At 42.3% G+C, this 72,089-nt stretch overlaps 1 protein-coding gene across 1 annotated transcript; it reads left to right on the forward strand.

Annotated features, from left to right (window-relative positions):
• The first annotated feature begins 425 nt into the window (after positions 1–425).
• Positions 426–49,626, forward strand: LOC126108296 (uncharacterized). Its single transcript, XM_049913518.1, has 7 exons — positions 426–757; positions 14,668–14,840; positions 27,445–27,572; positions 30,176–30,351; positions 35,081–35,286; positions 48,712–49,120; positions 49,569–49,626. Exons 1-7 carry the CDS (start codon positions 426–428, stop codon positions 49,624–49,626), a joined length of 1,482 nt encoding a protein of 493 aa, XP_049769475.1.
• The last annotated feature ends 22,463 nt before the right edge of the window (positions 49,627–72,089 follow it).

Consider the following 72,089-nt stretch of genomic DNA (forward strand, 5'->3'; position numbering starts at 1 on the left):
ATAAAATAAGAGAAATCAGAGCTCGAACAGAAAGGTTTAGGTGTTCGTTTTTCCCGCGCGCTGTTCGGGAGTGGAATGGTAGAGAGATAGCGTGATTGTGGTTCGATGAACTCTCTGCCAAGCACATAAATGTGAGTTGCAGAATAATCATGTAGATGTAGATGTAAATTTCGCTGCACTCTTCTTACAGCCATGGCAGGCATGACCCTCGTGAGCGTGTGGGCTCAGACTCCTGACCCATAGCCTATGACTGATGTCAAGATGCTATTGTGGTATAATTTAATTAGTTCTGCTGGCAGGTGGAATCGTTTGTGTCCAATCGTTATTCGATTGTTGAGCGTTCCTGATGATCTTTGTGTAACGGTGTCAATGTGTGATGTATAATTCCACCTCTCATCGACGACTACTCCCAGGTATCGTGCCTCATGGGGTCGGACAACTCAACAGAAGCTCGTGTGAGTAGTCAGAGTGCCGACCTAGAGGTGACTGGAGAGAGTTTTGCAGGTCGGTTCCGGGTGGCCGCGAGGTGCGGGAACCGGCACCAGCCGCCCAGCGAGTGGTCAGCTGTGGTCCGCCTGGCAGACCGCATCTGGGACTCCGCAATGTCGCCGCCAGCAGGTGGGGGGGAGGAGGGGGAGGGGTGCGCCGGTGCCCTGGCGCAGCTCCGCAACCTCACGTCGGACCAATGCTGGAAACTCCGCAACAAGCTCCACTGCCGGATCGCCGCCGACTGTACCGACTCCTGCTCTGTACCGAGGTGTGTACACGACTCGATGTCATATCTACTAACTGTACACCTACTCCTCCCCTCGTGTCCTTAAATTTTTTCCCAGTGCTTTCACCTACTTTTCCTGTTTTCCGAGACTATCTGCCAATAGCCGGCCGATGTGGCCGTGCGGTTCTAGGCGCTACAGTCTGGAGCCGAGCGACAGCTACGGTCCCCGGTTCGAATCCTGCCTCGGGCACGGATGTGTGTGATATCCTTAGGTTATTTAGGTTTAATTAGTTCTCAGTTCTAGGCGACTGATGACCTCAGAAGTTAAGTCGCATAGTGCTCAGAGCCATTTGAACCATATCTGCCAATAAGCAGACATTAGTGAGACCCAAGGAGGCAGCACGCTAATGCCTTCTGCCGCCACCTCTTCTGTTGACACTTTCCACCGAGCAGTAAATGAATGTGCCTTGTGGCGTATGTCTCTCTCGGTCGCTGTCTCTGCATATCGCTACAGGAGTCCGTGAATGGTCTGACGCTGACAGTCAAACATTGATAGCGGTAACCACCAATAAAACATTTTGCAATCGAGACTGATTGAATCCATATCCCTATTTCCCAACCGATCAAAAATCAATAAAAGTACAGTGTCACTTGAGATGACACCAGCTGTAGCTTGATGTCGTTGTTAGTTGTAAATAAGTTCAAAAGTGAGCAGTAAACGCCGTCAGTGGCTAAATTAATTACTCTTTCGAAAGAAGCAATTATAGAGTCAGTACCCTGCATTACCAGATAATAGTAAAGCTCCACATTACCTGCTACACTACTGGGCATAAAAATTGCTACACCACGAAGATGAAGTGCTACAGACGCGAAATTTAACCGACTGGAAGTAGATGCCGTGATATGCATATGATTAGCTTTTCAGAGCATTCATACAAGGCTGGCGCCTACAACGTGCTGACATGAGGAAAGTTTCCAACCGATTTCTCACACACAATCAGCAGTCCACCTGCGTTGCCTGGTGAAACGTTTATGCGATGCCTCATATAAGGAGGAGAAATGCGTGTGTGTGTGTGTTGGGGAGAAGAAATGCGTACCATCACGTTTCCGACTCTGATAAAGGTCGGATTGTAGCCTAACGCGAAATCGGTTTATCGTATCGCGACATTGCTGCTCGCGTTGGTCGAGATCCAATGACTGTTAGCAGAATATGGAATCGGTGGGTTCAGGAAGTAATACGGAACGCTGTGCTGGATCCCAACGGCCTCGCATCACTAACAGTCGAGATGCCAGGTATCTTACCCGCACGGCTGTAACGGATCGTGCAGTCACGTCTCGATCCCCGAGTCAACAGATGAGGACGTTATCAAGACAACAACCATCTGCACGAACAGTTCGACGACGTTTGCAGCAGCATCGGAGACCATGGCTGCGGTTACCCTTGATGCTGCATCACAGACAGGAGCGCTTGCGATTCTGTACTCGACGACGAACCTTGGTGCACGAATGGCAAAATGTCATTTTTTCCGATGAATCCAGGTTCTTTTTAGAGCATCAGGATGGTCGCATCTGCGATTGGCGACATCGCAGTGATCGCACATTGGAAGCGTGTGTTCGTCATTGGCATACTGGCGTATCACCCGGTGTGATGGTATCGGGTGGCACTGGTTACACGTCTCGGTCACCTCTTGTTCGCATTGACGGCACTTTGAACAGTGGACGTTACATTTCAGATGTGTTACGACCCACGGCTCTACCCGTCATTCGATCCTTGCGAAACCCTACATTTCAGCATAATAATGCATGACCGCATGTTGCAGGTCCTGCGCAGTCCATTCTGGATACACAAAATGTTCGACTGCTGCCGTGGCGAGCACATTCTCCAGATTTCTCACCAATTGAAAACGTATGATCAATGGTGGCCGAGCAACTGTCTCGTCACAATACGCCAGTCACTACTCTTGATGAACTGTGGTATCGTGTTGAAGCTGCATGGGCATCTGTACCTGTACACGCCAACCAAGCTCTGTTTGACTCAATGCCCAGGCGTATCAAGGCCGTTATTACGGCCAGAGGTGGTTGTTCTGGGAGTCGTGTGAAGTTAGCACCCTTTTTTTCAGAAATGTATATTTTTTTCAGAGTTCTTGATAGATATGAAATAGTTCTAGAGTTCTTTGTACAAAATTTCAATAGTTCTGCAGAATTTAGCGAAGAAAACAACAATACTCGAAAAAATTTTCGTATCGAAAACATTCTTTGTCAATTTCCGCAAAATGTAAATAAGTACGACAGTTCTGAGCACAGTTCTGAATAAAGCTCCAAGAGTTCTATCGAAAATCCCAGTAACATTTTTTTGTGCAGCTAATAGTTTACGAGATAATTGCAATTTAAGGAGAAAATCTTTTCACTTACTGTGAAGTTGGCACCCTTTTTTTCAGAAATGTATATTTTTTTCAGAGTTCTTGATAGATATGAAATAGTTCTAGAGTTCTTTGTACAAAATTTCAATAGTTCTGCAGAATTTAGCGAAGAAAACAACAATACTCGAAAAAATTTTCGCTTCGAAATCATTTTTTGTCAATTTCCGCAAAATGTAAATAAGTACGACAGTTCTGAGCACAGTGCTGAATAGAGCTCCAAGAGTTCTATCGAAAATCCCAGTAACATTTTTTTGTGCAGCTAATAGTTTACGAGATAATTGCAATTTAAGGAGAAAATCTTTTCACTTACTGTGAAGTTGGCACCCTTTTTTTCAGAAATTTGTATTTTTTTCAGAGTTCTTGACAGATATGCCATAGTTCTAGAGTTCTTTGTACAAAATTTCAATAGTTCTGTAGAATTTAGCGAAGAAAACAACAATATTCGAAAACATTTTCGTATCGAAAACATTCATTGTCAATTTTCGCAAAAATTAAACTCGTACAACAGTTCTGAGGACGGTTCTGAACAGAACCCCAAGAGCTCTATCGAAAATGCCAATAACATTTTTCTATGGCTATAACAGTTTATGAGATAAATTGATTTAATGTGGGACACACTTTCTCTACAGAAAATATAAATATATTCGTACAACAGTTCTGATGACAGTTCTGGACACCACGTGAAGAGTTCTATCGAAAATCCTGGTAGTATTTTTTTGTGCAGGTAATAGTTTAAGAGGAAATTGCAACATAATTAAGAACTCTATAAGAGCTCCCACTGTGAAGCTGGCACCCTTTTTTACAGAAATATATATTTTTTTCAGAGTTCTTGATAGATAATCCATAGTTCTAGAGTTCTTTGTACAAAATTTCAATAGTTCTGCAGAATTTAGCGAAGAAAACAACAGTACTCCTAAAAATTGTGGTATCGAAACGATTTTTGGTCGATTTTTGCAAAAAGTAAATTCGTACAACAGTTCTGAGGACAGTTCTCAACAGAGCCCCAATAGTTCTATCGAAAATACAAATAACATTTTTTTGTGCAGCTAATAGTTTGCGAGATAATTGCAATTTAAGGAGAAAGTCTTTTCACTTACTGTGAAGTTGGCACCCTTTTTTTCAGAAATGTACATTTTTTTCAGAGTTCTTGATAGAAATGCCATAGTTCTAGAGTTCTTTGTACAAAATTTGAATAGTCCTGCAGAATTTTGCGAAGAAAACAACAAAATTCGAATAAATTTTCGTATCGAAAACATTCTTTGTCAATTTTCGAAAAAAATAAATTCGTACAACAGTTCTGTACAGAACACCAAGAGCTCTATCGAAAATCCTAATAACATCTCTTTGTGGCGGTGATAGTTTATACGGTAACTGTTTTGATGGAAGACCTACTGTATCCACAGAAAAAAATTAAATCTTGCAACAGTTTTGATGAACAGTTCTGGATAACACCCCAAGACATCTATCGATAATCATAATAACATTTTTTGTGGTTATAATAGTTTGTAAGATAATTGATTAATTGTGGGGCTCACTTACTCTAAAAAAAATTATGTCTATTCGTATGTTTTGATGACAGCTCTGGATAGCAATGTGAGAGTTCTATCGAAAATACTGGTAACATATTCTGTGCAAGTGTATTGTTTACGTAGTAACTGCATTTAATAAGGAATGCTTATGAGCATTTCCCGTGAAGTTGGCACCCCTTTTACGAGAAATATACATTTTTTAATAGTTCTTTATATGTATGCGATAGTTCTAGATTTCCCTGCTCAAAACACGAAAAGTTCTGCAGAATTTCGGGTAGAAAACAATAACTGGGCAAAATTTTGGTATAGTAAAAAATTATTTGTCAGTTTGGAAAAAATAAATTTGTATAACAGTTCTATTGGCATTTCTCGATAGCACCAGAAGAGTTGTATTGAAACTGATAAAAACAATTTTGTGGCGATAATAGTTTATACGATAATTGTTTTAATCTCATACTTTCTCTATGAAAACAAAATTCGTAGAATAGTTCTGATGACAGTTCTAAATAGCACCTACAGAGTTCTACCAAAAACTATAACAACATTTTTCGTGACGATGACATTATATGAGATAATTAATGTGAGACTCACTTTTGTCATGTAAAAGTAATAAATTCGTAAAAAAGGTCTGATGGCATTTCTTAATAGGAACCTAAGAGTTCTACCGAAAACTGTAATAACATTTTTTGTGGGGATAACAATTAATGAGATAATATCATTTACGAGAGATCCACTTGGTCTACATTATAATAAATTGGCACAACCCTTTCTGGATAGCACCGAAAGAGTTCTTTTAAAAATCCTAATAACATTTTTATGGTGCCAATAGATTATGAAATAGATTGTGTGTTCACTCTGCAGTGGGTGTGCGCCAATGTAAAACTTACTGGCAGATAAAAACTGTGTACTGGGCCGGGTCTCTAACCCCAGGCTGTGACGAAGGAACATCGTCACAATATCCTTTCTACCAGGAGTGCTACTTCTGCAATTTTCGTAGGACAGCTTCTGCAAAATTGGGAAAGCAGGAGATGAGGTACTGCTAGAAGTACAGCTATGAGGACGGATCGTAAATTCTCACCTTTATTTTGGAATTATGTGAGACATAAACAATGTTACTTTGTGCAGTGCGGTACACAAGAAGCTCTTTTATCCGGACTATGTGGGACCGGAAGTAATCCGGATAACCGAAAATCCGGATATATATTCTACTAAATACAAAAAGTCTAAATGTTCAGCACTGTACAAATGCCGGTACACCTTCTTAAGACTGATTGTAGTAACTGTAGGTGGAAGCGTGGGATGTGCACGCTTAGATGATTCAAAGAGAGAAGGCTCGTCAGTGCAAAACAGATGGCTGAGAGGGCAGATACATTCACACACGCCACTAACCAGGTGGTGTCACACCTGTCGAGAAGCGCACCAGAGGTACAATGAGCTCTGGTGGAGTGCGGTTGGTGTGGTTACTATGCAACTTACTTGATGGACACCAATACACCGCTATATTAATGTACAATACTTGAGAAACAATGTCATTCAAACACTCTGAGCTCCTTTATCACTCAGTACTAGACTAAATTAGCGGCCTAGTGATAAGCAGATACAAAGATACAAAAGATACAAATCTTTAGTTTCAGTTTTCTGTAATCAACGTGTTTGCATACCGAGATACTGTTACCGGTATCTCATCCACTATTAAAGCTACATAAACAAAGCTATGGATGAATAATAATATAGTGCTTGCATACACACTGAATCACATTATTCAACAATGGATTAAGTATTTTAAGCTGCAGTATCTCATATTATGTTCTTAAATCATTAGGAGAAAAAATTTACTCTTAAAATACATTTTTTTTAAATAATCAAAACATGAAACGTAAATATTACTGGTTTGCTGTTTCAACAATGTAATAATTCAAAGAATAAAATTTGTTTTTTATCTTTTATTTGGAATAGCGTTAAGTACATTGAACCTAAAATAACATTTACGTGTAATTCAGTATGTAAGAAAACATCAATATTCACTGCACAGTGTATTCCAGAGATTTACAATTTTTTTCACCTGGAGCTCACAATATACCAATTCTTTGATAAAAGTTTCATTCCTGAATCTATTGACAGTCTTGCATTATTAAATTTCAAAGTACCAGTAAAAACTACAGGCTGTGATGTACAGGTCCGTCAACAACTCTTCTTCAGGATACACTAAACAATACACTATGTAATCAATACACTTGCACAGAATATGTTACCAGTATTTTCGATAGAACTCTTACATTGCTATCCAGAGCTGTCATCAGAGCATACGAATAGACATAATTTTTTTTAGAGTAAGTGAGCCCCACAATTAATCAATTATCTTACAAACTATTATAACCACAAAAAATGTTGTTATGATTATCGATAGATGTCTTGGGGTGTTATCCAGAACTGTTCATCAAAACTGTTGCAAGATTTAATTTTTTTCTGTGGATACAGTAGGTCTTCCATCAAAACAGTTACCGTATAAACTATCACCGCCACAAAGAGATGTTATTAGGATTTTCGATAGAGCTCTTGGTGTTCTGTTCAGAACTGTTGTACGAATTTATTTTTTTCGAAAATTGACAAAGAATGTTTTCGATACGAAAATTTATTCGAATTTTGTTGTTTTCTTCGCAAAATTCTGCAGGACTATTCAAATTTTGTACAAAGAACTCTAGAACTATGGCATTTCTATCAAGAACTCTGAAAAAAATGTACATTTCTGAAAAAAAGGGTGCCAAATTCACAGTAAGTGAAGAGGTTTCCTCCTTAAATTGCAATTATCTCGTAACCTATTAGCTGCACAAAAAACTGTTATTGGGATATTCGGTAGACCTATTGGGGTTCTGTTCAGAACTGTCCTCAGAACTGTTGTACGAATTTACTTATCGCGAAAATTAACAAATAATGTTTGCTATACGAAAATTTTTTCGAGTATTGTTGTTTTCTTCGCTAAACTCTGCAGAACTATTCAAATTTTGTACAAAGAACTCTAGAACTATGGCATTTCTATCAAGAACTCTGAAAAAAATGTACATTTCTGAAAAAAAGGGTGCCAACTTCACAGTAAGTGAAAAGACTTTCTCCTTAAATTGCAATTATCTCGCAAACTATTAGCTGCACAAAAAAATGTTATTTGTATTTTCGATAGAACTATTGGGGCTCTGTTGAGAACTGTCCTCAGAACTGTTGTACGAATTTACTTTTTGCAAAAATCGACCAAAAATCGTTTCGATACCACAATTTTTAGGAGTACTGTTGTTTTCTTCGCTAAATTCTGCAGAACTATTGAAATTTTGTACAAAGAACTCTAGAACTATAGATTATCTATCAAGAACTCTGAAAAAAATACATATTTCTGTAAAAAAGGGTGCCAGCTTCACAGTGGGAGCTCTTATAGAGTTCTTAATTATGTTGCAATTTCCTCTTAAACTATTACCTGCACAAAAAAATACTACCAGGATTTTCGATAGAACTCTTCACGTGGTGTCCAGAACTGTCATCAGAACTGTTGTACGAATATATTTATATTTTCTGTAGAGAAAGTGTGTCCCACATTAAATCAATTTATCTCATAAACTGTTATAGCCATAGAAAAATGTTATTGGCATTTTCGATAGAGCTTTTGGGATTCTGTTCAGAACCGTCCTCAGAACTGTTGTACGAGTTTAATTTTTGCGAAAATTGACAATGAATGTTTTCGATACGAAAATGTTTTCGAATATTGTTGTTTTCTTCGCTAAATTCTACAGAACTATTGAAATTTTGTACAAAGAACTCTAGAACTATGGCATATCTGTCAAGAACTCTGAAAAAAATATAAATTTCTGAAAAAAAGGGTGCCAACTTCACAGTAAGTGAAAGAATTTTCTCCTTAAATTGCAATTATCTCGTAAACTATTAGCTGCACAAAAAAATGTTTCTGGGATTTTCGATAGAACTCTTGGAGCTCTATTCAGAACTGTGCTCAGTACTGTCATACTTATTTACATTTTGCGGAAATTGACAAAGAATGATTTGGGTACGAAAATTTTTTCGAGTATTGTTGTTTTCTTCGCTAAATTCTGCAGAACTATTGAAATTTTGTACAAAGAACTCTAGAACTATTTCATATCTATCAAGAACTCTGAAAAAAATATATATTTCTGAAAAAAAGGGTGCTAACTTCACACGACTTGTTCTGGGTACTGAATTCTCAGGATCTATGTATCCAAATTGCGTGAAAATGTAATCACATGTCAGTTTTAGTATAATATACTGTCCAATGCAATTCGTCTTGGTGTAGCAATTTTAATGGCCAGTAGTGTACATACGACTCTCAATTTTATAATAACAATGCAATTTTTTTATTTATTCTGCAGAGGATTGTACAATACAGAGTTATCTGCGGTTGGCTGACTTTATACATAGGCGCAGCCACTCGCGAGTGAAACTGCCGTACAGATTGGCAACTTCCTTTAACTGTTTGTAAATGTAAAGTTGTGTAGTTCAAATAGAAGCAGATAATAGTTGTCCTACAACTACCATACCACTGAGTCTCATTTGGAATCAGTCATTTCATAGAAATACGTAGGTGTATGCAATACAGGAACCAGAAACCCCCTAGTTTGGGCGTCTTCTGGCTGAGTTCTTCAACCTCTAGGTTCACATTTGGTGAGGCCGCAGTCCCTTCATCCTCACCAGACACCTGCGTAAGTACCGCACGAACCTCTCTCTAGTAAAATTTAGGTTGGCATCTTCTGCATTGAACCATTGGCGTGGTGCTGACATCTCGTTCTATCGAGCAACGTAGTGGTTCAGACGTTGCAGCGAAGTCTGATGTCCGCCGACTAACCACCAGTCCATCCGTCCAGGCAACGTTTATATGCCTCTTGTTTCTCCCCTCGAAGGACCCCATCACGCCTGTTTGTCAGAGTTACTTCTTCGGTGTCTTCGCCAATGTCGCGAAGTTTCTAGGGTGGCAACTGACCCTTCTGTCGTTAATCTATGCTTCCCATGTTGGGCAGACATGTGACCGATGTCGGCACACGAGCGGCCTATCGTTGTTTTGCCTCTATGCTGGCGTGGTCGGCCATTGTCAGTTCAGTATGCTGGCAGTTCCTGGAGCATTGACTGCTCATGCGCAAACAGCGCTGGTCATCGCCCTCCTTGGAAGCACTCCCCATAGTTGATCTGTCAAAGCGCTGGTTGCTGCTGCGCAGACTCCACTGGTCATCGCCCTCCTTGTTCGACTGCTGCCGCTTCCGATTATTATAGCTTAACGTGTCAAAGTCTCTAAAATGTTCACTTAACCTGTAATAAGTTTTTTCGTATTATTCTGCTGGATCTCTGCTTTGAATAACCATAAATAACACATAAAAATTATACTCAATCATAAATAATACATAATGATTATACATAAATATTATAAGCCCTACAAAGGGCCCATATTGACTATTAATGGCATTGCTACAACACCTCCCAATCAGTGACTGCCTGTTCTGTCCAGTTTTGTCCGTGCTAATTGTGAGCGTGTGGGTGCTATTCTGTCATTCTGCACAACGGATTAATCTGAGATGTACCCTTTACTCTGTAGTTCCTGCAAGATGCAATTTCCACCCCCACACTACTACAGAAGTCCGACAGACGCTCCTAACGTTCTAAAGAGAAATGCCTGGACAACTTTCAGCAATAAATATGTTCTGGAGTCGTCCGCTGTAAGGAAATGACACAAAAATTCACAAAATTTCTTACGTGACTAGTGGGATACTTGGGTACTGCAGTACTGGTATTTAGTGTAAGAAGAACATGAAACAAACGAAAATAATTATATATTTAGCTAAAATTCTGAGAAATCACAATGGGACCTTTAGTTATGAACAAAACAAGTTGAAGTTATTTCCGGGTTCTTTTCGGAATGTGGAGTTACCTCTTAAGGATAGGATTCGCTAATGAGATTTCTATACTAAGTTTAAGATTGTATTGACTTGGCAGAATGGCTGAGAGCCACACCTACTCAACTTGAGTAAATATCCATTAGAATGTTGCTAGGTACGGTCGAGGCTGTTACGTGAGAAATGCAGTGAAGTGTACTGTTGTGGAGGAAATATGGGGTTCGCAAGAGCTGTAGCGCACAATATCGTAAGCTGCGATGACTGCTGTCTGCGCCGCTCACTGCTGACTAATAAGATAACTCTCGTTCTATCTGGATTGACCTTCGCCAATCAGACTCTCTCTACACCTTGATGAAGTCAAGGACTCCTATTCGCCCCTAGTCTATTAGCGTGGTACACCGGCCTGATAACCAGTCCACTGCGATGCCATGCAAAAATTCTCTCGCAGGCATTTAACTATAGCTCTGTCCGTTCACACCGCACAATAAATGTGGCGACCAACAGAGTGAACAACGCTTAATCGCAAGGACTCAATATAGAGTAGCACTCGACAGAGGTGCTCTCCCAGTGAAGTACTGAGGCGAGACTTGTTCCTCGCTCTTTGAGTACACGTACAAGCGCGCACGCTCTCGTTACGTGTTCTCGCTCTAAGAGCGACAACGGAACGGCCCCTCACCACGCCAGACGTGAAGGGGTATATCTTTCGGTCTCTTCCATTACTCCTTCAGCTCAAGGCGTCAGAAATATCGTCTGACAATCAGCACTGCTCTTCTTCTAATAATTTCCGGGTATGCAGCCGGATCCCGTCGACATTCTGCCACGATATTTCGGCCCAGAGACGTCCGGCCATCATCAGGTCAGTACACAACTACTGAAGAGCCCAGGTGCAGTCGCGGTATTTATGCCGAATCTCGCGCATGTGAAATGTACTGGCATCCTACAGCGCATGCGTCAGGTGTTGACATGCGCAGCATAGCCGAGTTGTACGTGCTGCCCTCGGTGGTGGAAATAAAGGTTCATCTATTCATTGAGTATCGAATGACACTGTCGATTCCGCTGTGATTGTATAATTTTAATAACAGGATTCCAATTTTTATCCAGCTGAAAGCCGTTGTCACGATTTATAAGATTATTGGCAAGACGTATTTCCACTGATTCCTTGATTACGGAATCCCAAAAACCGGAAACCGGGGATAAAATTTTTGTTACATTGTATTCCATTGAATGTCCCAAAGAAATACAGTGCTCTGCTACTGCCGATTTTGACGGTTGCCGCAGACGGGTGTATCTTTCATGTTCTATACATCGTTCATGGACAGTTCTTGTCGTCAGGCCAATATATGCAGCGCCACATTCACAGGGAATTTTGTAGACGCCTGCCTTCTTCAGTTGTAAATCCTGTTCCCTGTGAATGTGGCGCTGCATATATTGGCCTGACGACAAGAACTGTCCATGAACGATGTATAGAACATGAAAGATACACCCGTCTGCGGCAACCGTCAAAATCGGCAGTAGCAGAGCACTGTATTTCTTTGGGACATTCAATGGAATACAATGTAACAAAAATTTTATCCCCGGTTTCCGGTTTTTGGGATTCCGTAATCAAGGAATCAGTGGAAATACGTCTTGCCAATAATCTTATAAATCGTGACAACGGCTTTCAGCTGGATAAAAATTGGAATCCTGTTATTAAAATTATACAATCACAGCGGAATCGACAGTGTCATTCGATACTCAATGAATAGATGAACCTTTATTTCCACCACCGAGGGCAGCACGTACAACTCGGCTATGCTGCGCATGTCAACACCTGACGCATGCGCTGTAGGATGCCAGTACATTTCACATGCGCGAGATTCGGCATAAATACCGCGACTGCACCTGGGCTCTTCAGTAGTTGTGTACTGACCTGATGATGGCCGGACGTCTCTGGGCCGAAATATCGTGGCAGAATGTCGACGGGATCCGGCTGCATACCCGGAAATTATTAGAAGAAGAAATACGCCGGGAAAATTTCAGAAGTCACAGCACTGCTCTTCTTAAACGGGCGGATGACGTTTCGTTTAAGGCGACCAACCCCGAAATCTGTAGCATCGGCGCTTGGCGTTCGCTGCCTCCCTGTGAAAACCTCTTAAACTGCATGCTATGTTTGTAAAGAATGCATAGGCTGGGTGCTCCCACACAATGTAGCGGAATTTGATTTTAAGTCGAACACGGGGTCGTTCTGCCTTTCACTCGGACAAACGCTGTCTGCTCTATGGGCGGTTACCGTCCTACGTAGATAGGCTGGCTCGTCTTCTGAAGGGACTGGCGTCCCAGTGAGTGGTCTGCCTCTCCCGAACTAAGAGCTCCTGTCACCGTTGTGTCTGGAATGTGTGTGTGTGTACGCCAGCCTCGAGTATTTCAACCACAGTGAGCACTTGCGATTTATTACTTATTAGTGGCAACTGACCCTTAACATAGACAAATGTAATGTATTGCGAATACTTAGAAAGAAGGATCCTTTATTGTATGATTATATGATAGCGGAACAAACACTGGTAGCAGTTACGTCTGTAAAATATCTGGGAGTATGCGTGCGGAACGATTTGAAGTGGAATGATCATATAAAATTAATTGTTGGTAAGGCGGGTACCAGGTTGAGATTCATTGGGAGAGTCCTTAGAAAATGTAGTCCACCAACAAAGGAGGTGGCTTACAAAACACTCGTTCGACCTATACTTGAGTATTGCTCATCAGTGTGGGGTCCGTACCAGATCGGGTTGACGGAGGAAATAGAGAAGATCCAAAGAAGAGCGGCGCGTTTCGTCACAGTGTTATTTGGTAACCGTGATAGCGTTACAGAGATGTTTAACAAACTCAAGTGGCAGACTCCGCAAGAGAGGCGCTCTGCATCGCGGTGTAGCTTGCTCGTCAGGTTTCGAGAGGGTGCGTTTCTGGATGAGGTATCGAATATATTGCTTCCCCCTACTTATACCTACCGAGGAGATCACGAATGTAAAATTAGAGAGATTCGAGCGCGCACGGAGGCTTTCAGACAGTCGTTCTTCCCGCGAACCATACGCGACTGGAACAGGAAAGGGAGGTAATGACAGTGGCACGTAAAGTGCCCTCCGCCACACACCGTTGGGTGTCTTGCGGAGTATAAATGTAGATGTAGATGTAGATGTAGATTTGCATGTCGTTTACATGAATTCATACAACATTGACTTTATGTTATCCAATTGGGCTTCGAATGAGGCGTCTTGATGTGCGAAATATGATTGTGAGGGCGGAATATGTAAGCAATGAAGGTCAGGAGACCACGACGTCTTACATAATCTCACAATCAAAGATGCCAAGATGGTAATTCTTAAGACAGAGTCCAATAAGCATTCAGTCCTAAATAACGTGTTCCAGATTCGACCAACTGACTACTGTTGCACAGTATGGCCTTCCCTGTCACGAAAACTCAAGATTCAGGCTCATCCAAATGGCACAAGGGAGACATGGCTACATCTTGGAAACGTGGGTTCAAATTCAAATGGCTCAGAGCACTATGGGACTTAACATCTGAGGTCATCAGTCCCCTAGACCGTACAACTACTTAAACCTAACTAACTAACCTAAGGACACCACACACATCTGTGCCCGAGGCAGTATTCGAACCTGCGACCGTGGCGGTAGCGCGGTTCCAGACTGAAGCCCCTACAACCGCTCGGCCGCAGCAGCCGGCGAAAACGTGGGTTTGTACTGCCCGTGACTACGGTGCCTAGGAACAGATGGAGCGACATGATGTGGGGGAACGCCCAATCCATGTTTTTAAAAGTGGTCTTGTCCTGTCATAGTTTTGGATGCATGCTTGTATGTGAATTCTCATATTTCGTGAGAGACGATCAGTTCACCAGAATATGTCACCAGACTCGTATACCGGTCATAATTTACGCCAGAGTACCCGTGTGACACCTTGATTCTTCTCTAATGGGCTGGCGACCTCTATCAATGAGAAACATAAAAGCTGGAGAAAGGGCAAGTTGAGTTTAGTATTAACTTTTGTGTTCTACAAAATACAGTCAAGTTTCAGAACATGATCTGTTACATCAGCTAACTCGGTTTTATTTTGAAAGGTTGAAGAAAATGGAATGGAACATGATAAAGCTGCAGACGGATGGTATAAGGCATCACGTCGTGTCCCAGTCACTGCGTGCTGTTTCGAGCATCACGAGGGCCATGGTCGGCAGAGTGAGATGTGAGGACTACTATCGACCTAATTTTAAGGGGAGGAACTGGTACAAATTTGGTGAGTATTTTATTTGGAAGTACGTTATTGTTAAATAAAGCGCGACTGGCTCATTAAGCAATTCTATAAAAAAATCTCGTCTAAGTTACTCAACACACGATGACGGAGTTGCGCCACAGCTGAAAACTGGGTCCTAATTAAAGTACATAGAAATAAAAACATTACGATAAAATAATAACCACGCTGGACTAAAGAAACAGTTATTTACTGACACTTGCAAGATATCAGCCCTATCTGTCGATATCGTGTGGACATTTGGGCCATGATTACGACAGTACGCAGTTATGACCTTCTGAACACATAGCTTTTTAACGCCCATGTACCACTTGATTGTCTCACGCTCCGGTCCGCTACGGCAGCCCAATGTCGGAGCGTGAACTACTGTACGGTACAGTGAGTAACAGGTTCCTGTTTATTAACTCGGTAAACCAGCAAGCGATAGTGTGTCATCTCCAGCAGCAGTATATAGTGACGGTCAAATTTCAATGTTTAAACGTCAAAGCTAGAGACAGTTGTGACTGGTTGGCATCGTTACATGTGGCTTTTCGACTAACTTTTGCACGAGGCAAACGAAACGGTACGAGTGTTTCTTTCTGCTATTATTTGTACCTTGAGATTTAGTTGGAGCAATCATAGAGAAGACCTGGTAAATGGAGAGAGGAATAGTTGGGTGACGTTACATACTTGTTAATGAAAGGATGACAATCATGCTACCCTTTCACCACATTCTCTTTCGTCAAACAACTTCATTGGTACAATGGGAAAGAGATGTAAAATCATGAAGTCACTGATTAAGAATCTTGCTTTGAAGATGTAATATTGTCAAATACCACTTTGTCCGTAACAGAGATGTGTATATGAATGTGTGTGTGTGTGTGTTTCATATACTGGGTGATCAAAAAGTCAGTATAAATTTGAAAACCGAATAAATCACGGAGTAATGTAGATAGAGAGGTACAAATTGACACAGATGCTTCGCATGACATGGGGTTTTATTAGAATAAAAAAAAAATACAACCGTTCAAAGAATGTCCGACAGATGGCGCTTCATCTAATCAGAATAACAATAATTAGCACAACAAAGTAAGACAAAGTAAAGATGATATTATTTACAGGAAATGCTCAATATGTCCACCATCATTCCTCAACAATAGCTGTAGCTGAGGAATAATGTTGTGAACAGCACTGTAAAGCATGTGCGGAGTTATGGTGAGGCATTGGCGTCGGATGTTGTCTATCAGCATCCCTAGAGATGTCGGTCGATCACGATACACTTGCGACTTCAGGTAACCCCAAAACCAATAATCGCACGGACTGAGGTCTGGGGACCTGGGAGGCCAAGCATGATGAAAGTGGCGGCTGTGAACACGATCATCACCAAACGGCGCGGGCAAGAGATCTATCACGCGTCTAGCAATACTTTTTTTTTTTTTTTGGTTCTCGTAAAACTCCATGTCATTCAAAGCATGTGTGTCAATTTTTACCTCTCTACATACATTATTCAGTGGTTTATTAAGTTTTCAAATTTATGCTGTCTTTTTGATCACCTGGTATAGCTGCTACAGAGTGTCAGTACTAGGAGATTGTTAAAATGCGTTGTCCATATATGTGCATGGCATTGACATACTATCTGCTCATATTGCTTACCTGTTTTTCATGTTAAATAACGTGTGTTCCGCTTGTAGAACAAAGTTTCGAAACACATGGGGCAGACGTGACCAGTTCCACACATCTCCTCCTACTCTTTGAATATCAAGCAAGTATAACGGCTCCAGATGTCACTCCACCGTATGGTACTCTGCACACGTGCATTAGGCAGTTGCATTGGGGCAGAGCCAGTGACAGGCAACACGCACGTGCAAGAAGTTTAAAAGCAGTGCATTCAAGGAGTCTAAAATGAATATTATCAGAAGTATGGCCATTTTTTAAGAGGGGTCGGGGTTCAGTTGTTAGGGTTGAGATCTTGGAAGTGTACGCTTTTATCCTTAAAACAGAGGGTCAAGTTGGTTATGTTTACTTGGAAGGTCACAAATAGCAAACATGAACGTTGAGGACACCTTTCAGTCGATGTCAGATAAGCAGAGACCATACTAACACAGCATTACACCACACCGCCTCTAGCCCTGACAAGGGCCTGAGTTGGCCGACAAAGAGAGTCCACGAGTCTCTCCAGTTGTGTCGTGTTCAGCTGACGTCACTCAACAGGTCCCGTAGAGCCGCCGGATCGCAGGGGCGTTGAGAGCTCCTGTTGTGTCTAGACCAGACAGCCTAGACACAATGAGAGGAAGCCGAAAGGCACGCGCTTAAACTCACGCAGGCTGGCGCGAGGTCTGAAACAGGATACGTAATGAATGCTATAAAGAAAAGTACGTAGCTTCTGGAATACTTAACTTTAATCCACATTTGTAGAACATCGCTCTTGATGATACATTAATAGAATCTCAATATCTATACTGGTAATGGCGCCTTGCTAGGTCGTAACAAATGTAGCTGAATGCTATGCTAACTATCGTCTCGGCAAATGAGAGCGTAATTCTCAGTAAACCATGACTAGCAACGTCGGCTGTACAACTGGGGCGAGTGCTAGTACGTCTCTCTTGACCTGCCGTGTGGTGGCGCTCGGTCTGCAATTACTGACAGTGGCGACACGCGGATCCGTCGTATACTAGCGGACCGCGGCCGATTTAAAAGCTACCACCTAGCAAGTGTGGTGTCTGGCGGTGACACCAGACCTCCACTCTCCACACGCTCGTGCCAGACATTTCCTGTGAGGCTGTGATCGGATGGTTTGGTGGGCGTGTCGGGATCCTGAGTGGTCGTCAAGCCAGGAGCGTGTCCACGCAGCCCTCTGAACACGGCTGTTGTCTTGGGAGCGTCCACAGGATACTCAGCATGAGTCTGGGACACAGGTCCTGAATTAGAAGATCACTATCAGTAGTGATGCGATCCAGAATGCACGTACACAAAACTTTGCGTAAAGTTTAAAAACTCCCGTTCATAGTTGATCTGCTAAAAGCGACAATTCAGAAAGTTGCTGTCATTTTCTTCCTAAATTTTTTAGATTTTTAGACCATCTGTGCTGCGAGTGGCCCGCTGATACACATGCGCTCCAGAGGTTACAGGGATCCACTACACGATCCCAACTCCAGAATAAGATGAAGAGGCGTGTATTAGACCTTTCAGCTGACAAATATTTTTTTGGAAAAAAAGCAGTGCTACAAGTGGTCAAAAGAAGCTCCTCCTACAACTCATACCCGTGCTCACAGTATAGTTAGTCATCTTCCAGGTGGTAGACGTGAAGCAAAAACGATTGATTCAACTGACATATTATCTGCTTGGGAACTGTTCATTAGTGAAGATTCATAGCAATTCACCAATACAAATGTCAAGATACATGACATGTCAAACATGTCAAACAAAAAATACAGAGCTCCTAAGCCAGCGTTCATAAAGCCGCTAGATATGATAGAACTGAGAGCATTTGTGAGTCTGGTTTATTTATCTGGAGTAATGAAATCCAATCACGAAAATGTTGTTGGACTTTCTGCTAATGATGGAACTGGTCGTGATGTGTTTCGAGCCACTATGAGCGTTCAGAGATTTTTATTCATTTTGTCTTGTTTGCGACTCGATTGTGCTGCTACAAGAGATGCTAGGATGGCTGATGACAGACTTGCAGTTATTAGAGATGTATGGGAACTGTTCATAGACAAATGCCAAAAGTATTATACTCCTGGAGCGTACGTGAAATGTTAGTGCCCCTTCGTCTTAGGTGCAAATTTCGCATGTATATGCCCAAGAAGCCAGCCAAATACGGCCTCAAAGTTATGTGCCTTTGTGACTCACGAACATTCTATTTAAGCAATTCATTTGTTTACACAGGAAAAGGGACAAATAAAAGTACATTATCAATCCCAACACAGGATGTTTTGAAATTAATAACATCAATTGAGGGAAGCAATAGACATGTGGCAGTAGAAAAATGGTTCATGTCACTTGAACTCTGTGATCAACTAGAAGCCAAAACGTTGACTGTCTTAGGCACTCTAAAGCAGAATAAACAGCAGATCCCAGAAGAATTCAAACCAAACAGAAAGCGCCCAGTAGAATCTGCATTATTTGGGCATAACGAAGGAAAGACAATTTGTTCTTATGTTCCTCGGAAAGGTCGAGCTGTTGTGTTGCTTTCATCTATGCATCGCGATCAGAAAATTAGTATTCAACAGAAAAAACCTGAAATGATCATTGATTACAATGCGACAAAAGGAGGAGTGGACGCACTGGACCAAATGTGCGCCAACTATTCGTTATTACGGCGAACACGCAGATGGCCAATGTCTATATTTTATGCCATTCTAAACACAGTAGGAGTCAATGCTGCTGTCTTGCTTCAGTGCACCAAACAACCTGATGAAACAAATGATTTAAAAAGAAGAGAATTGCTACAAAAGCTTGGAATGGATTTAGTAAAGCCCCATATACAACGCCGAGATGTCCGACCCCTTTCTCGTGAACTGAGAGAAGTTGTTGTTAAACTTTGTGGTACTCCGCTTACCTCAACATCTTCAGAGCCAGAACCCATGAGGGAAGCAAGATGCTACATGTGCGCAAGAAATGAGGACAAGAAAACCAAAATAGTGTGTGAAAAATGCTCAAAACATGTTTGCCCCAACCACAGATTTCCAGTGTGCCAGAATTGTTTGTAATCATATCTAAAATATGTAAAAATGTTTATAATATTCAGTGATAAAAGTGCAATTTAAAATAAAATTTCCTTAAATTACAGTTTCGTTTTTCTTATTAGGGTACTCCCAGACCCCACTAGGGTATTAGTGGATGGGTATTTCACTAGAGTAGTTAAGGGTTAAGACATTCGTGCACGCTCTTACATATAACCTGACATCTCAGTGAGTCAATATTACAACATGTGTAGTACAAGAGCAACATGCAGTAATGATAATTATACTACTACTGCTAATAACAACAACAACAACAATAACAATGGAGACAGATATGAACACACGTTTCCCTTGATGGGACATGCACAACTGTTGATATTCATCACCAGTGATAAAACCAACTACAGCTGTAAGATTTTGCAACTGTAGAAGTTTTTATCGTTGATCACAGAAATTCCATATGTTATGCTTTATATCAGAATACACATACAACAAAAATTGTAGCTCGGCATCTCTAAACTGACATAGATGTAAAACAGTGTAAAATATAGATTTTTGCAGTAGCTGTTGCAACTGTGGATGCATTACTTTTACATATTTGCACGCCCTTTCTATTAAAAAATTGCATAATAACAAAAATACCAAAATATTACGTACTGCAATTTCATAACGTTATAGCTACAGTACAAAGAGTTGTGATTCCACACCAGGTTTGGCCTTAGAGCTGACTGGAAGAGAGGGGAGTCCCTTTCTCTCTCTCAGTCGCTCTTTGTTTTAAATCGCAACAGTCGCCGGCTATTGAAAACTCTTGCTTCCCCGCAGGAGGTATACCTAGAAAAGGATCGAGGCACAGGAAAGTTCCAGCTTTAGGTTACGTACAGGTCAGACAGAAATTCGACTGTGAGGCATATCCAGGGGCAGATATAAGCTGAGATGTCAATCGAATTCTGGAAGAATAAATGCGGAAAGAGGTGGGCACTGAACTGCAGAGCAATCATGAAATGCATCTGACTGTGTCTTACGCTCTTGATACAACTCTTACGAATACCACATAGGCACTCCATTTCAATAGGGATAGAAATCTATGAAAAGGGCATCACAGAATTTGGACAAACAAACTAAGGCGCTAACGGAAAAGAAACCTTGGGAAACAGAAAAAAAGAATGTGAAGAAGAAATGAGAATGGCAATGGAAGACACTGGAGATCTCATATAATAATCATAGCTTAACACAGCATTCGAACGTAGAATCGATAGCTAACATACCTTCGCAGTTTCCGAAATCAATGGTGGAAGTGTCAACCAAGAATTATTCAAGTTGGCGTCTAGAATATACGAGAATGGCGATATACCGCTAGACACAATGCTGAAGGCATGAGCAGATACTTGCGAGGCCTATCGCACAATTAGCATAGAACCTCATCTACGGAAACTGTCAACAGGAATAATATATGCAGAGGAATGGAAAAGGAAATAGACGATACGATGGATGACGATCAGTTTGGCTGTCAGAAGGCTAATAGCACAAGAGAGCAGCACGTCTGACGTTGTAATTGATGAGGGAAGCAAAACTTGAAAATCAAATGGACACAGTCATAGGACCTGTAGACATAGAGAAAGCGTCCAGTAACGTAAAATTGAGCAAGGTGTTCAAAATACTGTGAAAAGTAAGAGTACTGTTCTGTGAAAGAAAGGTAATATACAATACATACGAGAACCAAGAGAGAACGATAAGAACAAAATGGTGTCCCATCTTCCTGTGAACGTGTTCTGTATGTTCCATCTTTCATAGTTCTGTTGAGAATCTCATCATCTCTTGCCTCATCAGTCAATCTAATTTTCAATATTCTTCTATAGCACTTCAAACGCTTCGATTTTCTGGTTTTCCTACTGTCCTTGATTAACTTTCATACAATCCTGCGCTCCATACTTCCTCAGTTACTCGTCCTCAAAATAAGACCGACATTTTGTATTAGTTGAATTCTTTTGTCCAGGAACGTCCTCTCTGAATGTTCTTGTCTGCTTTTTATGCCCTCTTTAATTTGTACGTTATTAGTTACTTTGTTCTCAAGGTAGCATAATTCTTTCAGTTCGTCTAGACCTTCGTCTACAATTTTGAAGCTAAGTTTAACATTAATATCATTTCTGCTACACTTCATTAATTTAGTCTTTCTCTGGTTTAGTCTCAGTTCATAGAGTGTGCTCATTAGAGCATTTAGCCTCTTCAACAGGTCCTATAATTACCTCTTATTTCCACTGAGAGCAGCAATGTCACTGAGAGCTGCAATGTCATCAGCTATTCTTATCACTCGTAACCTTTCAACATGAATTTTAATTACACTTCTTGACCCCTCTTTTAATTCCGTCATTGCTTCTTCGATGTACAGAATGAATCGAAGGAATTATTACATGTACGTATTTCACCTTTTCTAATTTGAACTGTTTGTTCTTGGTCTTCCTATTTTATTCCCTTGTTTGATGTAAATAATGCACGTTATCCTTCAGACGAATGGAAAAACTGATAGAAGCCGACCTCAGGGATGATCAGTTTGGATTCCGTAGAAATATTGGAACACGTGAGGCAATACTGGCCTTACGACTTATCATAGAAGTAAGATTAAAGAAAGGCAAACCTACGTTTCTAGTATTTGTAGACTTAGAGAAAGCTTTTGACAATGTTGACTGGAATACTCTCTTTCAAATTCTAAAGTTGGCAGGGGTAAAATACAGGGAGCGAAACGCTATTTACAATTTGTACAGACACCAGGTGGCAGTTATAAGAGTCGAGGGGCACGAAAGGGAAGCAGTGGTTGGGAAGGGAGTGAGACAGGGTTGTAGACTCTCTCCGTGTTATTCAATATGTATACAGAGCAAGCAGTAAAGGAAACAAAAGAAAGATTCGGAGTAGGTACTAAAATCCATGGAGAAGAAATAAAAACTTTGAGGTTCGTCGATGACATTGTAATTCTGTCAGAGACAGCAAAGGGCTTGGAAGAGCAGTTGAACGGAATGGACAGTGTCTTGAAAGGAGGATATAAGATGAACATCAACAAAAGCAAAACGAGGATAGTGGAATGTAGTCGAGTTAATTCGGGTGATGTTGAGGGAATTAGATCAGGAAATGAGAAAGTAATAAAGGAATTTTGCTATTTGGGGAGCAAAATAACTGATGATGGTCGAAGTAGAGAGGATATAAAATGTAGACTGGCAATGGCAAGGAAAGCGTTTCTGAAGAAGAAAAATTTGTTAACATCGAGTATAGATTTAAATGTCAGGAAGTCGTTTCGGAAAGTATTGGTATGGAGGGTAGCCATGTATGGAAGTGAAATGTGGACGATAAATAGTTTGCACAAGAAGAGAATAGAGGCTTTCGAAATGTGGTGCTACACAAGAATGCTGAAGATTAGATGGGTAGATCACATAACTAATGAGGAGATATTGAATAGAACTGGGGAGAAGAGGAGTTTGTGGCACAACTTGACTAGAAGAAGGGATCGGTTGGTAGCACATGTTCTGAGGCATCGAGGGATCACCAATTTAGTACTGGAGGGCAGCGTGGAGGGTAGAAATCGTAGAGGGAGACCAAGAGATGAATACACTAAGCAGATTCAGAATGATGTAGGTTGCAGTAGTTACTCAGAGATGAAGAAGTGTGCACAGGATAGAGTGGCATGGAGAGCTGCATCATACCAGTCACATGACTGAAGACCACAACAACAATATCCCTTCTTTCCCTCTAGGCTGCATCCATTTTCCTGAGTGTTTCGGATATCTTGTACCATTTTATGTTACCGTACGATTTCTATATATATCTACAAATCCTACGACAGTGTCTAGATTTTAATCATCAATCGCCAACTCAGAGGCCCTTCTCTGATGCCTTTACCTTTCCTAAAACCAAATTGATCGTCATCCAGCACTTCCTTAATTTTCTTTTTCTTCTTATATATATACTCTCGTCAGCAATTTGAGTGTGAGAACTCTTAAGGTAATTGTGCGGTTGTCCTCACACTTATCTGTCTTTGCAACATTCAGAATAGTGCGAGTGGCTTTTTCTTGAGATTTTGATTGTATATCTCCAGAACCAATATACTCTCGTCAGCAATTTGAGTGTGAGAACTCTTAAGGTAATTGTGCGGTTGTTCTCCCACTTATCTGTCTTTGCAACATTCAAAATAGTGCGAGTGGCTTTTTCTTGAGATTCTGATTGTATATCTCCAGAACCATACAGTCTACAAACCAACTGGGATAATAGCTTCGCTTCAAATCTCTCAAAAATTTTCGAAATTCCACATGATTTGGTCACAAGTCTTCCAAAGCTATGTTTGTTTTCATGGATTGGAGTGGCAGGCACGTCAACGACCGGTGTTTTCCGCGATCTCCGTCCACTGAGGACAAAGCAGCGTCTACCTGACAAAAGCGACATCCGCCGCCGTACACCAGAGAACTCAACTGAGTGTCCCAGCTGACTCTGGCTCTGCACTACGCTGCCTGTGGTATGGTGTCAGTGGTAACCACAGATCTCATCCCAAATTCCATCAGTCTGTCTGTGATGGTTAGTGATCTTCTCACCACTCGACCCCAACTTCTCACCACTCGACTCCAACCCGTCGCTACATGTTCTGCAGTTGTTGCCCTGCTGCGAAATGTCAGTGCACTGTGTCGGTACGATGCTTTCAAGTCCCTCATGGCGAAGATTCGATCTTTTACAAAGTATTAAGGATGCCCATAAACTCAAAGTGCGTGTTCTTTGGACATTTTCTTTTGTGATGTGCCCCTGAATAACTCCAGTAGCTTTAAACAAACACAGTTACCATCGTGTACTCACATCATTTTCCTTCTGTAGGTATATCTCTTCTGTACTGAAAATAAGCTGAATTCGGAATCATCACACAGGCATAAAAGTAGTGCAGTACGATTTTTTTAAAAGGCAACATAGCTGAAATTAACTGTAAAAATTATTTATTTCCTCAACTGCAATTTTGATCTTGTGCCCATTATATAGTGCTTTACAGCAAAAGCTGAAAATAAGGGACATAGGGCGTGTATAGAATGGCACTTCGATGCCGGCCATACTGCAGTTACATCAAGAAATGCTAGAAACAACACATGTTACATTGTGCCTCAGTAGATGTCAAAATTTATAAACCTTCTGACGTGTATATGCCTCATTGTTGTGTCTGTATGTTGAGTATTTTAACTCTGAGAGTACATCAGCATTAAATGAGCGTAAGGATCACAGAAATGGCATCAGGTAGATTTATTGTTACCGATGTTAACATCTTTAACATGAATCTCATCAAATCACTGTTCATGTACACTGTTTACATGGCAACTGAGGCAGTTGGTGGAGGAATATATTCACAGGTAGTTTTTTCTTTGCTCTCATCAGTGATTGTACATCCCACAGTAAACGTTTATATCAGAGTATCTCAATATCATGTTTACATTCGTTAACACAGTTTGGCATTCTGTATTATGATACAGTCAGATGACATAAGGGAATAAGATAAAAAAATTGTTTATTATGATAGGATGTAATAGCACGTATGGTATCTACCCTCAAAGACTTACAGTAACTTGGATGCTCATAATAACATGGCAGTAATAATCAAAGTTGTATGTGTAGTCATTGTAGCAGATTAACACCACAAAGGCATAAATCAGGTTCACAACAAGTTTCGTACATGAACTGATCCACAGACAAATAAAAAAAAAAGAAGTACAATGCAGTGAGATAAAAGTGTGTGATGGGATACCTCCCACAAAATACAGAACCATCTAACTGTAAAATGTACTATTAATATGTAAGGTACCATGCCAGTACAATTGTAGTCATAGATCTCCATGGTCCTTAAAATGTTTAGGGGGAGAAGGGCTTTCTCAACTGCACTTGGAAAAAACCTCATACAGTTTGGCTGAATTACTAAACTATATTGCTTATGTTAAAATAAAGGCATCATAAATATAAAACATATATGAGTGGACATCATTCTTCCTCGTTTTCATAAAAATCATACAACTCATACGAAAAGTCATAAGGACTACTCATATTGTAAAACCAGCGTAAATATGGTTCTGTACAAATCTTTACTTCCTATGCTTGTGAGTAAGTCAACGTCAAATAGGCTAAACACACATCCTCATTTATGTTACCTACTGTTATAAACACATAAAACTGACTGGAAATTATCTCAATACCTTTTATTTCTTAAATCTGTCTCATTGCTGAGCAAGTCATGTGGGTGATTTTTGAAGTAGTTGTATATTTCCATTTCTTCGAGTAGGTTGGTACTTCTACCCTTAGGCATTGTATCAAGAATTTTTATGACTGAATGTACACCACTGGCCATTAAAATTGCTACACCACGAACATGAAGTGCTACAGACGCGAAGTTTAACCGACAGGAAGAAGATGCCATGATATGCAAATGATTAGCTTTTCAGAGCATTCACAAAAGGCTGGCGCCGGTGGCGACACCTACAACGTGCTGACATGAGGAAAGATTCCAACCGATTTCTCATACACAAACAGCAGTTGACCGGCGTTGCCTGGTGCAAAGTTGTTGTGATGCCTCGTGTAAGGAGAAATCCGTACCATCACGTCTCCGGCTTTGATAAAGGTCGGATTGTAGCCTATCGCGTTAGCGGTTTATAGTATCGCGACATTGCTGCTCGCGTTGGTCCAGATCAAATGACTGTTAGCAGAATATGGAATCGGTGGGTTCAGGAGGGTAATACGGAAGGCCGTGCTGGATCCCAACGGCCTCGTATCACTAGCAGTCGAGATGACAGGCATCTTATCTGCATTGCTGTAACGGACCGTGCAGCCACGTCCCGATCCCTGAGTCAACAGATGGGGACGTTTGCAAGACAACAACCATCTGCACGAACAGTTCGACGACGTTTGCAGCAGAACGGACTATCAGCTCGGAGACCGTGGCTGCGGTTACCCTTGACGCTGCATCACAGACAGGAGCGCCTGCGTTGGTGTACTCGACGACGAACCTGGGTGCACGAATGGCAAAACGTCATTTTTTCGGATGAATCCAGCATCTGGATGGTCGCATCTGTTTTTGGCGACATCGCGGTGAACGCACATTGGAAGCGTGTATTCGTCATCGCCATCCTGGCGTATGACCTGCTGTGATGGTATGGGGTGCCACTGGTTACTCGTCTCGGTCACCTCTTGTTCGCATTGACGGCACTTTGTACAGTGGACATTACATTTCAGATGTGTTACAACCGGCGGCTCTACCCTTCATACGATCCCTGCGAAACCCTACATTTCAACAGGATAATGCACGACCACATGTAGCAAGTCCTGTACGGACCTTTCTGGATACAGAAAATGTTCGACTGCTGCCCTGGCCAGCACATTCTCCAGATCTCTCACCAATTGAAAACGTCTGGTCAATGGTGGCCGAACAACTGGCTTGTCACAATACGCCAGTCACTACTCTTGACGAACTGTGGTATCGTGTACACGCCATCCGAGCTCTGTTTGACTCAATGCCCAGGCGTATCGAGGCCATTATTATGGCCAGAGGTGGTTGTTCTTGGTACTGATTTCTCAGGAACCATACATCGAAATTGTGTGAACATGTAATTACATGTCAGTTCTAGTATAATATATTTGTCCAATGAATACCCGTTTATCATCAGCATTTCTTCTTGGTGTAGCAATTTTAATGGCCTGTAGAGTACGTTAGGTGATGGTGCTCCTGCTGCCCTGGAACTTTGTAACATCTGGCCTAGGTGTCCCTGCTGTAACTCTTACGGTTACTGATTTTGTATATTGATCTAGTTTCAAAATGTAAACGCTACTTGCATACACTCTGTGAGGGCAGAAGTTGAAAGCTGTGCGTCTGCAGAAATCTAATCCACTGGCTTGTTCACTAGTATGTCGTCCCCCGTCTTGTGCAGAACTGCAGGTCCAGGCGGCGGTTCTCCGGGAACGTCTCTCCAACTACTGGCGAGACGTGGCGCAGCTGCTGTCGCTCAGTGCGACGCACTCCTCGCAGCTGTTGGTTCCCCTCGCATTCGAACGTATGGTAAGTGGAGTTTTTTCCTCCTCTTATAAACTGTGTTATATGTACGATAGGTGACAAAATGACACATACAGCCCGGTCAATTCTCGTAGTCTGCTTCCCAGTTTATCAGGTTCACACTCAAACTGTCTTTGGTTCTCCAGTTCTAAAGATAACCCTCTGCCAGAATTCTGAACCGACCTCTACTTCTGTGAGCTTTGTGGGGCTATGACACAGGAAGGCTAAGCTCGGAATGGTTGAGGACAGCGACGAAAATCGTCTATATCTTCCTTTTTTGGTATTTGTTCGCTGCTTCAGATCTAGGAAATTTCGCACCAGATCCTGGTTTAAAAGCTTAAGCTTTTTAGCTTCATATTTAGTAGAGACTGGTCTAGAATCTATTGTCTGGCATTTTATTTCACCAGCATCTTCGCTTCTTCGGAATTGTCTTCCTAATGGAAGCAGGAAGGTAGGGGTTGGAGATGACATAGCCAGCAAATAGCAGTGTATAATAAGGTAGTAGATAAATACAGTTTTACGCACTGAAAAAACATGAAATGTCGTGTGGCTAGGGCCTCCCGCCGGGTAGACCGGTCGCCTGGTGCAAGTCTTTCGGTTTTACGCCACTTCGGCGATTTGCGCGTCGATGGGATGAAATGATAATGATTAGGACAATACAACACCCACTCCCTGAGCGGAGACAATCTCCGACCCAGCCGGGAATCGAACCCAGGACCTTAGGATTGACATTCTCTCACGCTGACCAATCAGCTACCGGGGCCAGACAGATATGGATTCTTTCATGGAAAATACCGTAGGGATACTTCGCCAAGAGTCAACAGCAGGTGACACGAAAATCATGGAATAAGCAGACAATGTGGTTTTATAGGAAGACCATGAGCAGAAGTTGAAGAAGATTAGGTTATTAGTCTTTCTCATCCACATTGATAACTATCATAATTCAAAGCGCATTAATTTCAGACAAGTCAAAGTTCGTTGATGTTGGTTCAGTACTAATCTGTAAGTATTCTACGGTATGCTATAATTTATGCCATAGTAACAATCGGTATCCATAGGAATTGCGTAAATCGACCGTATAAAATTACTTCTCCTCAACATGAAGAATCGTCGACTTTCAATTTCCTAATTAACCTGTATACGCCGGCCGGTGTGGCCGTGCGGTTCTAGGCGCTTCAGTCTGGAACCGAGTGACCGCTACGGTCGCAGGTTCGAATCCTCCCTCGGGCATGGATGCGTGTGATGTTCTTAGGGTAGTTAGGTTCAAGTAGTTCTCAGTTCTAAGGGACTGATGACCACAGATGTTGAGTCCCATAGTGCTCAGAGTCATTTGAACCATAACCTGTATACACATCAGATAATTTATACAGTTCGATACAATTGCTCAGACTTTACTTGTACTGTAAAACGTTGCTTCCTACCAAATTTCCTGATTCTAGACCAACGGAAATTACCTTTTAGGGTTTGACGAGTCAGTTTTCGAGTATCAATGTGTGTGACATAAATGGCCGTATCTTTTGATTGGAGTGACATATAAGCTTAAAATTTTGATAGCTCAAAGGGACCATAGACATTAATACATGACATGAATCAGTACTTGATACGTATACCCGTTGTAGCAAGAAGGATACCGAAGAGTCAGATCGACAGACGGACAACTAAGTTATTTTGTGAGGGTTCCATTTTTACTGCTTGAGACATGGAACCCTAATCATTCAACAGTATTCTCTTTTCATCCACCGCAGTCATTTCGAGACATCTTCTGTAAGTTGGTTTCTCTGTTAACATCAGCTAGAACAACTGGGACAGGGGGACCGATGATTGTAGCAGTCTGGTCCCTTTAATCCCACAAACCAACCAACTGGGACAGGCTCATTTTTCCCCTCTGAAACTCGTAAGAGCAATAAACCATGTGCTACATTTCTTTAAATCTGCAATATTCGAGACTTGTTCAGATATAGACGACATAGGGTTAGATGACGAGCCACTAACGGAAATTTTCGACAAAAGCGAGCAGCCAGGCAATGCAGCAACGCTACAAAATTTTGAGTCAAACTGACATTTCATGTGTTCACAACTGATTCAAATATTTTTTCTGATATGGAGTGGCTGATGTCTATCAATGTGTTTGTAAACGGTCGCAACATGTGTTCAGGTTCCTCACAGCATTGCTAACGAGTGAGATTTTGAGGGAGTAGTCAACGATCTGACCATTCTATTTTCGAAAATCGTTCAAAAGTTTTAATAGAATCCAGGCCATGTGGCTCCACACGTTGTAACTCGACGCTGGTGGCAGCCCCAGAACATTTCAGCCGGACACGTCGTCACGAGAGTATGCATTCATTGATTCAGGCGTTTCTAATGTCAACTACCAAGAAATATCTGTTATCTGATGCCATAGTTTGAGAAATGTGTGTATTTAATAAAAGCCCACCGGGCATCTGCTGTGCATTAGTGTTTTAATGCCTGTACACAACTGAATCCACTTCACTCATGCGCTGGCAGTAACTTTAGTGTTATGTAATATTGATACATGTAACTGTAAATTAAGACAGGCTGTTCTTGTCAGTATTATGTAAGTAATTTGATCGATTTTCTTTGTGTCTTAGGATAACCACACGAGTGGTCAGCAACTCCACGGTTGGATTAAGGACGTGGAGCGTATGAAAGACATGCTGCACATGAAATTAACCGGATTGCTACACGACACGCTATACGCCAGCAAACAGATAGAGCACTACAAGATGGAAGAAGATAAGGACAGGCCCGGGCACTTGATATTGAGGTACCAGTGTACACTCAAATGTGTGTCGATATCACCATGACCTGTTACTGTTAATTTCATTTTTTTTTCTTTTTGTGCATGGAAGTAATCATTACTGTTATAGAAACTGCTGGGATCATTTAATTCTGGGTAGAATAAAGAACTAGGACTGATAGACAGAAGTGAAGGAGATGGTTACAGAAACTCGTCATTTACAAAGATTTTTGATTCCATTTAGCCTTCGGTCTTTCGGTTCGTATTTTGTCATAAAATGTGCCACGTAATACGCATCAGTCGAGCGGAGAACACCAGCACAATGAATGGTTTTACTGCTTTGACTAGAGAAAGTATTGATGGTTGCAGGTACTTCCGAAGTTTTCATAATTTGTGATGTGAAACCTGGCATGGAAACAGAAAGTGTTTTAACATTATTTGGGACAAAAAACAAGTCGTCGCCAAGAGAAATTACGCTAATAACGTGTAGTAGCAACTGTAGGCCATGTATTGGCATCCAGTTGGTGAGAAAAAGAGGCCACAAGTCAAGTTCATCTCAATAGTCGGAGGAAAAATCTAAGCAGCGATGAGGGAAGATGGGGAGATGTCAGCAGAGGGGACGAAGCGGACAGCCGTGGTTCTTGTACGTGGTTCTTATATTTTGCCCTGTGGTTGGTGTGTTTAAAACAGTACATGGTATAGAGCGTAAATACTGTCAGTTGCGAGTGAAAGGGAAGCGGAATTATCTCTCAAGTGGTTGACATATGGGGCTGTAGAAGGGAGTAGTGTAGGAGGTATTTTGGTAGTATGGAAGATGACAAGTGGCTTCAATGTACACTCCTGGAAATGGAAAAAAGAACACATTGACACCGGTGTGTCAGACCCACCATACTTGCTCCGGACACTGCGAGACGGCTGTACAAGCAATGATCACACGCACGGCACAGCGGACACACCAGGAACCGCGGTGTTGGCCGTCGAATGGCGCTAGCTGCGCAGAATTTGTGCACCGCCGCCGTCAGTGTCAGCCAGTTTGCCGTGGCATACGGAGCTCCATCGCAGTCTTTAACACTGGTAGCATGCCGCGACAGCGTGGACGTGAACCGTATGTGCAGTTGACGGACTTTGAGCGAGGGCGTATAGTGGGCATGCGAGAGGCCGGGTGGACGTACCGCCGAATTGCTCAACACGTGGGGCGTGAGGTCTCCACAGTACATCGATGTTGTCGCCAGTGGTCGGCGGAAGGTGCACGTGCCCGTGGACCTGGGACCGGACCGCAGCGACGCACGGATGCACGCCAAGACCGTAGGATCCTACGCAGTGCCGTAGGGGACCGCACCGCCACTTCCCAGCAAATTAGGGACACTGTTGCCCCTGGGGTATCTGCGAGGACCATTCGAAACCGTCTCCATGAAGCTGGGCTACGGTCCCGCACACCGTTAGGCCGTCTTCCGCTCACGCCCCAACATCGTGCAGCCCGCCTCCAGTGGTGTCGCGACAGGCGTGAATGGAGGGACGAATGGAGACGTGTCGTCTTCAGCGATGAGAGTCGCTTCTGCCTTGGTGCCAATGATGGTCGTATGCGTGTTTGGCGCCGTGCAGGTGAGCGCCACAATCAGGACTGCATACGACCGAGGCACACAGGGCCAACACCCGGCATCATGGTGTGGGGAGCGATCTCCTACACTGGCCGTACACCACTGGTGATCGTCGAGGGGGCACTGAATAGTGCACGGTACATCCAAACCGTCATCGAACCCATCGTTCTACCATTCCTAGACCGGCAAGGGAACTCGATGTTCCAACAGGACAATGCACGTCCGCATGTATCCCGTGCCACCCTACGTGCTCTAGAAGGTGTAAGTCAACTACCCTGGCCAGCAAGATCTCCGGATCTGTCCCCCATTGAGCATGTTTGGGACTGGATGAAGCGTCGTCTCACGCGGTCTGCACGTCCAGCACGAACGCTGGTCCAACTGAGGCGCCAGGTGGAAATGGCATGGCAAGCCGTTCCACAGGACTACATCCAGCATCTCTACGATCGTCTCCATGGGAGAATAGCAGCCTGCATTGCTGCGAAAGGTGGATATACACTGTACTAGTGCCGACATTGTGCATGCTCTGTTGCCTGTGTCTATGTGCCTGTGGTTCTGTCAGTGTGATCATGTGATGTATCTGACCCCAGGAATGTGTCAATAAAGTTTCCCCTTCCTGGGACAATGAATTCACGGTGTTCTTATTTCAATTTCCAGGAGTGTATTTTATATTTATTTTTAAGTAAAGTATTTCCATCACTTTTTATTAGACCCCTAAGGCTTTTGTAAATGAAGTAATTAAAAAATCATTGTTTAAATGTGTAAAAGAAACCCATGTGACTAAGTGATAAAAATTCCAGACTCCTGGGTTCACCAGTACCTGAGATAATGTTTCTAGACGAAGTAAAAAGCAAACTTACGTGAAACGGAGAAAGAAGATTAAAAAATTCCTGATCCATAGTCAATACCCATACATAGCCTTCATAATCATCTTCAAGTCTTCTTTTGGCACCCCTCTGCACCTCACTTGTTTTTTTTTCACTAACGTCTTAATTATATTGTCAGCATGCCTTTGTGCTGATCTAAAGTCAATATAGCCAGTACTGTGCAGGAACCAACATGCAAACCCAACTTTTGAGGGGCCTGGTATTTAGTTATATTACCAAGATTGAGGGTTCCCACAGCATCACACACACCAAAATGTAGTGTATTATTTCCGACAAAAACTGTTTTGGGGAGACGATGCCATATCACACTATTCAAGCACTCGTTGTGATTCTGCGTTTTACCATGAAGACATTTCATCAGAAGACGTCTGTCAGCCAGATCTCTGAAAAACGGCTTTATTTCTTCCATGTTGGATAATGGTAGACCGTGGTGGTGAACGTATTTCTCTCCAGTTGTTAGTCCCCTATTGTATTTACACCAGCTCTTTTCACCTTTGGAAAACAAATCATTTTCTGGATGCTCTTCTGTGGATGCGGTGTGGAAATAAAAAGCCTATATACATTGCCTGTATTTTGCCTGACTGCAAGGCCAAGCAATTCTGAATGTGATCTATTATGCAATCAGTCAATCTTCCTTTGCCATGCAAGGTTTTCCCATCATCTAGTTTTTTCCCTTTCATAACTGATTTTGACCTTCTCAACGTGGCACCCATTCTCTTCTGCACATGTCCAATACATTCAAGTGCTTATATTTACACTGTTCCCATATGGTTTGCTTTCCAAAACTTCTTTGAATGCTTTGCAATCACCATCTCCCAGATGCTTGACACAGCGAACATTATACCACTCTGGAGAGCGATGAAAAATTTTTTTCACCTCAGTAGCCTCCATGCCACCACTACTATGATAATAATTAGCAACGCAGTCATTACTATGTACATTTTTCAGCCTGTCTATGCATCTACAGTATTTAGACATTATTGCGACATCAATAACCTTGCCTGTGTCAACACTAGTTGCTGTTACAACTCCATTGTTGGAGATGTGATCAATTTTTTAGCCATGTGCCATCAAAAGCTACTGTGAGGTCACGACTGCCATCATTTTCTTTCACTGCTTCTTCCACAGCTACTTGCATTGACTACTGTGCTACATCTTCAACTGCAGATCATAGCACATAGTTGTAAGCATCAAACTTTGATTGTACACTTGGAAGATTTAGAACACCATATAGCATATCACCAGCTGCTTTGCCCTTACCAATTACTCGTAGTTCATAAACTAAATATATACACTATAAAGTTCAGTTTTCTTGTGTCCATTATTTACAGTTACTGAAACAGAACTTGAAAACGTACAATTGTACTTACAAACACTGCATATTAAATTAAACTGGGCAACGAGGCCAACATAGGATTCTACTTTCAGAGAAAGGTTTCCTTGACATTTTTTGCAGCACACACTGTTTTCAAGAGCTTCGTACAATATACTCGTATCAGTGAGTTCAAAAACTTCTTTTCCTATATCAAGTAAATTATATTTCTCTTCCAGATCTCTTAGTTTTTCATGGGAAGCGCTGTTTTCATTTGGAGTAAGTTCGTTCGGCAAATCAGTAGTAAATGGACTGACATTTTCCAACAGTGATGATGAACAACTGCTTCGCTTTGCTAATGAATCATCATTTCTTTTATTTTGCTAGTTCACACGCTTTTTAAACACTTTTGCTCTAGCACTAGACATTTTCACTGCGAAAAATGAAGCACTAAATATAAAATATCTCGACAACAACTACTTTCATATACCGTAGCACGCTGTTTACAAACAAAGAGTAACTTGAGGAAACCAGAGGGAAACATTTTCGGACAAACAGAGTACAAGGAGTCACTGGAAAGCGGGATATTTGCATTCATGTCACATAAATGTACTGCCAACAAGTTTATTGTCAGCCACGAGAGACGTGTATAACTAAAGCGCAATACTCGATTCATAAATCTATGAAAATAAGATAGCTATAATAGTAGTAGAGCTATGTATGATGGAATATAATACGTCGATAAAACGAAAATAGATTTTTTAACCCAAAATCCGATTCCGTATCCCCTTAAAGAATGTAAACGTTCGAGGTTTGACTCCCAATCGGGCACACAGTTTTGATCTGTCCGGCAGTTTCCGATCCACTGCTGAGTGGAAATCCATTATGGATACTTTTACATTCTCGCACACCCTGTACACGTGTGGTTTTCAACTTTTAACCTCACGGCTTGTGTGCTACAGGCGGCCGCTGTTGAGTGAACGCCTACTGCGCTATCAGCCGTGGAACCTCTCCTTTCACGACTTCAGTGCGGTGTGCAGGGATCGGCAGCCAGAGGCGTCAAAAGTGCTGAGTCTCGCTGACACACTGTACGCCTTCTATCGTGGCTACTGGTACGCTGCAGCTGCGTACATCGATACACTGTACAAAGATGATTTCAAGACTGTAGGTAAGTCTGATTTCGGCACCCGGCCACTTCATGGTTATGCGCTGCCCACTGCCCGATTATTTGAGGAATGAGGTTCAAATACCATTCTGAATATTTAGTTTTGCATCTTACGTAGTTTTGCATGCCACGCAAGGTAATCACTCGTGCTCTTTCCAAATTTAGTTTTTCGACTGGTTGGCAACTCTCCATGTGGATCTGCTACAAGCTAACAACTTCATTTCGATGTCTTATTGTCTCACATAATACTAGGAGTAAAAAACACTACGTACACAAAATTTTGGAGTGTTTAGAGAAGATTAAAATAAAAAAAAATATCATGTGTCACAAATGTCACAGGTGCACCCTCTTCATGCTCGTGGTCCGTGAAAGTTCCGACGCTAGTGATGTTCAGAAACTATGTGATGTATTAGAGATATTACTAAAGTGTTAGCTGGATGCAAATGATTGTATAACACACTCGAAACAAGTGGATTTTTGACAAATAGTGGTTTTGTAATTCTGTCAGACACAGTTAAGGACTTGGAAGAGCAGTTGAACGGAATGGACAGAGTCTTGAAAGGAGGATATAATGAACATCAACAAAAGCAAAACGAGGATAATGGAATGTAGTGGAAGTAGTAAAGGAGTTTAGCTATTGGGGGAGCAAAATAACTGATGATGGTCAAGGTATAAAATGTAGACTGGCAATGGCAAGGAAATCGTTTCTGAAGAAGAGAAATTTGTTACCATCGAGTATAGATATAAGAGCTAGGAAGTCGTTTCTGAAAGTATTTGTATGGAGTGTAACCATGTATGGAAGTGAAACGTGGACGATAAATAGTTTGGACAAGAAGAGAATAGAAGCTTTCGAAATGTGGTGCTACAGAAGAATGCTTAAGATTAGATGGGTAGATCACATAACTGATGAGGAGGTTTTGAATAGAATTGGGGAGAAGAGGAGTTTGTGGTACAAATTGACTAGAAGGAGGGATCGGTTGGTAGGAGATGTTCTGAGGCATCAAGGGATCACTAATTTAGTACTGAAGGGCAGCGTGAACGGTAAAAATCGTAGAGGAAGACAAAGAGATGTACACACTAAGCAGATTCAGAAGGATGTAGGCTGCAGTAGGTACTGGGAGATGAAGAAGGTTGCACAGGATAGTGTAGCATGGAGAGCTGCATCAAACCAGTCTCAGACCACAACAACAACAACAGTGGTTGCAGCCTCAGCCTAACAGGCAACCAGCACGCCTGGAGTGTCTGCCAGTGGTATTCACTGCACAGCAGGTTGAACACCGTCTCTGAACATCAGTGGGGGTGCGACACTTGCGTTGCATTTTTACCTTCCCTACACTCTCTAAACTTCTGTACATGGAATTTTTTTTTCAGATCCAGTATAAGGCTTGTTTTAAAAACGGCGATTGGTTTCTGTTACAAAATGGCTACACATAAATTAATTTTTTGTCAATACTGTAACTGGTGTTGTGTTCCAAATTTATGCCTAGTATGATACTGTTCTTATTTACTTATTTTCTGTCACGAATAATATTTAGATTTGTAACTGAACAGTTAACTGGACGAGATAGACTGTTAATATTACTTCTACAAATGTTAACACTGTGAGCTGTAGTAGGACTGAGGAAACTCTTTATGTTCTACAATGGCACTTTTCTGCTAAACAATTCTTTTGATTTATTGTTTTATTCTCGTTGCTGGACTTTATCTCTTACTATCATTCCATATATCTATCGTGAATCACATTTGAAAGGAATTGTAATCGTTCATTTCTCTCTTTGTAGCTGCGTGATAGCTTCTTGCTCGGTAGGGAGTAACTCCATTTAAATTAGAGGACGGGAAGACAGCGAACTTGTGCTCTCTCCAAGGGAAAATTAATTGTGCCCTCCCCCCCCCCCCCCCCCCCCGTGTGACTCTCGGCCGATTCAGGCAACCGAACTTGCAGGGGTTTAATTGGTAGTAAACCGACTAATTAAGAAACACAGATGGTCGACAGGGGTTACAACAGATTCCAGTTGTTGCTGAATCTCACTGAAACTGTGTTTAAGTACGTATTTAGCATTACATGCCGAAACTGTCATGTCTGTGGTATTATTACTACAGCATTAATGGAATACTCTGTCATAGCAAATGTTATATACATGCATAATTAGTTGTTCAAAAAATGTTCAAATGTGTGTGAAATCCTATGGGACGTAACTGCTAAGGTCATCTGTCCCTAAGCTTATACACTAAATTATCCTAAGGACAAACACACACACCCATACCCGAGGGAGGACTCGAACCTCCGCCGGGATCGGCCGCACAGTCCACGACTACAGCGCCTGAGACCGCTCGGCTAATCCCGCACGGCCATAATTAGTTCTGAACACTATGGTTAAACAGTGAGCGTAATACGAATTCATATCTTGTGGCAGCCTGAGGAATAAGCTTTAGTTACACTTGTGCACATTACGTAATAGCTGCAATCTATATCTGCATACCATATTCACTCAGGCAGATGGCTTAACACTCACACAACACATGTCTATGAAGATTGTACGGCTGTCCAAAACTGGAGCACTCACTGAACCGCGACACCTCAGCCTCGAGGTGTGGACTGCGAATTCGCACTGCTAGGTAGGTCCCTGCATTCAGGAACACTTGGTCCAGCCCTCAGTCGGTCCTCATCGTCGTCTTGCGATGCTGCAGGAAGTTTCCCTCGAACAGGGTTTACACGACTGACGAGAGCGACAATCGAACGAAAATGCAATTGGAGTCAGAAGAGTGATTGGCGACAACACCTCCACTTCGTAAACGTTCTGGCCCGACTCTTTGTTCAACAGACCAGGTCTCAATGCTCAATACTGCGGCGTCACTGCTTGGCGATCGTGGTCTTCTTTTTTCCACTTTTTTTTCCTTTGCTGCAGAAAGATTAATGATTATACTGTCTCATTGCCTGTCATGCTTCGTTTTGCTTGCGTAGTAACTCCTTTGGACATTCGTTACTGATTCCAGCAGTTTTGAAAGAGAAAAGTCCCAGTCGACATTTGCATTTCTGTGTTGTAAGCACTCACCTCTCACAAAGTGCAGGAGACAGCCGTCCCAGGTATGATACTTGCTGGATACATAGTGACTAACCATCTTAATTGCTGCAATTTTGTTATATGATGACATGATGGAGACCGTGGATGTTGTTTGAAGACAAATGCTGATGGTGTTAGGACAGCAACCAGCCACAAATTTACTTTCAGTTACCTTATTCAAAGGCTATCGTTACTGGTTTCGATTCGTTGTCAGTCATCCTCAGACGGTTTACATGCTTTCTTTATGACATGTGGTGTGTTTTTTACAGATTAACTGTCATGAAACGTCGGTTTCGAGTGTTTGTTTTCATAAAATTCGTCAGCAGATGTAAATGCATTCCCACTGCATTCTTGTTGTTGCACACGTAAATTGATCTCATTGAACACTTAAGATTTTTCACTGAGATGATTTCTACCACGCACCACATGTTTTGATACATACAAAGAAACACATAAGATTTTTCACTGAGATGATTTCTACCACGCACCACATGTTTTGATACATACAAAAAACAAAAAAGATACCCATCAGTAGAACAAAAAACAAATCCAAGTTGAAAATTTTTACTTTTTATTCTTTCGATGAGTAGTTTCGAGGCAAGACACATTTTGACATCGTCACAGCATAGGCGAAAATGTCATTTCCAAAAGATGTCAAAAATGTCCAATAAACATTTTCAGCGCATACAGATGACTCATAGAAAGGAAAAAAGTAAAAATTTGGACTGGTTTTTCGTTCACTGATTAACAGAATTTGCTGACCCAAGCTACTGCAGCATGCTGGCTGGAACTTCGTCAAACCACCCATGCTAATCGTGCCCAAATCTACAATCCTTGATTTTATCTTGGAACTCTTCCATTTTGGTCCGTGTTTGCATAGGAAATCAGTAATATCAGAAATTGAGTCCGCCGTGATGAAAATATTTTGTTATGCGTTTAACAGAAGAAAAAGAATAAAAGAGCACAGAAAAAATGTCACAAACAGCGCCAATAATTGCTTAAAACATCCTGTAACATACAATAAATAAGGTAGTATGAAAATATCCATAGAAAACTATATTTCAAAAGACGAATAATAAAAACGTAATAATGTTTTACTGTGTTTGTATAACCATGCTATTATCTACATGTTTTAGATTTGAAAACCCCACTGATGATGATGATGATATTTGCCGCCGGAACTACACTCCTGGAAATTGAAATAAGAACACCGTGAATTCATTGTCCCAGGAAGGGGAAACTTTATTGACACATTCCTGGGGTCAGATACATCACATGATCACACTGACAGAACCACAGGCACATAGACACAGGCAACAGAGCATGCACAATGTCGGCACTAGTACAGTGTATATCCACCTTTCGCAGCAATGCAGGCTGCTATTCTCCCATGGAGACGATCGTAGAGATGCTGGACGTAGTCCTGTGGAACGGCTTGCCATGCCATTTCCACCTGGCGCCTCAGTTGGACCAGCGTTCGTGCTGGACGTGCAGACCGCGTGAGACGACGCTTCATCCAGTCCCAAACATGCTCAATGGGGGACAGATCCGGAGATCTTGCTGGCCAGGGTAGTTGACTTACACCTTCTAGAGCACGTTGGGTGGCACGGGATACATGCGGACGTGCATTGTCCTGTTGGAACAGCAAGTTCCCTTGCCGGTCTAGGAATGGTAGAACGATGGGTTCGATGACGGTTTGGATGTACCGTGCACTATTCAGTGTCCCCTCGACGATCACCAGTGGTGTATGGCGAGTGTAGGAGATCGCTCCCCACACCATGATGCCGGGTGTTGGCCCTGTGTGCCTCGGTCGTATGCAGCCCTGATTGTGGCGCTCACCTGCACGGCGCCAAACACGCATACGACCATCATTGGCACCAAGGCAGAAGCGACTCTCATCGCTGAAGACGACACGTTTCCATTCGTCCCTCCATTCACGCCTGTCGCGACACCACTGGAGGCGGGCTGCACGATGTTGGGGCGTGAGCGGAAGACGGCCTAACGGTGTGCGGGACCGTAGCCCAGCTTCATGGAGACGGTTGCGAATGGTCCTCGCCGATACCCCAGGAGCAACAGTGTCCCTAATTTCCTGGGAAGTGGCGGTGCGGTCCCCTACGGCACTGCGTAGGATCCTACGGTCTTGGCGTGCATCCGTGCGTCGCTGCGGTCCGGTCGCAGGTCGACGGGCACGTGCACCTTCCGCCGACCACTGGCGACAACATCGATGTACTGTGGAGACCTCACGCCCCACGTGTTGAGCAATTCGGCGGTACGTCCACCCGGCCTCCCGCATGCCCACTATACGCCCTCGCTCAAAGTCCGTCAACTGCACATACGGTTCACGTCCACGCTGTCGCGGCATGCTACCAGTGTTAAAGACTGCGATGGAGCTCCATATGCCACGGCAAACTGGCTGACACTGACGGCGGCGGTGCACAAATGCTGCGCAGCTAGCGCCATTCGACGGCCAACACCGCGGTTCCTGGTGTGTTCGCTGTGCCGTGCGTGTGATCATTGCTTGTACAGCCCTCTCGCAGTGTCCGGAGCAAGTATGGTGGGTCTGACACACCGGTGTCAATGTGTTCTTTTTTCCATTTCCAGGAGTGTATTTACAACACAAGACTCTGAAACAACACAATCCCGGAAATTCAGATGAGACGCTGCTCATGACTTAATTACATTCAACATCTTAAAAAAAAACTCTTATTTTCTACTAGCTCTAGTCAAGTCAAGGGTTCACCTATGATTTAGGGGTAACGTCTTTGAATACTAATCAAAACGTTCTGAGACCCGAGTTCGAAATTCGCTACTGCATAAATTTGGAATAAAAATCATCAGTGATGGTGGAGGAGCGGAGAGAGTTTCAGGGCACTCTTTTCTTCTGCTCCTAAAGGCCTGAAAAGTCAGCAATGCTCAAAGGCATGAGAATGCAGAAGGTAATGGGAACCACTGATGTGTATACACAGGACCTGTGCCCTTTAACTGAAAAGTGTTATGATGACACCTCAACTGGCGAAAGATTCCAGACCAATTCCCCGTTGGGAACTGTGGGAGTAAACTGCCAAGAGGCAGGTGCCCAATTGAATTGTGTTTAGTGTATAGCTCCTTGTGTGACACACCACTATAAATCTTACTCAACAGCGTATCTTCATCTGCCTGAAGTAATGCGTCCCTATTACCTCTGCAAAGCTTAACGGCACCTTCCAGCTGCTCTGTCAGACCCATGATGCAGACGATGTCATCCTCTCTATCCCCAGCCAGCCTTCCAAGCATCCTTATGTTCCCTCTGGACCTACCTCAATAACATCACCTGTTGCAGTAGCCTCTGCTACCTCAAAGTCAGGTAAGTTAAAAACCCTAACTTCCACCATACCACACATAAACACGCCTGTGTGGTGGTACTCGTTTCGAAGGTAAGCTGGTTCGAGTCCAGGTGGCGGAAGAAATATCCATTGCCATTATTTACCAGGGATGTACAAACATTGTAACGTCGTTGAAGTGCTCGGGGGCGTTGAATTGGGCAGGCCATACAGCAAGAATGACAGAGAATAGACTACCTAGAATGGCATTCAGCAGAACAGTGGATGGAACGAGAGGAAGAGGGAGATCCAGAATCATATGGCGGGATAACATTCAGGAGGACACAACTAGGATGAACACCAACAGCAACTGGACAATCAGTGCATTGGACAGTCAGAAGTGGAAGAGGCTCATAGTGCAGGCGTATGGTCGATAAGACCCTTGCAGCATGTATAGTAAAGTAAAGTATTATTTACCCAGTAATGAGAGTGGGGATGGAAGTATAAAGTTTCTCATCACCAGGCCTTGCGTCAGTGTTCTTCATTAATTTACCTCTCCTTGGTGTATCATGGCATGTGGGCCTATGGCACTGTTGAAGGTGACACATTTAGTCTCGACGATAATCGCCTCCGTCATCGTCAGTCGACCACCACAGAGATGCTGTAATGTCTAAGCAGTAAGCCACTCCTTCTGTAGTTTCGAGGCGCCACACAGGACAAGTTCTTTCCAGCTCTGCTAGTGTGTGGTTCTGTCAGAGTCCAGCCTGAGTTCTGTTCTGTCTATGAGGGTATCAACAGTTCCATGACGAGTGAAGACAAGCGACGAAGTTGCACTTCTGCTTTCAGAAGGCAGTGTCGGTGTAACGTCACTCAGTCAAGCCAGGACTGGGAATGTGTGTACAGACTGTCGAGGGCCACCAATAGACACGTACTTGTCACAGCTGCAGTAAACGTTCAGTGTTCATTATCTGCAGAGCTGCTACGTGTTTTCAGCAGCTCATGTGTTTGAACCCCAATTAATACCACATGTGCTCACATAGCCACATCTACAAGGAGCTCAAGATAAGTGTACTGCCTTTAGAACAATAATGCATTCTGTTCATTGACTGTTTCATGCAGATGTATTCAAAGCATGACACAACAACATGTCTGTCTGATGTGGACATTAAGCTATTAACGCGTCCATTACAGACACGTCCACTCAACAGGTAAACTAGAGTCACAGTTCTCTCACAATGCAAGTACAGTGCCCAATTACATGGAGGAAGATAAGGGTTTGCACTTAGGCTGCAGACCTGCTCCTCCAGTTCTCTCTGGTACATGGGCAGAGGACTCTCACATTCTTTCTCATACCTTGGATTAATGACGCATCCCCAGCCTGCAACAGACTCAAAGTAAGAAAACAGCACACTGGACATATGCGAGGATTCCATCATTCTACCATCCTCTGCACTTGGAAAGACCCACTGAACGAGGCAATGTTGTGGTAAGCTGTTGGTTCCAAACTCGATTTTCGATCAAAATTTAGTTCGTGTTGTCCCTAAAAAGATTAAGGTCAATGATACGATGGTCCTTTTGTATGGACGCCGCCTTCCTGCTTCCCCATTCTTCCCTGTTACAGCTTATGCTCTGTCTCTAATGGTTCTGTCAGCAACAGGACGTTAACCCCTAATCTTGTTTCTTCCTTCGTTTTTCCAAAACCATTGACTGTCTCAGCCTTACTTCCACCAATATAGCTCGCATGTCAGAACTCCCAAAATTGTACCGTTCCTTACACCTTGCACTGTGTATCATCTTCCCCCTCTCACATGCTATCTCCACCAGCTGATTAGATTGCCCTCTCTTCTGAAGTTCCTTAAACTTCCTCCCCTATTCTCTGCACACCTGGGCTTCTGCTGGGCCTATACCATCATATCACACCCACCCTCTTTCCTTGCTTATCCTATTTCAATGAAACTTCAGCTGGCTGTTTCTTCTGGTTCCGTTGTAGTACAGTGTCACTTATCATCCAATCAGCTATAATCTTAGCGTCTATATCTCTTCAGTATACAGAAGTTCCCACTTCCAGTGTCCTGACCACCATAATAATTCCCAAACACTTCCCTCTTCCCACATCAACTTGTCAATCCTACTTCCCAGCCCACTCCAACACCTTGTAATACATACACCCTTTCTGGACTGTACGTGCATCTTATTATATTACTCTGTGAGGTAACAGGCGAGCTGTGGCGACCTGAAAATTGTGTGAGTTCGCAGTTGGCGTGGCCGTGAGGGCGCCTCTCGGTTTGCCACGGCTCATCGGCGGCCGCGTAGTGCCAAACGTTAGCCGGGGCAAGAGGGGTAGCCCTAGCAGGTGGTCCAGGCCGACAGCGTGGCTGGGAATTCCATGTTGACACTGTGGTGAGGAATGCACTTTGTGTCGATGAAGGAGATGTGTATGCCCGCAATGCCAAAGATGGTGGACTTTGCGAAACCATAATGGCAGACATTTCACAGCTGTTGTAGAAATTAATAGTACCCAGATGAATCATGATAGCTTAAAAAAGAAACATGTATATTACCATTATGGTGTAATCAGATTTTCAATATCTTTGTTGGTTTAAAATTTAGTATCTGACTGGAAATTATACAAGTCACACTCAACAACGAATTTCCAAAATCTAAAGGGTTTATCCAATTTTGTCGATCGATGTATCTTTAGAAAGCTATGAGTGCAAGCCATCTACCTCGACATTCTCGTGCTAGCGAAACAAACTGGTGACAAATCTCATCCATCACTTCTCTGAAATCTGCGTGATGGGATCACTAGGTTCAGGGACCAAAGTGAAATGTCAGAAAGACGAGAATTCAGCCTGCATCCTCTTTCTTTGTACAACACGTCCGATGTCCCCACAGAGTTGTGTCAAATCAGTATGTTCTATATTCACATACTTAGATGTAAAAATACGTATCCAGAGGATCGGTATATGAGTGCAAACCTAAATTGGTATGAATTGTAGACATGTAACTTGAATAGTAAATGAGTTATAGGTCAACGAGGCCAATTACTATTAACTGTGTCAGGCCATAAGTACTCCACAGTTAGACGAAAAAACGGTAGCAGCATGCTTATAAATATATTAATTCGTCTATGTCTTTATTTATACTCGATATATATTACACATGGAGAATTTGGTTAAATATTTACTGTGCTTTAGAAAGCACAGAGACATCAGGTTACTGGCTTACGTTTGGTTTCTATTCCTTTGATATATGTTTATTTGACTTGTTTATATATTTAATAATGTGTAGAGCTGTGCTCTGGCTCGCGTTTGTGCCGTTGACTGGTTGTCGTTGTGTATTCGGAATGTGACTTCACATTTTCTTAGTGCATTCACTGACGATACTACGTTTGCTCGCTTTGTCTGTCCATGAGTGACATGAGCGGGCGTTTATCATAGCGAGTATTGTGGTACAATCTTTGGAGCGATCTCAAGTATTTCTGGGTATCGTGTGTCGGAGTTCAGCTGGGTTGGGAGCTGCAGAGGGGCCTGGCAGCGCGAGAACATGCCAGTGCCACTGGTGGCACGCAGGCGTTGCCGGATTGAAGGGCTGTGGTTGCGAGGGCCACAACCTCGTTGTCCACCGGACCCAGTACAATGAGTTGCATGAACATTAATCCAGTAGTGAAACCTCCACTATGTTGTGATCATGCCGTTTGCTTGTCCTTTGCTGCTTGAAGGGATCCCCTGAGACGGACAGCAATAAGTGGAGCGTGTCGAGTTGGCACAATCTATTAGCCACCTTCTACTGCCTGTTATTAGTTTTTCAATTTTGTGTTATTATTTGGTGAAGTGCAAGCAGCGGTAATTTACTGCCTAGTGGCCGCTAACGCCCCAGTTACCTGCCCTGGATGTCGGCATATTTTTGCGGCAGTGTACTTCCCCTCGTCTTTCCGACGCTGTACGGCATGATGTGCAGTTCGACAGCCTCCTTGATTGCGGTGTGGACTGTGGCTTCTTTTGTCTATCTTGGTTATAGTGCTTCCTTCTGCCTTTCTGTGTTTTAAACACCGGATCCTGAAGACGTGGTGCTGTCTGTCAGTTCACTCTTGCTTAAATTATTCCACCATTATACTGGTTGTCACACGTTAGGTGGATTTGGTAAGAGGATTGATCGGCGTTTAAACTGTCCGTAGTTTGAGTTGCCATCCTGTTATGTGAGCATAACTCTTGGCTGCCTGTCTCACCGCTTATGCAGCTGTAGGGACTTTTCTCAGGTCGATACTTGGAGCACTGTCTTGTGATGACTCCCTTCTTTTATTTGGTCTGATTGTCTCAATTGGTTAAAACTAATATTTTGTTCAAATTATTCCTTTGGCTTGTGGTCGTCAGCTGACAAATAATTTGACCTCTGAAAAACTACACTCGTGCAAATCTGCAACATCCCAGATTACTTTAAACAAAAAATTTTAAAAACTCACACAAACACATTAAGTATGCACCCCGTAAGAGGGATGGAAATGGTACAAACATTCACACTAAAAAATTATTTTCCACCAAAAGTGCAATTTGTTTTTAAAAGGGCTCTTACAGTGGAAGGGTTATTTTCCACCAAAAGTGCAATTTGTTTTTAAAAGGGCTCTTACGGTGGAAGGGTGGCATCTTTATAAAAAAGACTATTTAAATAAAACCCATGAAATTCAGACTTACATAAAGTGTACAACATGCTCCAGATTACACGTATACCGCCTCGCAAGATGATAGGCAAGATAAAAACATATTTCAGGAATTCGGAATCCGACAAACATGACAGAGGCAGCTAATAACGTATGGCAAACCGACAGACAGACAGACCGACAATAACTGCCTAACAAATGCGGACGAGAAACAAACGAGCAAGCTGGGGAAGAGAGACTGACCAACAACACAGATAGAATTTAACAAGTGAGTGAAACAACATATCACTAATCATTCAGCTTCTAATAACTGCGATTTCTGGTGAAGACATGGTGCAGCACCCCAAAATCGCTCTCCCGAACCGTCCGCTGCCAGCCGCTTCAACAGACGCAGGAAGGCGCGCCGATCTCCCGTCTCACGGCGTCGCAGCTCGCCCCGGCCAGACCGATGTCGTGGGATGACTCCTGTTGCTCTCGTGTCGACCGCGAAGCCGCTACGCCTCGCTATACGGCGCGGCCACTGGACACACGAGGCGACCTCACATGCGCCGACGCTCAAGACGGACAAGTCATCTTGTGTCTCAGTGCGCGACCGACCAACCGATCGATCCAACCGCCAATGCCCATTGCCTGAGCCAACTGGAGCAGACTGGCAGCCTAACACATACTAGCACTCTGGGCAACAGACACTGACTGCCCCACACTGAGCCGGCTGACCAACTGACTAGACTCGCCTCGACTGACCGACTCTCCACTACAGAGTTTTTTTTTCTTTATTGTGATTTCATTCCCTTGCCGCATATGGGCAGGGGAGGACTGTCTGCGGCACAATCCGCCGCTCTTCAGCCGAGTGACATAACAACTTAAAATAAGAATAAAATGTTACATATATAAGGTGAGAAAGGGGAACTTAAAACAGAATAATGTGAGAAAATGGCGGTAAAAAATAGACTTTCATGGAGGACAGCTAAAAGGCACCAGAAAGTTAAAAAACGCAGTTGGCGAATCTTCAGAACTCAGAGAAGACAGTGAATGGACATGCACACGTTAAAAGTCGGCCACAGTAGTAAAAACACTCTGGAACAACACACTTAAAACCCACTTGGAGCACACACGATGAAGAATAAAACTGCCAGGCGGGACCTGCCGAGGGAAAGGGCAGAAAGGATGGAGAATGAGGGGAGAGGAAGGGGCAGTAGGGGAAGCGACGGGATGAAGACAGAAGGGGCATCAGTGGGTACACAAAGAGGCAGGAGACATGTGGGGCAGGAGATAAAGAGGGAAGACAGGGCAGGAGGGAGTGCAGAGACATTGAAAGGAGGCACAAGAGATGGAGGGGGAGTAGGAGGGAGAAGCCACTCAGGAGGAGAGAGGGGGAGGAGAGGGAGCCCTGAGGAGGAGGCAGGAAGATGGGGTTAGAGTTGGTAGGAAGGGTAGATGTCAGGGCGAAGCTCATCATCCAGGAGGGGTAGACAGTGGAAGTTGCGTTGGGAAAGGAGATGGAGGGTGTGGAGATGGAGAGAGGGTAGGACGCAACGGTAAAGGTGCGGCAACTGGTTGGGGATGGAGAGTAAGGGAGACACCAGGGGACGAGGGGGATCAAGGTGGTGGACAATATATAGTGCGCAGATGTGTTCAAGTAAAAGGAGAAGGTGGGGGAAGGGGACCACGTCATAGAGGATGCACGTGGAGGACTGAAGGCAGATGTGGAAGGCGAGGCAGAGCGCGTGGCGTTTGAAGATTTGGAGGGCTTTATAGAACCAGGGAGGGGTGGAAATCCAAGCTACACTGGCATAACAGAGGATGGGGCAGATCAAGGATTTGTAAGTGTGTAGGATGGTGGAAGGATGCAGACCCCTCATCCGGCCGGACAGGAGTTTCAGGAGGTGGAGGCCATTGTGAGCTTCGTTTTGGATGCTAAGGAGATGGAGTCCAGGTTAGGTGGTGGTTGAGTGTGAGGCCAAGGTATTTGAGGGTAGGAGTGAGGTGGATAGGATGGCCATAAATGGTGAGGTAGAAATAATGGAGGCGAAAGGAGTGGGTGGTGCAGCCTATGATGATCGCCTGTCCGCTACAGAGCTCATAGCCCCCTTAAATGCACGTGAACAGGCAACCTTTCCCCTTTCCCACCAGAGGGAAACACCAAAGCTGTGACTGCCACAGCGGCGCCACCGCCAGGAATGGAGGGCGACTGCGCTCTTCACATCAGCAAATTTTACAACTGCTCAATGGCTCTGATCACAATGGGACTTAACTTCTGAGGTCATCAGTCCCCTAGAACTACGTAAGCCTAACTAACCTAAAGACATCACACACATTCATGACCGAGGCAGGATTCGAACCTGTGACTGTAGCGGTCGCGCGGTTCTAGACTCGCCTACTTGCTGTCACTTTTTTTTTTTTTTTGCAGATGAGGAGTGGCAGCTAGAGGACAGAAGCAACGTTACACTCTCCGTGGACACTGACTGCGTGCAGCTGTTGGCAAACGCCCTGGACCACCCCACGTGTCCGCTGGAAGACCTGCCAGTGGATGCCCTTAAGCAGCGCCAGCAGTGCCGCGTGCAGCTGTGGGATGACATGGTGCAGAGGTCGCCCCACATACCCGTGACCAGCTACCTGGCCTACACACAGAGGGTGAATGTCAACCTCTGCCTTCTGGCCTGGATGGCAGTCAACTCGCTCGGCATTTGTCAGGATGTCCCCTTCAGTATGATGCGGTCCATGCATGATGCTCGCTGCTATTTCGATACTCCTGACGATCAATCATGTGTGGAATCGAACGCTACAGATGCCATCTGCTCTGTTTCCAGAGCTATTCTGTTGTTGAAGTGTCGCAATTTCTCCTCCGTTAAGCCTTACGACGATTGTACGACCTTTTATTACCCACTTCTACCGAGCGTTGGTTCTGGCACCATACTGTATCAAAAGCTAACAGAAGAAACATTGAACTATAAAAACAGTTTAAACAGCGCCACCTTGAAATATAAGGATTTCAAAATCGAGAGCTTAAAGCCTTTAGAGATCTCATTTATACTAGTAAATATTATTTTCCGCCTTTCGACTGCCCTAGTATACATGTACCTTCCTCAGTTACGTAACTTGCCTGGAAAGATATTCTTGTCCTTTCAGATCACGTGCATAACCCAGATCCTGTGTTCTGAGGTCGTGTATCGTATGGCAGGCGTCCCTGACTTACCTACAGCAGTGCTGATAGACAGCGCCCTCACACTTCTCAGCTGTATCTGGCTGAACTCATTCTGCTACCAGATGTATGCTTGTGTTCGCCATCTCAGGCTTCCTAACCACCTACTACCTGCTGAAGTAAGCAAATTATTCCGTCGTCAAGTGCTGTACGTGTTAATACCGTGGAGTGTAGTATGTGCAGCAGCTGTTGCTTTGGAAAAGACGAGTAAATATTACCTGATCCACAGTCGTATAGTAGTCCTTGTCGGTATTTCACTGTCAGTGGCTTTCAATTTGGTTTGCCTCGGAGTGGTTGGATACATGTATCTATGTGCTCGGTATTCCATGCGGCAACTCAAAATTGTTAGTAACAATAAATTTGCCTCAAAGAAGCAATGTCTTTTTATGTCAGTTAAGGCCGTAATCTTAAGTGGAATAGGTATTGTAATTAGAATTGGGTTCCACCAGGCTCAAGGGATAGCGCAGTTTGTCTATTACGTACATCTAACTACAATGGTGCAAGGACCAGTGCTGTTCGTCTGTTTCGTCTGTAACGGAACGACACTCCCCGTCCTGAAAAGCAGAGTACTGGCGTGGTTTAACCCAACTGGCATCCCTGCAGGTGTAGAGCTGTGTTCAGCAGCTGAGAGGAATCTGGCCAGGAGAAACAATGAACACTCTCTGGTTGTAGAATCCTCTCTGTAGCCTCCTTCAGTATTTTTCTGCAGTAACTGTCTTCACAGTATACTGCATTAAAGCCTGGAAGAAAAATGTAATCTACCTGATATGACAACATTAAATGTAATTACATGTGATATCGTACAGGCAGTACTTCTATTTCCTAATGTCTGTTTCATTTATAACTGTATGCTTACATGTAAATGGCAGCCTCTGTCTATGTGCTTTAATGCACTGAGATATATAGTGTTAATTAACATATGTTGTCTGAGACAAGGAAACTTTCTATATGTGTGAAACTTGTACTTCTATATGATTTATAATTTAAGTACCATGACGAAAGACATTCATATCTCTATATAATCAAAAGAGGAGGCCAATGGCTAAAGTAGTATGTGGATGAACGTGAAAATGGGTTTTTTGAGCTTATTAGTGGTTCGATTGCTTAGAGTGGCTTTAACAGTTATAGTAAAAAAATTAATAAATAACTGTGAGTGTGAAATTGGTCTTGAGGTAAAAGCAAAGTGTGGAACGACAAAATTGTATGAGATTATAGTTATTGCGTTTGTGAGACAATATTGTGATTTGTTAAGCTAGAGGTTTGTAAGGGCACTGTAGCAGATGCTAAAAATCAGTGTTCGGTGTACTACTGTTAAACAAGGAAGTACATTACTTAAAGAGGCATTTATAAAAACAGAACTGTGGAAGAATAACAACAGTTAGTAAAAAGTTCCTACGACGTTCTTTGGCGAACACGGATCCACATCTATATCGCCAAGTAGACGGACAAGAAGGCCTAAACCCAACCCAGCACGAGGCACCAGGAACAAGCCTGAGAAAGGTATGGCCACTCTCCACTTTGTCAACACATTGGGTTTCTGCGCGAAAAACAAACTCCTTGAAAACATAGCAAGAGAAGAAGAAGTTAGCGTTATTGTCACAGCAAACACCTGATGCCCATACAGAGAAATCAATCTACACAACTATATCTGTCACCGACTTGATCAAACCAAACAAGGCCATAGTAGAAGCTGAAATACGTGCATTGCAATCTTTGATATAAAACACCTAGCTGCAATAGGATGCAACCTGCAGTAAAATATAAACATTCACCACGCTATCGTGTTAAAAAAAAAAAAGCGCCAAGTGATGGGCGAGGGAATCACAAGAATTATTCCCCACAATCCCAGTCGTTTTCGGAAAAAAATTCAAACGAGCCATACCATTACCATCGGCCAACAGCCAGCCTTAAATAGCAGATGAGAACGTCATCCATTCGTGACGACCTCAAGATAGTTAAGCAAAGTGCTAGAAAAAGATTCACGATCATCGGTAGTATCCAAAATTCGACAAAACTCACGAAGAAACGAGACCACCAAAACTGAATGCAATCGCTTAACATCCATTTCTACGTACGATTAAGGAATCTGAAATGGAAGAGAAGTAGCTTAGGGACTAGAAGCACCAGAAGATAAAAACATAAATGACTCCTTTCACAGGACACCTACTTCAAACACATTGCAACGTTTTTTCATCCCGGCTGTGAAACTGAAAACAATCGCTCTAAAAAAAGAATCAAGCTAAAATGAAGGTGATATCCAAACCTGATACGCCAAAAGATAAACCCAAGTCATAGTTTACCATACTCTCAATGATAGGGGAACACATCGAGACAGACCAAAAAAAAATCAAATAATAGAGCAACATAATCCCACAAGAACCAGCCGGATTCAGCAGCAACCATAGCACAGGTAACCCGGTCCTAGGACTTGGCAGCAAAGCGACACAGACTCAACGCAACACGGCAGATGCAACGGCAGCACGCTTCCTGGTGGACAGCGAACACACGTTGCTTAGGTTATGCCATGCTGGACTGCTCTTTGAAACGTTCCGTTTCAACTTCCCACGCCAAACTGTGCAGTCAATTACAAACGTCATGGGGAACAGGTAAGTAAAAACCCTACTCGGTGATCACCATTCGACAAGTTTTACGCCACGTTGAACAGCCACGTCTCCACTGCTACACACAAGGAACACACCCGACATCGGTCGAGGAATGAAAGAACAGCCCTGCACACAGATGACACAGCATACTGATGTCACGGCCCAACATGCGGCAGAATTAACTAACAGCTCAGCCCCTTCACAGATAAGCAGCAACCTTCGCTAAGCAATTCGATTTTAAGAGCCAACCCCACAAAAAGTTATTTAACATAGCACCTAAACCATATTATTTTGCAAGCACAGAAACGAAACAAGCTATATATATATATATTCTACTCTGTCCAAGATCTCCCTACAAACCCATGTAAAACCCTTGTAATTCACTTACATGAACGATTGAACTGTGTAAGAAACGAAATAGACCAAAAAATCAAGGAATACACACAATGATCAAGCAATGTCATTGTTTACACATGAAATATTCCTTCATCTGGAACTTGAACATGCAATGCAGTCATAGCTAGTGACAAGCAATCACTCTAAACAGATCACATCGGCTAACTACAGGATGCTATATATAATTCATTACGTAGCATATGAATTTCCTAGTACCCCTCTAAACAGCTAACAAAAAAAAAAAAGGGAAAGACGCTAGACATAGGCTGAATAGATTGAAATACACTGGATGCAACACATCTATCCTTCAGCAACAACCTGGGACCTTCAACTACCCTACTTTAAATATATATGTATTCCCCACACATCGTCCTTGAAGCTACACCTGACATATTCTGCCAGTCGGTTATAAACAATGAAGAAATACAGCAAGTGAAAAATAAGGTGTTTTAAAACATAAAGTCTGAAGACCAGTTTTAAAGACAGTTCTCCATTCTACTATATCACGTGCAAGCTTTTTCATCTCCAAATAACTACTGCACCCTACATCCCTCTAAATGAGCTTACTGTATTCAGCACTTGCTCCTCCTCTACGACTTCCACCCCCCACACTTCTCTTCAAGACTACACTACTGGCAATTAAAATTCATACACCAAGAAGAAACGCAGATGATAAACGGGTATTCATTGGACAAGTATATTATACTAGAACTGACATGTGATTACATTTTGACGCAATTTGGGTGCACAGATTCCGAGAAATCAGTACCCAGAACAATCACCTCTGGCTGTAATAACCGCCTTGATACGCCTGGGCATTGAGTCAAACAGAGCTTGGATGGCGTGTACAGGTACAGCTGCCCATGCAGCTTCACCACAGTTCATCAAGAGTAGTGCATGGCGTCTTGTGACGAGCCAGTTGCTTGGCCACCATTGACCAGACGTTTTCAATTGATGAGAAATCGGGAGAATGTGCTGGCCAAGGCAGCAGTCGGACATTTTCTGTATCCAGAAAGGCCCGTACAGGACCTGCAACATGTGGTCGTGCATTATCATGCTTAAAAGTAGTGTTTCGCAGGGATCGAATGAAGGGTAGAGCCACGGATCGTAACACATCTGAAATGTAACGTCCACTGTTCTAAGTCCTGTCAATGCGAACAAGAGGTGACAGAGACGTGTAACCAACGGCACCCCATGCCATCACGCCGGGTCGTACGCCAGAATGGCCATGACGAATACACGCTTCCAATGTGCGTTCACGCGATGTCGCCAAACACGGATGCGATCGTCATGATGCTGTAAACAGAACCTGGATTTATCCGAAAAAATGACGTTTTGCCATTCATGCACCCAGGTTCGTCGTAGAGTACACCATCGCAGGCGCTCCTGTCTGTGATGCAGCGTCAAGGGTAACCACAGCCATGGTCTCCGAGCTGATAGTCCATGCTGCTGGAAACGTCGTCGAAATTTTCGTGCAGATGGTTATTGTCTTGCAATCGTCCCCCTCTGTTGACTCAGGGACTGAGACGTGGCTGCATGATCCGTTACAGCCATGCAGATAAGATGGCTGTCATCTCGACTGCTAGTGATATCGCGTTCCGTATTACCCTCCTGAACCCACCGATTCCAGATCCTGCTAACAGTCTTTGGATCTCGACCAACGTGAACAGCAGTGTCCCGATACGATAAAGCGCAATCTCGATAGGCTACGATCCGACCTTTATCAAAGTCGGAAATGTGATGGTACGCATTTGTCCTCCTTACACGAAGCATCACAACAACGTTTCACAAGGCAACGTCTGTCAACTGCTGTTTGTGTATGAGAAATCGGTTGGAAACTTTCCTCATGTCAGCACGTTGTAGGTGTCGCCAACGGCGCCAACCTTGTGTGAATGCTCTGAAAAGCTAATCATTTGCATATCACAGTATCTTCTTCCTGTCGGTTAAATTTCGCGTCTGTAGCACGACAATTCGTGGTGAAGCAATTTTAATGGCCAGTAGTGTATACTGGTTATCTCTTGACTTGTCAGGACTAATCCCTCCATTTGGTCATATGATGCCACTTATTTCTTGTCCCTCGAATTCTATTCAGTATATCCTCTTTAGTTACGTGATCTACCCAACCACAACATTCTTCTGTAGCACCTTTTATCGAAAACTGGTATTCTCTTTATTCTGTTTATGTCTAAACCGTTTATCACGCTTGTTTCACTTATATACATGGTTACACTCCATAAAAATAGCTTCAGTAAAGACTTTCCAAAACTTAAGTCCATATTTGAAGTTAATAAATTTTTCTCCCTCAGAAATACTATTCTTGCCATTGCCAGTCTACAACATTTTATATGCTCTCTACTTTGGGATTCATCATATTTCGCTGCCCAAACAGCAAAACTTATCTACTACTTTCAGTGCTTCATTGCCTAATCTAGTTACCTTAACATCACCTGATGCAATTCGATTACACTTCATCATCCTCGTTTAGCTTTTGTTGATGTTCATCTTATATTCTCCTTTCAAGCCACTGTCCATTCGATTCAGCTGCTCTTCAAACTCCTTTACGGTATCCCACAGAATTACATTGTCATCAGCAAACCTCAAAGCTTTACTAACACTCCAAATTCTCTTTCATGTGCCTCGACTCTTATAACTGTCCTCTGGTTTCTGTACAAGTTCTAAACAGCCATTGGTTCCCTTCTTTTTATCCCTACCACCGTTAGAATTTCACACAGGGTATTCCATTCATCATTCTCAAAAGCTTTATTTAAGTCTAGAATTGCTGTAAACGTAAGTTTAAAACCATCTTCTAAGATAATTGTATTGTTAGTACTGCCTCGTGTGTTCAACACATTTCTCTGAAATCCAAACTGAACTTTTCTGAGGTCGGCTTCTACTAGTTTTCTCATTTTTCTGTAAAGAATTCCTGTTAGTATCTTGCAACCAGAGTATTTTGTCTGTCTCATACATGTAGCACAACAGATGGAAGAGTTTTGTCATGGCTGGCCCTCCAAAGGCTATGTATAGTTCTGACGGAATATTATTTACTCCCATGGCCTTGTTTCGACTTAGATACTTCAGAGCACTGACAAATTCATCTCGATGTATTGCATATCTTATCTCATCTGTATCTATGTCCACTTCCCTTTCTGTAATACTACCTGCAGTGAGACATAACTGACACAACTAAATTAGCTATAAACAAAAACTCTATGACTTCATGTCAACAGAAATTATAAACAAGATGTAGCTATGCTAATGTGCACACAAAAACATACACCACTATACCATTCAGAAGATCGTACTTTCTACTACATAACGTAGTACTTAGCTCATTTTCGTCAAAATCTGACTTAGCAATTATTTCATAAACTACTTCGTATCATACTAGTGATTAGTTTTTCAAAACTCGTCAGACGCAATATGCCTTCACGTTCGACAAACAACCCCCACGTGATGTTCTTTTACAATAAGGATTTAACCCAGCCACAAGGTGAATGCCAGGACTCAGCAATAAGAGTAACACCGTCCTCCTATCCACCAGGATTATGCTCTATATCCAAACCAAATAAGAGCCCAAGCTTAAAAAATAAACGTGACAACACCATTAAGCGCATTGCAGTTCAAAGAGTAACACGTTTGGCAAGGCACATGGCTTCTTGTACTAAACTTAAAGATTTTGATTTTTACCTTTTGCCTGCATGCAGTGACTGTAATTGGGATCAGCAACTTATAAACTGACATTTTGTAACAAAGCCAATTTGAAATAGTCGACGTATGATCGTAATCATAATCACATGTTACTGATCTGACTTATCAGGTGATGGAAATTAGGAATCGTACGTATTTATGAAACTTTAAAATTAGAATCTCTTAATATTCTTGATCGCAAAACCGCAATGATTTACTGTTCATTCAAAGTTTTGCTTATGAAACAGCCAACATCGGGGTTGTAACAGGAAAAAGAAACAAAAAATTTACTTAGGTTTAACTAACTTTAAAAATCTACAATTACATACGTTAGTTCTACGCAATGAAAGTGATGTAGTATGAAGTGATAATTGGCCACTCATGGTAAATACTGTTTGGCTATGAATTACGCAGGCTTGAACGACATCACCTGACAGCATATTTTGGAACTATATAGGGTGGTCCATTGATCGTGACTGAAAGTGGTCCAACTAAAACATTCATATTTCTTTACGTACTACCCGAATATGTAATAAAAAATGGGGGTTCCTATTTAAAAACACGCAGTTGATATCCGTTTGACCTACGGCAGCGCCATCTAGCGGGCCAACCATAGCGCGATCGGGTTTCCCCCGTCAAGCTAGACGAGTTTCGTCCTTTGTAGTTTTTTCGTTTGATGCTTATTTCGTGAGATATTTGGCCCGGTCACTGTCAATGGACCACCCTGTATAAGTAAATGGAAAGTACCTGGCAGGTCAATCTGAACAGTAAACTGTTTTAAGATATCATAGAAATAAGCAAACTGAAATAATGAAAATGTACCATGTACACTAATGAGCCTTATTTTCAATAGACTGTTGGTTACACCAACAAAGTTACAGAGGGCAACTCTGATCGTATAGGGAGAACAAAACACATTCTTGCTTTAAAAGTAAAGGCAATAGGCAAGCTTAAAAACCGAAATTAATTTAATGAAGAGATACTCTCTCTCGTTACTTATATCGAAAATGGGTATGAGGAGAAATTAGTAAGTGCAGCTGCCTTTTTGGGCCCATCAGCTGCTTGCGACACTGCTTGGTGAGAAGAATTTCTTTAAGATTTCACGAGTGTTATCTCATGTCGTAAAATTAAGGACTTACTTTACAACATTCTAAGCAATATATAATTTCACATCTGCTATGACTAAGACTGATGCAGGGTACTTAAACTGGATGAAGGTTTACTTCAAGTGTCTGCGCTGTGGTTTCAACTTTTTGGTCGGTATGTGCACAGCTTACCAGAACGTCTTCAAGAATATTGATTTATGCTGATGACATTTGCTTGGTGGTCCAAAGCCACAACATTTCTGGTGCTGAAACCTCTTTATCCACTGATAGGGAAGTCTTGGATGTATACTTCAAGAAATGATGGCTCCACCTAGATCCTCAGTTTTATCTGCATTATATCTATGCACAAGACAGTCACATTACATTCCAGATCTCAGATTCAGAGGCCAGGTCTTGCTGTATTGCATTACAGCATAATACCTAGCTCTTAATTTAAAAGCAGCATCTTTCAACTGTAGCAGCTAAAGTCAAAACGAGAGGCAATAGTCTTTAAAAGTTTGGTGGTACTTAATGGGGAGATAATGCTCGTGTTTTAACATCCATAGCTTTAACCCTGTCATAGGTGATCCGTTACTGATGATTACGTTCGACAAGGATCAATAGTGCTCACACTAAGAAGACAGGTGTGCAATTCAATCCAACATTACGACATGCAATGACTTCCTGTTCTCAGTGTCATCCCACCTCCAGCTGTGAGAAGATCAGCTCTCCTAAAGGTCTGGAAAAACATTCAGAGGAATTCTCACCTACCCATTCATCGAGATATTGCAAAGCCAAAATGCCAACGCTTGAAATCAAAGAAAACCTCACGGTGCACAGCAAAAACCTTGTTGTATGCTCTTTCATTGTCAATCATTCATGGAAAATTCAGTAAGCGCAGTCATCAGTAGTGAACAAACATCTAGTCAGGGACCCTTTCATGCAGAGAGAAGGATTCGATTTTCCTAGACGTCAGTAGAGGATCATGAACTGGATTAGTACTGGACTAGGCAGATGTATTTATCTAAATCAGGGGGTCAGTGGGTCAGTGCTTTTTAACAGACAATTCAGCGTCACTTTATAAGTATTCCATTTGCCCTAGCCTCTATGTTGTAACAAGGACAAGGTAACATGTTGCAATACTCTCTGAGGTGGGTGCATGCCCCACCACCCTGTCATGGCGTCACATGATGGTGATCCAGTTGCGCAAATTCAGAGATCTCTTTATCCTCAAACGTGCTGTTTCGATTATCTCCGTGTTTAATCATCAAGATATGCAATTACCCAGGATCTGTTTCCCGGATCCTGAGAAGAATGTCATAATTTCAAGAGATAATTAGGCATGATTTTAACAATTATGCTGCTCCCATGGTCTTGGTCTCTGTATCCTGAGGTGCATGAATATTGAAATAGTACTTACCGATGAGAATCGTTGTACAGTGTAATTCTCATTATGTCTTCACTGCTCAAAATATTTGTAACTGCCCAGTTGTGCTGTATAATTTTTACATGCCACTGCCTTAAGTCTTAGGATTCTGAGGCCATCTATACTGCAGAGAGATATATAAACCATACAGTCATCTCATATTGTCAGTTCATTTCAGAATGCTACACTTTACCAGTACATACATGTTACCAGCATGCAAATGTAAAATTAGTATATCTTTGTGAATGTGAAAATATAGTAGAAACTGACAATGTTCGTCATAATGCTAAAACACAATTTACAGAGATGAAGTAGGGAGAGCAATGTAGACTGACGAAGCACACTGAGAGGTCGAAACAACACACTATGATCTATGTCAACTTACTCCTGACATGAACATCTGTAGCAATATGGCAGCACCTGTATTAAAGTGGTCATCACCATCACAGGTCTCTTCACATTGTGTTTATTAAACACTTAGAAGTGTTATGAAGTTTTAATGGCTATAAAGTCCAATACGGGTTGCAACAGACAACGCAGGTGGCAAATACATGTGAAAGCGTTATTTTACGATGTTGTGAGTTATGTACATGAAATGTACCATACAAGACGATTTAGAACAACACATAAATGTATGTCTGCTTGCAGTACCGAAGTCCGCTACTATAACACTTATAAATATTAAATCTGTAGAACTTGGTTTGCAGATGGAGTCCTGTTAGTTTGAACACATTGCAAGCAGAATTTATATGGTACAAAAAAACTGTTTATACAATACTGTAGGGATGTAAGCTGAATGAATAATACAATATGTGTCAACAACATATATTTTATTTCTAGTACATAAAAACGTTATTAAACTAATTATTTACAATTTATATTTGTCTTTCATTGCAACAGCAGGAGAGGGAAATAAATACGATTCAAGATATTTGCAGATGTGATAAACAGGTCATGCTATTCTGCAAACACTCAAGTATATGTACACACTCACTGAGTGAATATTGTTAGTATGGCAAAGTGTCAGTAAGTTACAATGAAATAAACACACATTTAAAAGTGCATAAAAATGGTTCAAGTTACTTGCAAATACCAAGAGACTTAAAGCAGAGATATGAGTAACTGAAGAGGGTACTGACTTTGCAATTGACGGTTCAGTAGTACTACTTTTATTCTTTCTGAGAGGAGAACAGTCTTTCTGGGAGGAGAACTGATACTGAAAAGGTTTACAAATCTGACATGCCTGTAGATATAACCTGACAGATCATGCTTAATGCAATATTGCACCCTGCTGTAGGTGCTGGATACAAAATATTAGAGGCTCCATCTAATGTTATATAATATCCTGTAACCTTTCAAACGTTGGATATGTTTGAGGTGAATGTTGTTGACCAAGACAGTCAACTTGCAACTTCTGTGGAGAAAAAATAAATCTGCAACTACATTTGAAAAAGTTGATGAGGATATGATATAAATGTGGTATATGCACAGTGCAGAACAACACTTCGGGGTGTAAACACGTTACGTCAGCAAAGGCTGTGGTGGGGGAAGCTGTATGATGTTAGTGGGACGTTTGCTGCCATTCTCACCCCAACACCTACGTCACATAGCACTGGCAGAAGCAGCATGATGTCACCTCAACTTTGATGTTGAAACTGGGAGACACACCCACCTCTCACCTATGCTGGAGGTGACAATCATTGCAGACACTGCCACGACAGTTGAGATCCATCAGTGGCGGGTACAGTAGTATCAACAGCAGTTCGAATAACAAAAACCAGTTGCTTCAGATCAGCCAGACCGCAAACCTAAGTTATTTAGTGATTTGATGAGCTATGAGAAAAAGAGTTGCACAAGCTCAAATTAAAAGTGCTGTTGGATATCTGGAACCCCCCACCCCCTCATATTTCTGACGCACTTAAACCAGTTTGGAACCAAAGGATACCTCAAATTTACAGAACACTCAGCATCCTTGAATGAAGTGTAAAGCAATGCTATGCTATGAGTTTGCAATTGCTTCGCGTCACGATATGACTGAGATGGCAGTCATACATTTGTAGAGTAGAATAAACTTAATAATGCAAAGCACCTCATCACTGAATGGTACGACAATTTTGTTTAGGACCGCATACGAATAAGGTTATCAGAATTCGAAGAAAAATACTTTGGGAAAGTATAAAATAACATGCTGGAATTGGAAGGTTTTGCATACGTCTGTTATCAATGTAATGAGAGTTCTTGATACATAAGACTTCTAAGAGATACTGCGTCAAAATATATGACTGTTAAAGTAATAAATAAAGATGAATTCTGTTTTGCATAGTGTGCCCTGCGAGAATAATGGGGAGATACATCCAGAGTATCCTGGTAAATATGTCGTGTACGATGTTCCCAATCTTTATAAACGAAAAGCATTGGTTATCCCACGAAAATTTAGGACATCGCTAAACTTGAAGAGCAGAATATGCATATGTCTATTCATATATACACCTCTTATGGATGCAAGGATTGTGGTGGTAAGATTGCTCATAAAGTTGTTGGCTTCCTGCATTGTTTAGAATTTGCCAGGCAGCGAGAAAATTATGCAGTTTAGCTGATCATCTCTGATGAAAACAATACAAAGCAACATTATTGTTTGTCATCACATCTTATTTCACCACAGCTGAATAAACATCATGGTGTACAGTATATCTACAGTAGATATATGAGTACATTTGGCAATAGTGAAAATTTTCCTGAGGAGCAGCGTCACTGTTTTCCAAATGCTCCCAATTGTGTAGACAGGTCTTAATAAATTGAAGGAACTTAAAAATTTTCTCCACAAAGAGCGACTACCATTTGCTGTCCATGCAGACTTGGAATTTCTACGCACACCTGTAGTGGAGTCTGAAAAAGATCCCAGTATTTCACAAACTGCCATCACAGAACAACAGGTACTCATTACAGTGGCATACAAAGTCGTATGTTGATACGATTCATCTCTTAATCATTTTGGACAGGATATTGGTACAGGTTCTGCAACATGGTTGCTCTCTGAACAGGAAGAACTTGCAGTGAGAGCTGATGATCTTTATAATACCCATGTTCATATAATAGAAAGACCTGAAAGTTTTTCATTATATGAGAATGCAGTCAACTGCTGGATAAAACAATTGAAAAAGTTTTTAGGGATCACTCTCATTACATTATTTAATCATGTGGTGCAGCATACAGCTGGTGTAATCTGAGTTAAATATTTCCCTGGTACATACGATATGTGCATTTCGTCACTGAAGACTTGAGTGAATTTCATATGCCTGATGATTCGTTTAATGTTATAGGCAAGAACATCTCAGACAGCATTATTATCTGACAAACGTATGACATACATCTCAGAATGCAAGGACCAGGACCCAAGGAGCAACATAATTGTCTCTTAATATCTTACATAAAATATGATGAAATGATGACATAGATCTCAGAACCCTGGCACAGCAGGAGTATGAGAATATCATTTGATAATTAAACATGCAGGTAATCGAAACGAAACATCTGGGGATCCAGATATCTCACCACTTATCAGAGTTGGGTCATGGTGCGAAATTACAGCAGGGGGGTGGAATGACACAGCCACATCAGGGGGTGTTGCAACGTGTGACTTTGTTGTTGTTATTACAGTACTGAGACTACAGTCGATCCACCATACTGCTGCTGACCATTGTCTTCGAGCCAACAAAGGAACCTTAATGGACATTCATCATGCACCAGATAAAGCAATCTAATAGATCAGAAAGGTAGATCTGGAGAAGTAAGATTGAACCACTTAGTGGCTGCGATCATTTGTTTACAGATGTATGTACGTATTTGCTTCCATCATACAATAAAGAAGTAAATAAGTGAGTGCAGAAGATAAGGATACATGTTATATTTGTTAAGAAGTGTCCCTAAGTCTTTAAATCCTCATTAGAAATGTAACTTGTCATGTTAAAAATGTAAACCAAAGAAATAGGGAAAGTTGGTCAAGCTTTCCCGTCACCATTTGAAGACATCAAAACACTAAATGCTGTGGTTGCTTGTTGGCTCAATCAAAAATTGCCAGGATAATCGATATCTGGCACACAAATATGGATAATTACAATTCAAATTATAAAATGGATCTATTATTAGCATGATAAGAAATGCAAATTATACAGTAAGTGCATGATCATGTGTGTAAAATGCATATCACAATGTTTATGTCAGTTTTGCAGTAACTTCACTCGGAATACATCAGAACACATAGTAGCTCTCAGAAGGGAACTGTTTAAATAAAGGTAAAAGCAAGGTACCTAACATACATTTTTAAAACAAATGACTGCAAACTGAATACATTATAATTCAGTGACTGATGCACCACCTCACTGTGTGTGTGTATGTATGTGTGTGTGTGTGTGTGTGTGTGTGTGTGTGTGTGTGTGAGTGTGCATGAAGTGGAGTCGATGTCAAGGTTTTTGTGCAGATGACCACGAGAGGGGCAGAAACCCAAGTCACAGTCTCCTGAGGAGAACCCTTTCAAACTGCTCCATCAGTCCAACGCCTTCAGTATCCTAACTTACAACATGTTTGTAAACGTAGGTGACAGCAAATACTGATAAAGTAATTTTGATTGAATTCATGTTCTCGTTTTAGTTTTTGTTCAACAGATCTTTTTAATATTACTATAAATTTCTGTTTCCCCCATCAGGAGAGCTTCTGTGAAGGTAAAGAAGTAAAGCTGTGAGGACGCGGCGTGAGTCGTGCTTGGGTAGCTCAGATGATAGAGCACTTCCCCGCAAAAGGCAAAGGTCCCGAGTTCGAGTCTCGGTCAGGCACACAGTTTTAATCTGCCAGGAAGTTTCATATCAGTGCACACTCCGCTGCATTCTCAAATGTGTCTTCTGTGAGAACTGCTATAGCAAAGTCCGTAACTATGTTCATACACTCTTCATACGATCAACTCAGTGTCTGCAACAAGTATGTATAGAACCGAATATAAAGTGTAACCAATATTTTAAAATTCACTAATAGTCACAAATCGGTCTTGTAAACTGAACTGACATATAATATTTTAAAAATCCGCCTCAGTTGCGAAATGTTACTGGTCTTTACCCAGGTTTCCTGGGTAAAGATGAGTAAAATTTCGCAACTGAGGCAGATTTTTCAAATATTAATTTATCACAGTTGCTGACAGGGCTGCAACATGTTAAAAATTCTTAAACTGACATATGGTCGGGAGGGCACCGTGCTGATCAAATGCCCCTCCTCATCTGCATCCAGTGACGTCTTTAAAATCTGTAAATGACAACTCTTCATATCCTGCATTCGTCATATACTGTGCTGAAAATTACGCAAAATGTAGACAGAAAATAGACAGGAGGGGAATAATTCTGAACATAAGATGGAATTTTATAAGGTAACCTTGGAACTACAGACGTTTCGGGCGGAGAACCCAGACATCTGAGTAGATGTGTTTTGCCAGCTCTAGCTCACCTCTAGCCCACAACGTCAAAATCGTAATTTCAACTGTTACCTCGCATGAAGTCATTCTTGAGATTAACGAACGTCAAAATCTTAGTGGTGAGAGCGTCATTTTCGAGGTGAACGAAAGTCAGAATCTTAGGTGCATGAACCTCATTTTACGCTCAACGGACGTCAGAATCGTAGTCGCGTGAGCATCATTTTTTACGTCGAAAGATGTTAGAATCATAGTCGCGTTAGCGTCATTTTTTAGGTCAATGGATGAAAAATTCACCGTGAAAATTCCATGTCTTTATTCTCAAGCTCCTTCATCCTGTTGTACTTTATTTTCAACTATCCCACACCAACTAGTTCAAGGTCCAAGTCACCGATCATCTTGCAGTATCTGTTCGGTAAAATGATCTTAAACTCCCGATTAATCTCCATAAAACATTTTCACCGTACATGGTCTGTAAATATTCACGCCAAATGACGCTATATAGGACATTCGTCTCTGGCTCACCAAGTTTTTTAATCTCCTTCGAGATACTCGCGTTGTTGACCTTCGTGAGTACAGCCTCCACTTATGTATAAAAAATTTTGTAGTGTACATATGGACATCGCAAGTTGCATGTGGTGGTGCCCATATGGTAGCGTATTGCTATCATATATGCACCACCCTAGTGGTGCCTATATGGTAGCGTATTGCTACCATATGGGCACCACTGTATGCAACTTGTAGTGTCCATACAGCAGCGTACGGATGTGGCAAAATTTCAAAAAATTTTGCGATTATTCTGTGCTTGCGAGTCATAAGTCAGATTCTTCTTGCCATACATAGTCACGTATGCAGCTGTGTCGTTTGGAACGTTTTTGTTGATGAATGTGCATAATTTCATCGACGTTTTATGTGTGGTTACGACATTCATTCACTTGGACATGTTGATCCCATAGATCAGGTAATTTTCAATAAAGTAGAAGGAGCTGACATTCATGTCGTTCCTCAAGTGCGTTATTCTCTTAAAATCTCTTAATGCATCGTATACCTTAAAGAAGCTGTTTGGAGGCTCAATATTTCTCAATTCTTGAGGAAAAACTTCATTTCGTGCATTTTTGACATAGATATTCTGCAACTTGATGTGATACAACAAGGAAGAATTAAGCAGCTGATTATTCTTTCGGTTGATTTAAAAACAAAGAAGATGAAGTAGGGCAAGTCAAACTCGGCTGAATTGGTTTCTGATGTCCAGCTAAAAATTCGTTTTCTCTTTATCTCAGTAAGTTCAGTTGTTTGGAGCTCAAAGGAGGAGACTGAAGTTTTTGGGTTTTTAAGCCTTTCTAGCTCTAATTGAAACGAAAATTCAGCTTCATATTTAACTACAGGGACGCAAATTTCCATAGTTTTCACGACGATTTTGCCTTCTTCTGGACATGAGCCGGGAACATCGGTACCATCGTCTTTTTACTGAACCAGCGAAGAATTTAATCTTCAGAACTTAGAGCTCCACGTGAAAACTGCGGTTGAAAAATCCACGAAACAGTTGTAGAGGGTAAAGAACTTCATTCTGTTTTTTTTTTTTTAATTGTTCCAGTGCTGAGGATATAGTCCTCCATAGCCTACTCAGTCGACAGAGAAGAAGTCAGGCGAATAAGCATCGAAGAAGGAATGTAGGGGTGTTTGATTCTAGACAGAATGTTGTTCCCTTTCTTGATCGTTATTACATCAAACAACCTTAGTACATTAATGTCGATCAGCTTAATATTCAATTTTCCATCATATGTGGAAAAATCGGTTGCATCTGTATGAATGACATCAAAAGTCATGTACAGTTGTGAGCAGCTAGGATGGACGCACCCATCGCCAATATTGATGTTAATCTCCATCTCCTTGTTGGGGATATTTAAATTATTTTTTGTCTTCTCATTCACGGGGAGTGAGTAGAACTGGTAGCTCTCGATTAGTTTCATGACGTAGTCTATGGCTGCTTTAACTGACTCAGATGTATTTAGTAGAAAATTTATTGATGCATTTGTAAATACTACAGAGACACAGGCGCCATTGAAGTCTATGAAATTAACATTTTCGTCTAAACCTTGAACGAGGCCAAAAATCGGAACATTGACTGGTTGAGGCGGCTTATGAACAACTGGCCCACGAAATTCGGCGTTTGGCTTAAATCAGGCGATCATGTTGGTTTCCCTGTGAAAATGATCTGTATGCTTGACAAATATTCCATCAGCAAGATAGAAATTTATATTGATCAGTTCAAATAGGATAATTTTGGGGACATCCTTAGCCACAGTTTTGTGATAGAGTTCAATAATTTGCCCGATAGAGCCTAAGATGTAGGCTATACATTCGTCTCTTTCCATAAATAATTTGACGTCACTTTCGATTACTCAATTTAAAATTTGATCTGCCTTGATGTGAATATTTGGGTTCTTTGAGCGAGTGAATTTCTCTGATTTTTTTCCAACTGCTCTGACCAACAGGAATCTCTATCGTTCCTTCATCAGGCCGAATGCTGAAGCCTGCTTGTGCTGGTGTATATTGTAGTTTATTGTTTTTCGACTTGATGTTTGGTGTCAAAAAAGTCCAGTAGAAGACGACCAATAGACATTTCTTAAATTTCGTATTGAGACAGTCAGTCGTTCCTTCAGAACAGACGAGGTGCCTCCCTGCAGAAAAAGTCGACTGCCAACACCGTCTTCAGACTGCGGCAATCTACTCATTTAAGTCGATAATAAATCTAAATAAATGGGCCACGGACAAGACGAAGTTGATGGTCGCACGGATTGTGAGCCAAAAGTGAGAATTCCTGAAAAGAAGCCAAAAAAATAAACATGGCAAGCTTTTACCAAATTCTATCTGATGCACCATAATTGGACCGAGCGGATGTGGAAAAACAACGCTAATGTTCGACAAATATATTTGGGCCGCTGGTTGGCTAATTGGAAGAAAATCAGTCACCCGTATGTATATTCAAAAAGTTTCGACCAGGACAAATACCACGAACTTATAAAAAGATGCAGAGAAATAAAAGACAAGCGCACTGGGAAGATTGTCACTTTTATTGAAAACAGCTATGAAATTATTCCATTAGATGCATGCCGAGATGATTCGGTCGTGTTTTCTGATGACTTCATTCTCGAAAATCAAGATATAGAGAATATTTTCCGAAGGGAAGGCATAAGGCGAGAGATCGTTTTTATTTGGCCCAAACATAACTCAAAAATGTCGGAACAGCTAGTGCGGGATAATCTAAATTTTTTGACGATCTTCAGGCAGGACTACACGAATTTGAGCCACATCTATCATCCATTTGTTGGTGGAAATTTGTAGTTCGACCACTTTGTGGAGCTATCAGTAGATACTGGAATAGAGACAAATTCGGCTTTGTTGATCGACATGTCAAGAAAACCTAATGAGGGCAAGTATAGAGGAAAAAAATTAAGAATTTCTTGAAATTTGAACATATGTGTTGAACATTGAACATAAGTAATGCAGTGTTGAACGTTGGATGTTAGTGTTGAACATTGAATGTAATTGTTGAATGTTGAGTGTAAGTGTTGAACATAAGTGTAGGACATTGGACATCAGTGTTTAACATTACACCTAAGTGTTGACTGGTGGACATAAGTAGTGAACATTGGAGATAAGTGTTGAACATTGAGCATAAGTGTTGAATGTTGAGTGTAAGTGTTGATGAATGTTGAGCATAAGTGTTGAATATTGAATGTATATGTTGAACGTAAGTGTTGAATGATGAATGTAAGCATTGAAGGATGAAGGATGAATGCAAGTATTGAACGATGAATGTGGGCATTGAACGATGAATGCAAGCGTTGAACGATGGGGAAAAAATAAAGAAATAGGATGATTAACACTTTCTCTTCAATAAACGTTCGTAAAATAAGACCGCTCTTAAGAGACGATTATTTCGAAAGCATATGACCCCGAAATCGTCAAAAAGGCAGGCAAAATAGGAGAGTGAATGAGCAACTACAGGAAGAGTTTAAAAAGTGGAAGAACAGCCCAGGACAGAGTATGAAAAATTTAAAAAGGAGGATCAACCAGTCATCGATACAACTTAAAAAGTCAAGAAGGGAATCAAAGGCTTGGGCGATGAAGTGTTGAAAGCCATCGAAGAGAAAAGAGAAGTTGAAAAACAGATGGTCCCCTACAATCGGCACTATTTTAATGAATTTAGCAATATTCCATCAATCAAGCATTCTGAGGGCGAAGAGAGAAACAACACACTAAGTTAGCCACAAATAAAAAATTTGGTAGAGAAATATAATGATTAACGGGGCAACATGAAGGGGAAAGACGGCAAAAAAATCAACATAAGCGAAAGAATGCTTGAATTTATCAACCACATTGAAGACCACGACTTCTGCTCAAAGCCAGTTGGCACCTTCAAATACACTCCTGGAAATTGAAATAAGAACACCGTGAATTCATTGTCCCAGGAAGGGGAAACTTTATTGACACATTCCTGGGGTCAGATACATCACATGATCACACTGACAGAACCACAGGCAACAGAGCATGCACAATGTCGGCACTAGTACAGTGTATATCCACCTTTCGCAGCAATGCAGGCTGCTATTCTCCCATGGAGACGATCGTAGAGATGCTGGATGTAGTCCTGTGGAACGGCTTGCCATGCCATTTCCACCTGGCGCCTCAGTTGGACCAGCTTTCGTGCTGGACGTGCAGACCACGTGAGACGACGCTTCATCCAGTCCCAAACATGCTCAATGGGGGACAGATCCGGAGATCTTGCTGGCCAGCACGTTGGGTGGCACGGGATACATGCGGACGTGCATTGTCCTGTTGGAACAGCAAGTTCCCTTGCCGGTCTAGGAATGGTAGAACGATGGGTTCGATGACGGTTTGGATGTGCCTGCACTATTCAGTGTCCCCTCGACGAACACCAGTGGTGTATGGCCAGTGTAGGAGATCGCTCCCCACACCATGATGCCGGGTGTTGGCCCTGTGTGCCTCGGTCGTATGCAGTCCTGATTGTGGTGCTCACCTGCACGGCGCCAAACACGCATACGACCATCATTGGCACCAAGGCAGAAGCGACTCTCATCGCTGAAGACGACACGTCTCCATTCGTCCCTCCATTCACGCCTGTCGCGACACCACTGGAGGCGGGCTGCACAATGTTGGGGCGTGAGCGGAAGACGGCCTAACGGTGTGCGGGACCGTAGCCCAGCTTCATGGAGACGGTTGCGAATGGTCCTCGCCGATACCCCAGGAGCAACAGCGTCCCTAATTTGCTGGGAAGTGGCGGTGCGGTCCCCTACGACACTGCGTAGGATCCTACGGTCTTGGCGTGCATCCGTGCGTCGCTGCGGTCCGGTCGCAGGTCGACGGGCACGTGCACCTTCCGCCGACCACTGGCGACAACATCGATGTACTTTGGAGACCTCACGCCCCACGTGTTGAGCAATTCGGCGGTACGTCCACCCGGCCTCCCGCATGCCCACTATACGCCCTCGCTCAAAGTCCGTCAACTGCACATACGGTTCACGTCCACGCTGTCGCGGCATGCTACCAGTGTTAAAGACTGCGATGGAGCTCCGTATGCCACGGCAAACTGGCTGACACTGACGGCGGCGGTGCACAAATGCTGCGCAGCTAGCGCCATTCGACGGCCAACACCGCTGTTCCTGGTGTGTCCGCTGTGCCGTGCGTGTGATCATTGCTTGTACAGCCCTCTCGCTGTGTCCGGAGCAAGTACGGTGGGTCTGACACACCGGTGTCAATGTGTTCTTTTTTCCATTTCCAGGAGTGTATGTTGGAAGATTGCATATAAAGTTCGACGGCGATAAATTAAAAATCGGCGACAAAGAGTATGATGGGACTGATGGCCTGCTGGACCTCTTCACTAAAAAACAGATGACTCTCGATGATTTGGGCGACAAGTTTAATTCTCTCGAATTGCAGAATCAGGCAAGAATTCTATTCAACTCAAAAGCGGTGTACAGCGGGAGCAACCCCCAGGGGCAACAAGTACAACAACTTGATAAAAACGCTCATTGAGGAATATTTGCCAATTTTTTCGGAGGCAGATCTCAACGTGTCATTTGAAAGAGTTTCCTGTAGTTCGGAGACAGGCGAAAGCCATAGCAGTCTTCAGACTGTGTCTGACGCGACCAGAAGGACGCTTCAGTTGCAGCTGCTTCAACTGTCGTTAGCGAAGGTTTAGTCAAAATAATATACAGCGAGACCGGTCGAGTATGTCAGGACCAACGACGGGTTAGCAGTTCTTCATGGTGACGAACTAGGGGGAATAAAAATTTTCACAACGAAAAATTTGGCATAACGTAAATGCTGACGAGCAAATTTAGCGACTTCATCATCCACTATCCTAAGGGGATTCCATACTTGATCAGATTTTTTAACAATCTTCCACACACGTTCTGGACAAGCGATAAACATGGGAAGGGCCTAGTAAACACTCTGATCAACATATTGCCGTTAGAAATGCATCTTCCAGGCTACTCGTACTGTGGCCCGGGGACTAAATTGGACGAGCGACTATCGTGCGCTGATCCAGGAATGAACCCATAGGATGAAACATGTAAACGTCACGACATACCACACAGAGACCACGAAGATTTAGAAGAAAGACACGAGGCAGACAAAGAACTTCAACCAGCTGCAAAAGATGGAACGCATGAAAGTGATGCTCCATTGGGTGAAAAAATTGCAGCGACAGCAGTTCGAGGGATAATGTATGGGAAACGAAAATTAGGCATGCAAGTTGACAAAAATGGTGGCGACCTATAAAATTTTTTGTCGGTTTTTAGTCTTCATAGGTAGACAGCTATTCGGCTGATTATACTTTGGTTTCGCGTGGCAAGACTAGGCCACAGGCAATTAAATTGAGGCTGAAAAACTAACAGTTAGCCACGATTGAACCATATTTGACTGATGTCCAAAAGAGCTACAAAGAGAAGAAAGTGGGAGGAAATTTGCTCGTCACTCTATCCATACCTGTTGTGTAAAAAATCGTCGATTACCCAACGAAACAGATGCACGAGGGCGCCTTTCTTCCCATACTTTTGGCAGCTTTACCGTATCTTGCAACAATCGCCTGACTTGCTGGTGGATCTGCAGCAATCGCAAACGTGGTCATAAACAAGAAAAAAGGCCATAAACAGCTGTAGGAACAAAAAAGTCATAATTAGGAAATGGAGAAGGAAGCTGGACAGGCGAGGTCTGATTCAACTGCAGGTGGCGCTGAATTGAAGTAAGCAAAAAAAAAAAAAAAAAAAAAAAAAAAAAAAAAAAAAATTCGAAGATATACTCGAAAAATTTGGTGATCGACATAGAAACACTGCCTGAGCAGCTAAAAATTGATCATTTTCTGGGTGTTTTTATGACTAATGAACTGTCCGATGAGACGAAAAATTTGGTTTGTGGCATAGTGAACTTAAAGACACTTCTGACCATGTTGGCACCCACTGGATTTGCTACTATAAAAACAACGTCATAAAGTACTTCACTCGTCTGACGGAATTATCCCTAAACAGCTCGTCAGCTACTTGGGGTAAGGTGAGCTGTTCTACAAGAGCAAGAGGATACAGAATTTTGATGCATTTATTTGCGGTCATCAGTGTCTGTTTGTCTTGAAACTCTTGTGTGAGGATTACGGGTTCAACGACATTTTAAACCTGCTCATTATGGACTTCGAGCCGAACATCGATGGAGACTCAAGTGAAGAGTTTCGATCAAAAATCGACGATTATCAGACGTCAACAGACCCAAATATAGTCGATTTAACCAGGCAGTTTCGAAAAGAGTTTATCAACATTTTTAAGGTGACTAGGGGGTATATCGACTTTAAGGGCAGGCCACTTGCGAATGTAAATGGACCAATAGATGCGAAAGATGTGGTGAATAAGCATTATTTG

The sequence above is a fragment of the Schistocerca cancellata genome, chromosome 11, assembly GCF_023864275.1.
Source record: "Schistocerca cancellata isolate TAMUIC-IGC-003103 chromosome 11, iqSchCanc2.1, whole genome shotgun sequence".
In the NCBI taxonomy this organism is placed as follows: Eukaryota; Metazoa; Arthropoda; class Insecta; order Orthoptera; family Acrididae; genus Schistocerca; species Schistocerca cancellata.

Excerpts from the sequence above, each read along its gene's own strand:
- LOC126108296 (XM_049913518.1), top strand. The coding sequence starts at position 426 with ATGGGGTCGGACAACTCAACAGAAGCTCGTGTGAGTAGTCAGAGTGCC. Across the intron at positions 14,841-27,444 it reads GAGGAACTGGTACAAATTTG|AACTGCAGGTCCAGGCGGCG; the intron begins GTGAGTATTTTA and ends CGTCTTGTGCAG. Across the intron at positions 27,573-30,175 it reads CCCTCGCATTCGAACGTATG|GATAACCACACGAGTGGTCA; the intron begins GTAAGTGGAGTT and ends TTTGTGTCTTAG.